Source organism: Daucus carota, chromosome 2 (assembly GCF_001625215.2).
Source record: "Daucus carota subsp. sativus chromosome 2, DH1 v3.0, whole genome shotgun sequence".
In the NCBI taxonomy this organism is placed as follows: Eukaryota; Viridiplantae; Streptophyta; class Magnoliopsida; order Apiales; family Apiaceae; genus Daucus; species Daucus carota.
In genome coordinates, this window is record NC_030382.2 from 19,103,193 (window position 1) to 19,164,140 (window position 60,948).

Here is a 60,948-nt window from a genome sequence, read left to right on the forward strand (position 1 = left end):
ATGGCATCGAAGTTGCTGCATTTGTTGCCAAATGCCCTGGTGATGCAGTCATAGAAAAAGCTCCATTCCTTGCAGAGGTTTGGACGCTTGAGCTCCCCCATTTTATCTGTACTGGCTTTGTATCCAAAGAAAACCATCATGTCCCTCAGAGTTTGAGTAGGGACTGCAGAATCAAATTTCTTCTGATCAGGAAGATGAAGAGCCTTCCTGATAGTTGCTGGAGTAACAACATACTCCTAACCCTTATAGTCACAGGTCAAGGATGGAGAGCCTTGATCACCCCCATCATCATAGTTGGCTGTTCTCCAGAAGGTGAGAACCTGTGAGGGAGAAATAGACTCTGGTTGAGTCAGAGCGTACATCAGTTCACTGTGAGCCAAGAAATCCTGAATAAGATGAAACTCCTTGGGGGCTTCATCATTGTCTAGGATGGCAGCATAGTTGTTAGTGACAAACTTCGCCCCATTGAACTCAAATGTTGTAGTCGACACAGTTTCTGAGAGAAAATGAGAGTTTAAGTGAGTGTATGTAAGGTGTTTGATGAAATATGTAGGAGAAAATGAAAGCAGAGTTTGAGAGAGAGAGAGAGACAGTAAAATATCGTGTGTAAAAAGTGAAAAAAAAAATCAAAGACGGTATATATGTGTGTATACACGATGTACTGACTCGTAGTGGTAGTGGGACACGTGGTGTAACATCCCAGATTTTTGGAAATTGTTTATTTATATAGAAATAAGTTTTTGAATATTATTATTGGCTTTAATTGATTTCTTTCTGATAAGATGAATGGTTTGTGTAGTATGAGTATAATTGTGATGTGGAAATATAAGGTTTAAACAGAATATGCATTCTTCTTCTGTGATTTCGTATATTTTAGTGACCCGGATTTTTCAAAATTCTTCTATTGTTATAAAAGTAATTTTCTTAGGAAGAAAGGAATAAAGTTTAATATTTTTTTCAAAATAGTGTATTTGAATTCCGGGTTATTGTATTATTGATACGGGGACTGTCTTTTCAAATTTTATTTCATATAATTGATTTTTAAAGATTTAAAAGATTGCTATTGTTACATGGCTAAGTGCTGCATGTGAATTGCGAGTTTAATTAGTTATAATAAATAAATGTGAATATTGCATGAATTTTGGTGTGAATTGATTTTCTGTAATTGTTATTTATACGTGCCAGAACTGTGAGTTTAATTATTGATATTATCAGAATGAGTCATATTTAATTTAGATATTTTCAAATGATTTATATATGGATATCTGAATGTCCTTTCAAAAAATTATTTCAAATATTATTTCTGAAAATACAGAGATGGGTTATGCAAAAGTTAGATGGTTGATATGTGAATATATGTATTACATGATTAAGTGTTACGTGTGTTATGGTCGTGTAACCAGTTATGGTTATTTACGAATATTATTTGAATATTTGGTAAATTATTTGATAACTAGCTTTCTATTTTAGTTACTTATATATGTTGCAATCGCGAGTTTTCAATTTTCATATTCTCATAATAAAATATGGAACATTTGGGTATTTTCCTGATAATTTATGAATAGTATGTGATATTTATATGAATATTTGTGAGGTTTGTGTTATCGGATTTATTAAATTGACTGCTCATATGTGTTCGGATTTGAGATATTTCAATTTTGATATGATCAGGATAAAATATAGTTTATTTAGATATGTTTATATCGATTTGTGGATTGCTATGTGATTTTATAATGGATTTATGGATTTAATTTCGTTTAATTATTAATGATATTAAAATAGTTATTTAACATTTTAAACCCCGTGGGCGTTCGGGAAAATTTCGCCATTAGGCTATGTGGGACATTCTGAGCAATATTCGTGTTTTAACTTTTTCAATCCGGAGTACGGTTTGCCCCGTAAATGATCCGGTACGGTTTTATTAATATTTTTTAAAGTTAATAATTATCTGGTTGTCTCGTAATGCGTGAAGCATATTCCAGGAATATTCTAAAGCATATTCAAGGAATATTCCAAAGCATATTCAAGGAATATTCTCTTATCTTCTTCTATAAATATCCTTTACCAGTTTATTTCGCACGTACAATCATTTCGTCAGTTTCTCTGCACGAATACCGAGAGAAGACGAACGGGTGTTCTTCGTGTTCTTCATATTCAAACGAGGATTTGAAGGCGTTATTGGAATCCGATGGAGGCGTATGAATAGTCAAAACGAAGCTCTCGACGCGTAGAATCTATTGTAGTCATCAATATCAGTGCTGAATCGACAAGTTTTTGCTAAATAAGCTTTTTAATTTCGAATTATATTATTTTAAAGGATGAATTTTCGTAAACGATCTTGTTTCTATGATTTGATGATTCCATGTTGTAGAGCATCTCCTGCCATTCGTTTTCATATATTATATGTCGATTTTTGACTTCCATATCATATAGAAAAGTTGGTTTGATTCTTGAATTGGTGTTCTTGAGTGTTCTTCGTAGTTTATGAATGTTTTTAATTGCGAATTGGGCGTTTTTAATCTAGGAAACTAGAGGATGTGTGGTTGGTACCATTAGAAAGAGCGTGAGGAGAGGAGTATGTTCATGCCACCCAATTGATCGGACGACCCCCGTAGAGGTCGCCGGAATCTGGAAATCGTGGCGGCGGCGAGCTTCTTTTCGAAGCTTTTCCGGTCAGTTGGTACTTGGTTTGAAGAAAGTGATCATGGGTGTGAGTTCCTGGCATCTAGGTCTAGTGAACTGCAGCTTTTGGAGCCCATCTGGGCGGCTGGGGCACCGCCGGTAGGCGGCAGCGCCGTTCCGGCGAAACTGGGGGAGAAGACGGCATAATTGCTGTTTGATCCCCCAAGTTTTGTCAAACTTGCATATTTGTCCTACAGTTTGAAAACTTACCGTTTGAACACCAAACTTCTCAGTTTTTGCAACTTTAACCCTGGTTGTAAAGTTTCAAAACTTGACAGTTTAAACCCTATCATTTTAATTTTTAAAAATTGTTTTATTTAATTATTTTAAATTCCAAAAATAGTTTTTAATTATTTATTTATTCAAAAATAAATCTAAATTAGTTTGTTAATTAATTTTAATTAGTAATTAATTATTTTAATTGGTCAATTAATTTAATATTAATTGATTAATTAATTTAGTTAATTATTAATTGATTTTAATTGATTAATTAATTGGATTTAATTGTTCCTTTTGATTTAGAAATTCTGGAAAATAGTTTCGAGCCTTGAATCATTTCTCTAAAATATGTTTGAGGCTCGTTAATTGATTTCAAATTATTTCGGACCCGATCTTGAGCAATCGGACTTGATTATTTATTCAAAAATGGATTCTTTTACCTGTGTTAATTCTGAAAAATGTCTAGAAATTCCAGAAAAATCTCGAAAAATCATTTTTAACCTGAGACTTGATTATATATCGATTGGGATGGGAAAACTTATGTGCAATGTGTTGTCTGCTGTCTGTGTGATATGTTATATGTCGATAGGGAGTTAGAAAACTGTTTTGTTAATAACTTTTGATCCGTAATTCAGAATCGAGTGAAACGAAAAAGAGATTAAAGCTTATAAAGTCTATTTTAATGTGACATAATAATATGGTGGAGTATAGAATGTGAATAATTGTTGTTAAATGTATAGAATATGATTATATGTGATCTAATTGCTATTAATTGATGATTGCATGGACTATCTGGTTGTTCTAGTATTACATACATGTGATAAATGATTAAATGACATAGTGTCGTGTCTTGATAGATGTCGGATAAAAGCATATGGATTATAGTGATTGGATTTGGTTGGTTGATTGTTGATTGAGATAGGATAACAGGTGGATAGTCTAATAAATAGACGAGACGATGTCGGATTTTCGATAAGATTTATATGATATTTAATTGATAATATGTTATGTGAAATATGATTAGACTATATGGTAGAGTCAAAGCATGATTATGTGTTAAGTGATATTTGATGAGTTTAAAGAGTTATATAAGTGGGTATCGATATACGTGATATGTATATGCGATAGGTTATGCTACCGAGTTGATAAGTAGAGATAAGAATCAATAGATTATTTAGTAATAATGGTAGTATCTTATTCTCGTAACGGGTTTGGACGAGACTGATACGATCGAAGACGTTCAGAAGGTCAAACGATGTTACAAAGCGAATTAGGAACGAATCGAGTAAACGAAGCAGTGTGGCGAATAGAGTATAGCCAAAGATGGTCTAGAGACTATGATATGCATAGAGTGTGAAAGTGGAAAGATGAGATTGAGATATGAGACTGGAATCGGATTTAAGGCAAGTATTCCAAAATCCTTCCTCATATATATATTGCATGTTCTGATTATTCTGTCAAGATTATGATATTGTTTATGCTGAGACCCTTCTCAAACAAACTCTTACTTCTGAGAATGAATCCCATGATTGTTTTCTTCTTCCAAGTTTTGAAAAGCCAAACACCTATTTACTCTCAACTTTCTATTTTGATCCATTCTTTCCAATCCTCAAGATATTAAAAATACCAGCTTTACAAATTAATTCAAAGTTCAGACCGTCATTGAAGCATGTGTTGCTCAGTGATAGTTAGAACCTAGAATGAACTGGGATCTTCTTGATTATTCAACCCGCCATTGTCATGCTGGTTTAGCAGGCTAAATTCAGTTGCTTAGCCGATAATGGAGGATACTGAATAATTAGGAATTTCCTGAACTATGATTTATCAAAAGACAGACTGTGGTTTATGAAATGTTGATTCCCAAAAGTTGATTTGAAATATTTCTGTTGTTGATAATGATTATGATTCTGTTCTGCTGATTGAATTGTTTATTGATTTCAATTGTTAGAATTGGATTAGTTTTTATAAAATATGTGGACCAGATTCGTGGTCAGACCAGATTCGTGGTCAATTATAGGCCAATGTGTGCCTTGGATCCAGTATAGAGAACAGGGCTGTGTGCCATGTTCGGGGTTAGTGCGTGACTGATCAGCAGCCTAACCTTTGGTTTTTAAGTCAAAATGTGATGAATCCAATTCGACAATTCTTCTGTAAGTTTGAATTCTGATTTCAATTGCTGACAAGAATTGTGAAGTTTTCAATTACATATCCTGAACTTGTGAACCCTGATAAGATATTTCAGGACTATTGTTGCTTATATACACTTGCTGAGCATTGTTGCTCACCCTTGCTATTCCTTTTTAACCATTTCAGAAAAGCTTAGAGATGAATTGCTTGATTGAGATTACGAGCATGGCTAAGGCTAGGCGAGGAATCAGAGTATAGAGTATACAAAGGACAAGTGGAAATGTTCAGGGAGATTGTCAAGGTTGGTTCTAGATAGAATTGTTGAGATTCAGTTGTAATCATAATTTAAATAGATTGGCAGTGATTCTTCTCATCGAAGATGATCTGAGGTTGTAAGACATTGTTTATTTATAGTGGTTGATTCTAATTTCAATACTGTAACCTGGATGCGATCCTGTTTTTAGGGGGTTAAAGTGTGTTCTCTAAAATCTTTTACTAAAGTTTTCAGGTTTTAAATCCTTTGATTTTATTACCTTTTTCAAAAATACAGGTTTTCAAAAGTGTTTTAGAATGATTTTGTGTGGTGACGTCAGAATCCAGACCCCCGGATTCTCGGGTTGTCACACGTGGCAAGTGTCTAACGGTAAAAAAAATGGTAGCGGAGAGGTAATGATGACAGGCGTGTGAATCTGAATTACTGTGCAACAATTACCGAGAAAACACAATTATTCACCGTGTTTTTCTCCACTCAGGAATTCAAATGGATTTGGTACCGTTTGACAATTAAATCTAATATTCCTGTGACCAAAAAAATCATTTATTTTAAACTCTGACTTGAATCGAATGTTTGACCATTGACCACAGTTTAAATAAATGGCAGATTATGAGACAAAACAGAGATTGTTCATAAAATTTTGTACTGATGAGAGATAGACATTGAAAGTTTGAATAACAATTTTTCCTCAGAGTCTGCAAATGATTATTTGAATTTTATCAAGAAAATCACTCGATGTCATAAAATTTGTTAATCACAAATGCGGAGTGAAAGGTGTGTGTTGACATGATTCCTTTATTGTCACAGAGATTGACAAATTTCTTAAAAAAAACATTAGAAAGAGTCAGATGTACAGAAGATGTTTTAACCATCTCATAAGCCGATGAGTTTCTCACAATTTGGATCAGAGTATAAGTTTTCTTCTCTTTTGTAAGACATGTATCTTTTGAAAGGAAACTTCTCAGGGTAAGTGAGTCATAACCTTCATCAGATTTTTATTTCTCAGTGTATTTCTCCAGTAATCAGAGAATGCGAAAGGTCTCCAAGAAAAATACAATTTTTCTGATGCATTTTGCTTAATACCAGCAGTGCACTTGGATCTTTCCTTTCACAGAATTTCTAAGATCTCAAAGGAGTACCCGAGATAACTTTTTTTTTTTTTCGTTTGTGAGAAGAAACAAATTTGTTGATCCATATCTGAGACTTATTCACTCTTAGCTTATAAGGGGAATAAAGCAAGTTCTTCACTGAGTGCATGTCTAATATTTAAGAAGTAAGGCAGTCTAGGCAACAAATTTAAATCATGTTTTGTGTAACATAGATTTCCACATATGTAATATCACAAAAATCAGACTTTAAAGATGTTCATGACTTAATTCAAGTATTTGCAACATATTCTTCACAGGAATTTCTCTTATCAGTAAAAATTCATGTCATCAGAGTTTGTCAGGTCAGAGCATAAATATCAGAGTTTGTCAAATCAGAGCATAATCATCAGAGTTTAGATCAGAGAATAACATATGCAGATGTTGATCAAGTATATAAAGAAATTAATAACAGATATCTTATTATGAAATGTAGCAGAGTTTAGAGAGGACCATAGATCATCCCTAATTTGTTTACAAGTCTTGTGAATGTTGCTTCAGCCAAGGGTTTGGTGAAGATATCTGCTAACTGCTGATCTGTTGGGACAAAGTGAAGTTCTACCGTCCCTTCCATCACATGTTCTCTGATAAAATGATATCTTATGCTGATGTGCTTGGTCATGGAATGCCGAACTGGATTTCCTGTCATAGCAATAGCACTTTGGTTATCACAACAGATAGGAATTTGAGTAAGAGATAAACCATAGTCCAACAATTGATTTTTCATCCATAAAATCTGAGCACAGCAGCTTCCTGCAGCAATATACTCTGCTTCTGCAGTAGATGTGGAAATTGATTTTTGTTTCTTGCTGAACCAGGACACTAGTCTTCCTCCAAGAAATTGACAACTCCCACTTGTGCTCTTTCTGTCGATTTTGCACCCTGCAAAATCTGCATCAGAGTAACCAATCAGTGTAAAGTCTGATTCTCTGGGATACCAGAGTCCCATCTCAACTGTTCCCTTGAGATATTTGAAAATCCTTTTGACTGCTACCAGATGTGGTTCTCTTGGATCTGCTTGAAATCTTGCACAGAGACAGGTAGCAAACATGATATCTGGTCTACTAGCAGTTAGATATAGAAGTGAGCCTATCATACCTCTATAGTTAGTAATTTCTACTAGTGATCCAGTATTTTTATCTAACTTGGTGGCTGTTGCCATGGGAGTTGTAGCAGCTGAACTATCCCGCATACCAAATTTCTTTAGTAGGTTCCTGGTGTACTTAGACTGATTAATGAATATACCCTCGTCAGTCTGTTTCACTTGTAGTCCCAGAAAATAGCTCATCTCTCCCATCATGCTCATCTGATATCTAGACTGCATAAGCTTTGAGAATCTTTCACAGAGTTTAGGATTAGTAGATCCAAAAATGATATCATCTACATAAACTTGAACTAAAAGCAGGTCATTACCATGGTTGAGATAAAACAGTGTTTTGTCTATTGTACCTCTGTTGAAACCACTGTCCAGGAGGAATTGAGCCAGAGTTTCATACCATGCTCTTGGTGCTTGCTTTAGTCCATACAGTGCCTTGTCCAGTCTGTAGACATGGTCTGGAAATTTTGTATCCACAAAACCTGGAGGTTGTCCAACATATACTTCTTCCTCCAGCTCTCCATTCAGAAAAGCACTCTTTACATCCATCTGAAAAACTTTGAATTTCTTGTGTGCTGCATAAGCCAAGAAAATTCTGATTGCTTATAATCTGGCAACTGGGGCAAAGGTCTCATCATAGTCAATTCCTTCTTGTTGAGAATATCCCTTGGCTACCAGTCTGGCTTTGTTTCTGGTGATTACTCCATCACTGTCTGTCTTGTTTCTGAACACCCATTTGGTACCAACTATTGATCTGTTCTTTGGTCTTGGTACTAATGTTCAGACTTTGTTTCTCTCAAATTCATTTAACTCCTCCTGCATTGTTGTTACCTAATCAGCATCATTAAGAGCTTCTTCCACTTTCTTTGGTTCTGTCTGAGATAAAAATGAGTGAAATAAGCATTCATTTGCTGTTGCAGTTCTGGTTTGTACTCCTGCATCTGGATCACCAATTATTAAATCTAGTGTGTGAGACTTTGTCCATTTTCTCTCATGTGGCAGTTGACTTCTAGAATTTGATCCTCCCCCATAATCCATGCTATTTCCAGTGTCATTCTTATTTTCTGATGCCTCTCCCCCATTATTCATGCTATCTCCAAGAGTATTCTGAGTTTCTGATGCTCCCCCTGATGATGTGTTCTCATGATTCTCTGATGTAGAATGATCAGAGTTAGAGGATTCAGTATCAGAGTTTGTGTTTTCTGCTAAGTCTTCAACATTTTCACCCAGATTTTCATTGTGAAAGTGCTCCCCCTCAACATTTGCTTGAGGTAGGTGGGTTGGAGTGACATACTCTGATATGATCTCAGAGTCAGAATTTATGGAGTCAGAGAATGCATCTTCATCTTCAAATCTCAGTTGCTCATGGTCAGCAAAATCTTCCATTCCAGTAATTTTCTTGTCATCAAAGGATACATGAATAGATTCCATGACTACCGTTGTTCTCAGATTGTAAACTCTGAAGGCTTTTGTTGACAGAGGATAGCCAACAAAGATTCCTTCATCAGCTTTTAAATCAAATTTGGTCAACTGTTCAGGATGATTTTTCAGAACAAAACACTTACACCCAAATATGTGAAAGTACTTGAGATTCGGTTTCCTGCCTTTGACCATCTCAAATGGTGTTTTCCCATGTTTGTTTATCAGAGTTGCATTCTGTGTGAAACAGGCAGTTTGCACAGCTTCAGCCCAGAAGTAAGTTGGTAACTTTGCTTCCTCCAACATGGTTCTAGCAGCTTCAATTAGAGTTTTGTTCTTTCGTTCCACAACACCATTTTGCTGAGGTGTTCCAGGTGCTAAAAATTCTTGCTTGATTCCATTTTCCTTACAGAACTCTTCCATCTTAGAATTCTTGAACTCAGTGCCATTATCACTTCTGATGATCTTGACTGCATCTTTGGAAATTTTGTCCAGTTGTCTGACATTCTCAATTAAAAGAGATGATGTCTCATCCTTGCTGTGTAGAAAATATACCCAAGTATATCTGGTAAATTCATCAACAATGACCAGAGTATATCTCTTCTTTGCAATGGACATTATATTTACTGGTCCAAAAAGATCAACATGAAGCAGATGATATGGCTCAAGAATTGAGGACTCAGTTTTACTTTTGAATGAGGATTTCCTCTGTTTTGCCTTCTGACAAGAGTCACAGAGTCCATCTGGAGTAAAAACTGATTTGAGAAGTCCTCTCACAAGATCTTTCTTCACTAACTCATTAATATTGTTGAAGTTCAGGTGAGATAGTTTCTTGTGCCAATTCCATACTGGCTCTGCCAAGTAGACAGATTGCAGAGCTTTCAGAGTTTAAAGAGAGCTTGGCTTCATAGATGTTTCCATGTCTATATCCTTTCAGAACAACTTTCCTAGTGCTTTTACTAATGACCTCACAGTGTTTTTCTAGGAAATCAACATGATATCCTCTGTCACAGATTTGACTTATGCTCATCAGATTGTGCTTAAGTCCTAAGACCAGAGCTACAGATTGAATGATGACATTTCCAAGATTGATATTGCCATATCCCAAAGTTTTCCCTATGTTGTTATCTCCATAAGAAACATTTGGGCCAGCCTTCTCCACAAAGTCTGATAGCAGGGCTTTATTTCCTGTCATATGTCCTGAGCATCCACTGTCCAGAACTAGGATGTTTTTCCTGTTGCCCTTAGTTTCAACAGCCTCAGTGCTGTTGTCCATGTTTGCCATCAGGGCATAGTTGACTTCTTCCTCTGATTCTGATGACTCTGCCCAGCTTCCCTTCTTTGTGATAAAGGCTTGTTCCTTTTCTTTCTTGGCTTTCTTACACTCAGTTGCAAAATGACCTTTCTCACCACAATTGAAGCAGGTGTATTTAGACTTATCAGCTTTTCTAGATTTTTTTTCTTTGCCTTCATTCATTTTGAAGACCTTCTTATCAGAGTTTTTGTCTTTCCTTGAGAACTTATTCCCTTTGTTGAAGTTCTTGTAAGCCATTTTCTTGAAACTTTTCACCATCAGTGCTGCCAGCTGCATCATCTCAGTATCACTGTCATCAGAGTCTGAAGGTATATCAGTGTCTGAGTCATCATCAGAGTTTGATGACTCAGTATCAGACTTTTTGACATGTGCTTTTCCCTTGCTTTTCACAGCTGTTTCTTCTTGAACTTTTGGAGCAACTGGTTTGGGTTTCCCATCATGTCGTTTGCTCCTTTGCTCCATTTCAAGTTCATAAGTTTTCAATCTTCCAAAGATATCATCCAGAGATAAATCATTCAGCAGCTTGACAAACCTGTCATAAAGATCAGTCAATGATTCACCAGTTTTTGAATCAAAGTGTTCATACTCTTGAGTAAGTATGGTCCTTCTGCTCTTTTTGATGGCTTTGGTTCCTTGACATCTGACTTCCAAGGCATCCCATATTTCTTTTGCAGTTTTGCATCCAATCACCCTATTTGACATAGCATTGTCAAGAGCACTGTGCAATAAGTGTTTTACTTTTGCATCCTTACTGATTGATGAGATGTCCTCAGGAGTATAGTCTTTCTTTTCTTTGGGGATCATCTTCTGGGGTTCATCTCTAACTGCAACAGAGAGCTTTGTTGGCATGTGTGGACCATCATAAATCCTGTCCAGGTACTCTGGATCTGTAGATTCCAGAAACATAGCCATTCTAACCTTCCAGATAGGATATTCAGATGCCCTGAGGACCGGAACCCTAAGTGACTCATATCTACTGTTTGAAGTTTGTGATTTTTCAGACATGATTGTGTGATTAAGATCTCACTGTAGGTATATCAACAGACCTGGCTCTGATACCACTTGTTAGGCCGAATTAATTCACTATATAAATCAATATAGTGAACACAATCAATAACAGAATACTCAAATAAGAGAATTAACAAAGTAAACTCTTATTCACAAAACTCAGCAGGTTACAAAAACTCTCTTAGTGATTTATATCTTATCACTAAGAGCTGCTGGGTTACAAGAATACTCTTCTCGATCTTCTAACTCTTATAGAGTAAACCCTAATCTGTGTTTATATACACAGTTACATGATATCTACTGATTGATTTATAATTATCTACTTCCTAAAATAATCTAATCAGTAGCTATCCTTCCGCTGTCCTGATCTGCACAATCTCCCTTGATCTTTATCTTCCTTATTTAGCCAGATCTGCTCCTGAAAATTAGCCGCCTGCAAACTCTGATATTTGCTTCTGCACACTAAACAAGTTAGATACCTGTGACATCATCAAATATGTAACACAGTGTCATATAATCACACAAAGGTTTAGATTTATATATAAATGCATATATATATATGTGTGTGTGTGTGTGTGTGTGTGTGTGTGTAAATATATGAATATATATTATAAAATTTTTGTTTTAAAATTATATTATACATAATAGAATATTTAAATTATAAAAAATTATATTAAATTAATATATATATATATATATATATATATATAATTGAATTGAATTGAATTATAAGATTATATGTTTAATAATAAATATTTCGAATTTTTAGATATATCTTATATGATATAATCTCAAATATAATAATAAAACTATATTATATATTTAATCATGTGTTAAATTATAGTTATAAAATTATATTATATAATATAATTTTAAGTAAATATAACATCTAAAGCGTCGGCATTCTCGTGATCGACGCTACAAGTGAACCTATAGCGTCAGCATTCTCCCGACCGACGCTACAGGTGAACCTATAGCGTCGGCATTCTCCTGACCGACACATAAAAGTATCTACAGTGTCGAATTTGTCTATAACTGACGGTAAAGGGGCGACGTGGAAATTCATTTTTCTACTAGTGTATGTTTACAGGTCACTTTGCAGAACAACCTTCTCAACTAATGCCAATGTTTTCTTCCACCTTCGTTGTATGCATATGTTGTACATAATGTTCTGTGTATAACTTATTTAATCAGTTCTGATTTTGTAGAACCAGCCTTGAATGATAGTAGGTGTTAATTGAAGATCAATTGAATGTTCACTTGTTGTTTTGGGGATAATCTTTTTTGGAGATGCATGAGATCTGTTTGAGACGAATGTATCTTATTTAGGTAACTTCGAACAAGTTTCTTGTTTTTTATGAAGATATGTAATTTAGTGGCATCGACATTAGGAATTTTTGTGTAAACAAAAGAGGGGACATGTCATGCGCTAAATAAAAAACCAATTCTCTATTCTGGTGATTTTTATTGCTTGGAACCTGACAAGTGTCTTGGAAAAAACTAACCGTCTTGTTGGCAATCTATGGCGTTGTAACTTGTGCAACCAACTACTTGGATGTTGTGCTTCAAAAAAAATAAATAAATAAACAAGTTAAAAGTTATTGTGCTTCCTGTGGTTTGTAGAACAGTTGTACAAACGATGTTCCATTTGGTTTTATTAGGTTGTCTAGTTGATGCTAATTATTCGAGGGTGTGGTTTATAATTATGCAAATTGGTAATCCTGAAATTTTTTGTGCAGGGCTGAAATTGTGGAAAACCCATGGCTTTATAACTGGAAAAAAAAACGACCTGGCTATGTAACTTTAGAGGAAGGACAGGAGATTGAGGCTGTGCAGGACAAGGACAGGACAAGTGTCCGGATAGAAGATAAAACAGATTATTATTTTTGACATTGTTCACTGTCCTGCAGTACATAAACAGATTATTATTTTGACATTGTTCACTGTCCTGCAGTATTTATATGTCAGCACTATGTCAAACGAGATGAAAATTCATATTTCACCTTGTTATCCAGTGTACATTAGTTGGCCAGATCGTTTGTTTCGCGAGCGACAAAAATTTGAGACTTTCAATGAATGTTTTGGAGAGGGGAGAATTATGCCTCTGAAAGAAAGTTCTGAGGTAAGGGTCCATAAAATGGTTCTGCAAATTTATATATAAGATTTGTTTTGCTTCAATTTAATATCTTTTTTGTTCCTAAAATGGTTTGAAAACATGTGCAGGGAGGGCATAGAGTAGGGAAAGAATGATGACTGAAAATAAAGGTGGCAACGATGTGGTAATTGATGCACAACGGAGATGCGAGCATGATGAAAATATATTGGCTGAGGTAAAAATATTACCTATTAAAGCACAATTAATTTTAATAGTTTAATGTGGAAATTCTTAAGTTATGCTATCTGATGAAGGGGAATGAATTGAACATGGATTTGAGTGAGAACAACCTCATTGTTGAGGATTCATTACACATGGATGAGGAGAATTTCGAAGGAGGATCCGGTGAAAACGAAGTATGATGTAGATAGTTCTGCAATTTAATATATAAGAATTGCACAATATTCTGCAGTTTTAGATATAAGACTTGTTCTGCTTCAATTTAATAGCCTTGTTGGTCCTAAATTGTTTTCAAAACATGTGTAGGGAATAGACGACGGAAATAGTTATGAAAATAAAAACAAAGGAGGTAACGATGTGATAATTGATGCAAACGGGGATTGTAAGCATGATAAAAACATATGGGCTAATGTAAATATTTTTCATACTAGAGCACATTTTATTTTAATTGTTTAACACGGATATTCTTAATTTATGGTATCTGATGAAGGGAAATGACTTGAACATGGATATAAATGAGAACAATCTCATTGTTGAGCTTCAGTACACATGACTTCAGGAATATGCTCTATAAGTGTTTATAATCTAGTGTTTTTTTTGGTCTGTAAGTAATCTTTAAAGAAGAATGGAATTTACTGATTTAGAATAGTCATGGTTTTGAATTTTAAATGTTACCAATATAGAGTTGACGGATATTTAACGATAATAGGATGCAAACTGGTCGCTTAAATGAAATGTTCGGGGATCTACCATTCCGCTTGGTAAATTTCTTATTATTTCAATTAAATATCTTTGGTTCCTTTAACAATGTTTTACACTATGGTGGGATGTTATGTGTAGCACGACTGCTTCTGTGACTGGATTTCCATTTACAATCTTCCAAAGGGTGATGAGATACCCAAATTGGAGCCAAGATTTGTAAGATTGGGTTGACAAACACAGGATAACTAGATAGATTGTGGAGTTTTTAATGCGCCACATAGAGACGTACATGAGAAGCTTGCTAGTATGGAGGGCTGGATTGCATGCCAATGAGGTAAACACACTTGATACTAATATGGTATACAGCTTTTGTGATTGACATTTTATTTAACATTTTGATCATGATATGATTGCAGGGTAGAGTGAAGGAGTTGTTGAAGAAGTTAAGAATGGTTTACTGCCACAAAACTTTAACATGGAATGAAAATAAGACTCACGAGCTGATCATTATGAAGAATTGTTAGGAATCAATAATTTTTGATGATAACATAAACATTTTGTAACATGTCTTACTTAGAATCTTTATCAAATTTCAGTTGTAATTGTTACATTTCTTGTCTTTGGGAATTATCAACGGATGGGTAGAATAGGATGGCTAATTGTAAATATCCAATGCCATGTAATTTTATCTAAGTGAAGGATATTCAACTGATGAGATGTAACTATTCAACTGATGAAGACTGGATGATGTTTCAACTGATGAAAATCAAGCATTCAACTGAAGACAAAGTGTTCAACGGATGATGCTGAGGAATTCAACTGATGAGACTGGAACAGCATTCAACTGATGGAGTTTGTAATTCATTCAACTGATAAGCCGGGCATTCAACTGATAAAGTCAAGAGCAGTTGAAAACAACCAGAACTTTCAACTGATGAAGCAAAGAGCAGTTGAAAGTGACTAGAGCTTAAGTCTGACAAATCACATGGATCGAATTACACTAAAATAGACATGGAAGCCTAATTAGGAAAATAAAGAAGAAGTAGAAACATACTTATCTCATGCAGTGCAATCTGGATCAAATCAAGATGATGGTCAAAGATGAAGACATCTCAGAAAGCATGCATAAGACAAAGTTGTGCAGCATTGTTTCTAGATTAGAGTGCATTTTGTAATCTAGTTAAAAGCTTTGTAAAATTTGGAGTATATAACCAAGTTAGAAGCATCAGTTGAACTTGTTCAAATTACTTGAGAGAAAAATCTGAGAGTTAGAACTTGTTTGAGTGATGAACCAGCAGCTGTGCGAATTGTAAACAATCCACAGATTCTTCGATATAAAATCTCACGTGTGGATCATTCAATCCACCCGTATTTTTAATACTTGGTGTTTTTCTGTTTACTGTGTTCTTAGTATATTATTCTTGAATCTTTTAAATTTGTAAAAGATTGTATTCAACCCCCCCCCCTTCTACAATCTTTCTCTTAGTTGGTGTAAAATAACAATTGGTATCAGAGCGAGGTTGCCAACAAACAGGGAAAAAGATCAACACTGCTAGAGAAAGATGGGAAAGAAGGATGCTGGAGTGAAGATTCCTGTTCTTGACAAAGACAACTATTTTCACTGGAAAGTGAGAATGCATCTGCATCTGTTGTCCATTGATGAAAGCTATGTGAACTGCATTGAAAAAGGACCTCATGTCCCCATGAAGGTCTGCACAAGTATGGGAGCTGATGGTGAAGACATGGTAGGTAAGATGATTCCAAAACCTATCCATGAATATTCTCAAGAAGATACTGAAGAAGTGCACAAGGACAAGAAAACCATGAACCTTCTGTTCAATGGTTTGGATCAAGAAATGATTGATAGTGTTATTAGCTGCACAAGTGCCAAAGAAGTTTGGGACACCATCAGGACCATCTGTGAAGGGAATGAGCAAGTGAGAGAGAACAAAATGCAGCTTCTGATTCAACAATATGAGTCATTTCATTTCAAGGCTGGTGAAAGTTTGAGTGATACATTTAACAGATTTCAAAAACTGTTAAATGGTCTAAAGCTCTTTGGAAGAGTATATCAAGTTAAGGATTCAAACTTGAAATTCTTAAGAGCTCTTCCCAAAGAATGGAAACCCATGACAGTCTCTCTCAGAAATACACAAGAATTTAAAGACTACACTCTAGAGAGACTGTATGGAACCTTAAAAACTTATGAGCTTGAAATGGAACAAGATGAAGAGATTGAGAAAAGCCAAAAGAAAGGGCATTCATCTGTGGCTCTAGTTGCATCTCTCGAGGATACTGTCAAGGACAAGGGAAAGTCTCAAGTTGAAGAAACTGAGAAGTTGGTCAAAGAGGAGAGCTCAGAGTCAAGCAAAGGAAGAAGAAAAGAGAAAGAAGTAGCTGATTCTGGTGAAGAAAGTGATGGAATTGATGAGCATCTAGCCTTCCTGTCAAGAAGATTCTCCAAACTGAAATTCAAAAAGAATTTTAATTCTGCAAAATCTTTTAAAGGCAATCCCAAGTCTGATAGAAGCATGGTAGACAGATCAAAATTCAAGTGCTTCAACTGTGGGAATGCAGGTCACTTTGCAAATGAGTGCAGAAAGCCTAAAGTTGAGAAGAAGTCAAGTGAAAACATTGATTACAAAAAGAAATATTATGAACTTCTCAAACAAAAGGAAAGAGCATTCATCACAAAGGATGATTGGGCAGCTGGAGATGATTCTGATGAAGAGGAGGAGTTTGTCAATCTAGCTCTAATGGCCAACTCCACAGATCAAGAAGAAAACACTGGAAGCAGTAGTCAGGTATTCACTACAAATCTAGTTGAGTTGACTAAAGATGAATGTAATGCTACCATTAATGAAATGTCTACAGAATTGTATCATTTGCATGTTTCTTTAAAATCTCTTTCTAAGGAAAATAGTAGAATTAAGGAAGCTAACACCTTTTTTAGTGATAGAAACAGTGTCTTAGAAGCTCAATTTATTGAGTTTGAGAAGCTGAAAATTGAGTGTCAGACAGCCAAGGATGAACTCTTGGTTGTTCTGAAAAGAGAAGAGATCATAAGAAAGCAGCTTGATAAGGAACAAGAGATTATTGCCAAATGGAAATCTGGTAGGGATGTTTCCACCAATATCATTAACATGCAAGATAGAGAGACCTTTGTAGAGAATGAATGGAAGAGGAATAAGAAAGTGCTTGAGATATCTGAGAACAGTTCAGGTGATGAGAATACTGATGATGATCATCAGTTGAAAAACAAAGTCTCAAATGATGAGAGTCATCAGTTGAACAAAAACTCATCAGTTGACAAGAGTGTTCTCAAGAAGCTTAACAAGAAATATGGTCCTGTTAAAAAGAATTTTGTTAAAGGTGAGAATAGTTCTTCTGAGACCAGTGATAGTGTTCATAACACTCTTAATTCCAGTAACAAGAACAAGAAGAAGTTGGATACCAGTGAGCATAAATCTGAGGAGACTAAAAAGAAGAAAGGAAATAGAAATGGCAAAATAGGAGTTAACAAGCACACCAATTACACTCCCAATGCTAGTGCTCTTAGGAAAACCTGCAGTAAGTGTGGTAGTGTAAATCATTTATCTGCTAACTGTAAAACTGTGATTGCTCCTAATTTATCTTTGCCTATTCCTATGACATCTGTTCCTCACATGAATTTATCTGCTATGAATATGATGCCTGGTTTATTGCCTCACAATCCTTATTCTCAGCCTAACATGCCATATATGTTCAATCCCTATTTTAATGCCTTTAACATGCCTCAATTTCATTCAAATTTGCATGGAATGAACAATGTATGCATGCCTCAAAGGCCTGTGTTTGAAAACAGAGTTGATATTCCAATTTCTCAACCAAAACCAAAGATTGAATCAATTCAATCCAAGGTAAAGGTTGAGAAAGTGGAAAAGATTACTAAGACTAACAAATCTGGACCCAAAGCAATTTGGGTACCAAAATCAACTGGATCTGTTTGTAAAATGTGTGCAGGGAAACCACAAGAAGAATTTGTGGTACTTGGATAGTGGATGCTCCAGGCACATGACTGGATTCCTCCCTGCTCACAAAGTTTGTGGAGAAAGCTGGCCCTAGCATTACCTTTGGAGATGACAGCAAAGGATATACTATGGGATATGGCTTGATTGCAAAAGAGAATGTCATCATTGATGAAGTTGCATTGGTGTTTGGTCTTAAGCACAACTTGCTTAGCATCAGTCAGCTCTGTGACAAAGGTTACAAAGTTAATTTCACTCCTGCAGCCTGTGTTGTCACCAAAGGAGATGACAACAATGTGGTTCTGATTGGACAAAGGAAAGGAAATGTATATGTAGCTGACTTTAATTCTGTAAAGTCTGAATCTATCACTTGCCTTCTCAGCAAAGCAAGCTCAGATGACAGTTGGCTATGGCATAAGAGATTGTCTCATCTAAATTTCAAAACCTTGAATGAGTTAGTAAAGAAGGACTTGGTAAGAGGTTTACCCAAGCTGGAATTCTCCAAAGATGGATTATGTGGAGCCTGTCAGCTAGGAAAGCAAAAGAGAAGCTCCTTCAAAAGCAAATCTCTTTCATCAATTGTGAAGCCCCTTCAGCTTTTGCATATGGATTTATTTGGACCAGTCAACATAATGTCCATTTCAAAGAAGAAATATTGCTTAGTGATTGTTGATGATTTTTCAAAATTTACTTGGACTTTCTTCCTGCATTCTAAGGATGAAGCTGGGAAAATCATCATCAATCATATCAAGGCATTAAACAACAATCCAGATGTCAAAGTTGGAAGGATAAGAAGTGACAATGGAACAGAATTCAAGAACTCTGTGATGAAAGAATTTTGTGAAGAAGAGGGAATTATTCATGAGTTCTCTGCACCAAGAACTCCACAACAAAATGGTGTTGTTGAAAGGAAGAATAGAACTCTTATTGAAGCTGCAAGAACCATGATTAATGAAGCTCAACTTCCAACCTATTTTTGGGCTGAAGCTGTGAACACTGCTTGCTTCACTCAAAACATTTCACTAATTACCAAACCTCATAATCTAACTCCCTTCCAACTCTTCAAAGGAAAGAAGCCAACAATTAGCTTTCTTCATGTATTTGGATGCAAGTGTTATGTTCTAAGAAATCAAGGTGAAAATCTTGGAAAATTTGAGGCCAAGGCAGATGAAGCTATTTTTGTTGGATACTCTGATGGAAAATCATTTAGAGTATATAATCTGAGAACCAACATTGTTATGAAATCAATCCATGTAGTTTTTGATGATAAGAAGATTCAAGGATTCTCAGATGAAGGATTTCATGATAATCTCAGATTTGAAAATGAAGGTGAAGGTGATCTGTATGATAGTGATGATGATGATGATGTTATTCAAAATGTTGGACTTAATCCTGGAATTAATATTCCAACTGATGACTCTCTGGTGCAAGAAACAACTGCAATTGGAAATTCAACTGAAGCATCAGTTGAAACTACATTGGAGGGATCAGTTGAAACACCTCAAGGACCATCAGTTGAAAGAATGTCTCAAAGTTTCAATCAGTCTAGAAATAATGAGATGTCAAATTTAGGGGGAGCTTTCCAACATGGAAACCTAAACTTCAATAATGAAGCCACATCATCAAGACAATCACTTCCACCACAAAGAAAGTGGACAAGGGATCACCCTTTTGAGCTAATTATTGGAGATGCAAATGCATCTGTACAAACAAGAAGAGCAACTCAAGATGAGTGCTTATACAGTGCATTCCTTTCACAGGATGAACCTAAAGTCATAGAAGATGCTCTCAAAGATGCTGATTGGGTTCTTGCTATGCAAGAAGAATTAAATCAATTTGAGAGAAACAATGTATGGAAGCTGGTACCCAAACCTAAAAACAGAACAATTGTAGGAACAAGGTGGGTATTCAGAAACAAGGTGGATGAGAATGGAGTTGTCACCAGAAACAAGGCAAGGCTTGTTGCTAAAGGATACTCTCAATCTGAAGGAATTGATTTTGATGAGACCTTTGCACCAGTTGCAAGACTAGAAGCAATAAGAATCTTCCTGGCCTATGCTGCTCATGCAAACTTTAAAGTTTATCAAATGGATGTCAAGAGTGCTTTTCTAAATGGTGAACTGGAAGAGGAGGTATATGTCAGTCAGCCTCCTGGTTTTGAAGATCCAGAATTTCCAGAGTATGTTTACTTCTTATTAAAAGCACTCTATGGACTAAAGCAAGCACCAAGGGCATGGTATGACACTCTGTCTCAATTCTTGTTAGATAATCATTTTTCCAGAGGAACTGTGGATAAAACACTATTTTACAGAAATGTAAATGGTACCTTTATTCTGGTTCAAATTTATGTAGATGATATAATTTTTGGTTCTACAGATGAGAAACTTTGCAAGAAGTTTTCTAATCTTATGAAAAGTCAGTATGAAATGAGCATGATGGGAGAGCTCACCTACTTTCTTGGTTTACAAGTTAAACAAGTAAAGGAAGGTATATTCATAAATCAAACTAAGTACATTTATGATCTACTTAAAAAGTTTGATTTATTGGATTGCAAAGAAGCTAAGACTCCCATGCCAACAGCCACCAAATTAGAGTTAAGTCCTAATGAGAAATCTGTGGACATCTCTAATTATAGAGGCATGGTGGGTTCTCTTTTATATTTGACAGCTAGTAGACCAGATATTATGTTTTCTACATGCCTCTGTGCTAGATTTCAATCTGATCCTAAAGAATCACATCTTATTGCTATAAAAAGAATATTCAGATATCTTAAGGGAACACCAAATCTTGGTATTTGGTACCCTAAAGACTCTGGATTTGATCTAATTGGATATTCAGATGCTGATTTTGCAGGATGCAAAATTGATAGAAAAAGTACAACAGGCACCTGTCAATTTCTTGGTGACAGATTGATTTCTTGGTTTAGCAAAAAGCAAAATTCTGTATCAACCTCTACAGCTGAGGCTGAGTACATTGCAACTGGAAGCTGTTGTGCACAATTATTGTGGATGAGAAATCAATTACTTGATTATGGATTAAATCTCTCAAAAATCCCAATATTTTGTGACAACACCAGTGCTATTGCTATAACTGAAAATCCAGTACAACACTCAAGAACCAAGCACATTGACATCAAATACCACTTCATAAGAGAACATGTGATGGCTGGTACTGTTGAAATGCATTTTGTTCCAAGTGAAGAACAGATTGCAGATATTTTCACAAAGCCTCTTGATGAATCCACATTCACAAGGTTGGTAAGTAAATTAGGTATGTTAAATTTCTCCTAATTTAGAGTGAATTTTTTTTTTCCTGTAATTTGGCAGCCAGAATTTGATTAATTTTGATTTATCAAAATTGAATTAGTTATAATTCTGGATAAAGTCTATAATATTTCAACTGATGAACTAGTGAAATTGTTTCAACTGATGTTTGAAACAATATCCTCTTGCTTTGTTTTTCATTCAACTGATGACACCAGTTGAAGACGCTTTCAACTGATCTTCATCAGTTGAATAGGAAGTTTAAAGAGGCGCTTATTTCATCCGTTGAAAGTATTATCAGATCTGAGCCGTTGAAATTTCTTTTGTCTCTCTCCTACTTTATACACACGATCGTGTGTGTAATTTTTGTAGAGTTCAATAAGAGTAATTTCTTCTCAACGGTAATTTCTCAGCCAATCACAGCAATTTCCTGAGAAAGTATTTAAGTGTTTTAATTTATTTTCATTTCCTTTCATCTCACTCTTTCGAATTCTTAAAGCTCTCTTCTCTCTCTGTGCAAAAGCAAACTCTAATTTTTCCTCAAGCTTTCTCTGTAACTACAATGGCACCAATGAAGAAGTATACTGCACCAAGTGGGTTCATTTATGAGAAGAACAACTTCGCATCATTTGTGGATACCAAGGCAGTAGAGGAGAAGGAGTATCACAGGATGATGGAGTTCATCAAGTCAAGCCAGCTCTCTTATGCTATGCTTGAAGCTCCTACCATCTACCATGAGATAGTGGAGGAGATGTGGACCTCTGCAGAGTTTAATAGTGAGCATGAAACTCTAACCTTCTCTGTCAATAATGAAATTCATTCTGTCAATGCTGATGTTATGAAAGCATGCTTTAAGATTCCTGAAGATACTGTTTTATCTTTGCCTAGTGATAATCAGTTGGTTAATTTACTTTATGCCATGAATTATGTTTTGCCAACTGATGCCCTAGGTAAAATAGAAAGAAGGGGTCTTAGAAGAGAATGGAGTTATTTATGTGATGCTTTTATTAAGGCATTTTCTGGTAAAATTAGTAATTTCAATGCACTTACTTCCCAGATTTTACAAATGCTTTACATGTACCTGACTAATGAATATTTCAACTTTGGTGGTTTGATGATCCAAGAAATTGGGGAAAAACTAGGTGATAAAACTGGTAGACCTAGGAATATTTATTATGTCAGATTTCTCATGATGCTAGCTAATCATCTCAACAAAAAGCTAGTTATTACTAACAAGGAAGCCAAGCTTCCCAGTTTTGTGCAGGAAAAGAGAGTCTTTAAAGACCTCTTTAGGATGAATTTATACCCCTCCTTGGAGGTGGTGTACCTGCCAATAATGGAGGCTGGAAAAGAAAAGGAGGTACATGGCTTTCCTACTACTCTCTCTCAACCCTCAACTTCTTTGCTTTCTGCCATCAGGGCTGTTGAAGAGGCCCATCAACAGTCCACACAAGTGGCAAAACCTTCTAAAACCAAGTCTTCTAAACCAACCTCAGATGCCTCCCAAAAGGCATCTGTTGTAAAATCCAAGAAACACAAACCTGAGGGGAGTGTGATTGGAGGATGTGAGGGGGAGGGAAAGGGTGAACATAAAAGAAGCCCTAAGAATAAGGATGGAGAGATGTGTGTTGACCAGCCTGGCCACTCTGCAGTCTCCCAAAAGACTGTAGATGTTAATATGGAATTAAACTCATCCCTAGCAGCATCCTCCCAAAAGGATGTTGCTATTGAAAATAGTCCTCAACCAGGGACACAGTTAAAAAGGGGGAGGGACACCACTTCTTCACCAATAAAAGCTTATGGGAGAAAGAAGATGAGAAGTGACAAAGTTAAGCACTCTGCACACACACAGGCATCCATTCTGGATTTTATGCCTTTAACTTCTCAAAGTCAGATTGATGTGACTCCAATAAATGTGGAGTCACAGCCCCCTTCTTCATCTCAACAAATCACCCATATTTATGATCTTACCATCTCTACTACTCAAACACAATCCCCAACCTCTTATGTGGATGTGGAATTAATTCACACCACACTTGTAAATTCTCCATCTTTGGATTTCATGGAGAAGCCCCCATCTGAGATTGATCATCATCATTTTGATGATTTGTTGGATCTTTCTCTTCCACTTCCTTCTTCTGTGACAGTGTGTTCTGTGGATTTTCCTTTAAAATCAATCACCACAGACTCAACTATCACAGCTTCTAAACCTATTTCTTCATTTTCTTCAACTGATCTCCCTCATCAGTTGAACAGTGTTTGTCCTTCAACTGATCTGCTTAACAGCTCTCATCAGTTGAATGCATCCTCTACTCATGTTTCAACTGATGTACCTCATCAGTTGACAACTGCTGCTACTTCAATTAATTTACCTTTTTCTACAGCAGTTGATCACATGGTAGCACAAACACTTCTAGGATTGAGTGGAGTGAGCTATGGAGTGGAGAGGCAGCCTAGTGAGCTGGCAAAAGGAGAGGGTGTGGAGAGTCTGGCATTTTCTTCTAGCCAGGAAAAAGGAGAGGATAAGAGTGACCCTTTAGTAAGGGTAAGTGAGGGAGAGGTAAGTGGTGTGGTGAGCCAAGGGGAGCCCTTGATGCAAGAAAAGAGAGAAATGGAGAGAAATGCAGGTGTCAATGAAGGGTTTAGTGAACAAGAGTTTCAAGCTGAATAAAGATCCATATTGGATAGTGTTTCACTAGACCCTGAGACTTTTACTCATGGGATGTCCTCCATTCAAGAATTTGCCAGATTGGACAATCAAGCAGCTGAGAGGCACCTCAATCTGATTCACACTACATCTTCTATGCTTAGAGCAAAGGAGGCATTTACAGCTCTGCCTGCCAATGCTGGAGATGATTTTCATTATGATGATAGTGATGAAGACCTCAATGATGCTCTTGAGGAATCCCTTGTTGAACAACCTTCAAATTCTCTTCCTTCATGGCTCTCCATGCAGTCTGCCAATGCAACTGTTGTTAGCATGGAGCTGGAAAGGCAAGCCTCCACCATTCTTCAATCACAATCTGGAAGCTCATCCTCCTCTCCAGCCATCTCTGCCACCATTGCCAGTCAAGCTCTGGACAATCTCAAGCTTCACAAATATCAATCTCTCCATTTTCAGCATGAGATAGAGCATCTCAATTCTCTCATTGCCTCTGTTAAGACTGATCTGACCAAACAAATTGATGAAAAGCTTCCAGCTCAGGTCAAATCAGCTCTTTCTGAATCTGAGCAAAAACAACTCCAATTGGAAAAGCAAGTGGAAGCTCTGGAAGGAAATGTCTATATCTTAAACTCTAGAATGGATGAGATGTTGCAGCATCAAAGAATTCAGACTGGACTTCTTCAACATCTTCTTCTTGCCTCTGGTGTTTCCCTTCCCAGTCCATCCCCTACACTTGCTGCTAACAAAAAGGGGGAGAAAGAGTTACCAACTCCTGCAGAATTGATCAGTCAAATTCCTCCTCCTTTCCACACTGAAAGAGAAAAGCAAAAGATTGCAAGGATGAAAGAATTAGACTCTATTGCAAAGAGAGTGGCTCAGTTAGGCAAGAAACCTTCTACAGCCACTACAGCTCAAATCTCCTTTCCAACCACAACTACAATTCTCAGGGTGATTACACCTGAGATTGTTATTCCTTCCAAGACAGAGAAGGGTGAGCCATCATTTTTGAATGAGTTCAAGGCCATTCTATCTCCAGTCAATTGTGGTTACTCCAAGCCTGGAAAAGATTCAAGCTCAATCTACTTTCCACTAGCCAGGCCTGACAAAAATGAATACAAGCTCTTGGGCCAAGAGATCAAAAGTTACAAAGACTGTACAGATGTGGCTTTAAAAGCTCATTTTGCCATCATCTACAGAGAAGGCCAGAAGCTGTTTATTGGAACTGGCCATCCTCACTATTCATTTGCAAAAGCTGAAGAGGTGGCCAGAGAATGTGAAAAAGAGGAGTTTGAATCTCAACTCTCTTTGAATCAAATAGAGGTTGATGAAAGGTATGCTATTGAGCTGGAAGAGGAGTTGGCAGCTGAGCTTTTAAATGAGGAAAGATTGCCTCTTGAATCTTCTCCAAAGAAAAAGAGAGTCAAATCTAAAACTAAGATGCCTGAGGCAGCCGAGAGAAGAGAAGAAGTGCCAGAAAAGCCTATCTCAAAGCCTTCCTATCCAATCAAGGACACCACAGTAGTACATCCAGATGTCAACTTCCATGATGAGCCAATAATGCCAAAGGAGGAGCCAATTGACTTGGAAGATATCCCAATTCCAGCTTTTCTTGTTCAAGAGTCTTCCAAGCCAAAGAAGAAAGTCAAGTCTGTGGCTAAGAGGATGGCTAACCCTCCTAAACCTCCAAAAGAACCTGAAAACCCTGATGACTATCTCATTATTGCTAACATCACTACGCCATAAATGACCAATTGTAATGCCCAAGTCATGTTACAATAGGGCCAAAATCCGTTACAATAGAGCTACTGTAACACTAATGGGCGTTACGTTTGCGAACGTTACAATTGGCCCCTATTGTAACACAAACTGGAATCAACTGTAACAGCCAAAAAACGTTACAGCAGCGCCCTACTGTAACATAATAAGGGGATGCTGTAACGGTAAACCACTGATACAATAGCACATTCCACCGGTCAAGCTAGCATGTGGGTCCCACATATGCCACGTCAGCATGTGGGTCCCATGGAGGCCAGGTGAGCATGCGGGACCCACAGAAGCCACGTCAGCATGTGGGTCCCACAAAGCCACGTCAGCATGTGGGACCCTCACCTGCCACGTCAGCATGTGGGACCCACAGAAGCCACGTCAGCATGTGGGTCCCACTCAGCCACGTCAGCACGTGGGACCCACATGCTGACGTGGCAGGTGAGGGTCCCAAATAGCCACGTCAGCATGCTGGTGGGTCCATCACTCTCCACGTCAGCGTGTGGGTCCTACACGTGGACTGCCACGTCACCATTTGTGTGCCTATTGTAACAGTAAAGGTGCTTTCGGAACACTAAGTGGACTAACTGTAACACAAACATTAATCAGCTGTAACGTTAAAATGAGCTATTGTAACACATATTTGAAAATTTTCTGCAATGCCTGCATTGTTTTTGGAGCATTCCCATTAAAAATATAAATAATGCAACAAACAATCCAACAAACATCCATCCAAACTTCCCACCATACATCCACCTAAACTACAAATACCAAACTCCAAAAGAACAAATATCCAACCATCCTCCAACATAAAACAATCCCATCCAAACCATTTCAGAAACGCAACATCAAAACAATCTGAAAACAGGATGACAAATTCATATTAACTAAGTTTTACGTAGAAACAGTTATATTAAAGAGTCGGTGGTGCCACGGGTGGTGCCAGGAGCGGTTCCAGAAGCGGTGCCAGGAGTGATTGGAGTGCCAAATTCATCTCCATCACTAGAAACAGTTGCACAAAAGTCATGAGTAATGTCAACTTTCAGACCCGGATTTGCCTCTCCGAGTTTCTTCAGCAACCAGGCCATGTTATGTTGAACTTTTGTATTGACCTTCGCTTCCATCTCACTCTCTAGCTGAGCAATCTTTGTGTGCAGCTCCTCGACTGTAGATTGTGTAACCGGATCAACTGGAGTTTCTGTCGAAGCTGCTGTTTTACCTTGCCTTCCCACCAACCAATCTGGCCGGTTCTTTTTCTTTTTGGGAACGAGCTCAGCTGCATCATTTCATTCTTTCGTTATCTTTTCAACAGACTCCTACAAGAGAAAGTTTTGTCAAGTGTACAGAGGTAGAGGTAAAATGAGTTCAAATATATATACTTTAGAAGATAATTTACTTACAATTTTTTTCTTAATTGCTTTTGGACTTAACTTGTACTCGTGCCCAGGCTTGCGCTTGCGACTTTCTACAAATATTTTAGCCTCTGATGGGGACCTCTGATTTGGGTCATCTTCTTTCTGTCAAGTAACAGAAACAACACTTCACTCGTAAGTAGACAATGAATTAGACAAGCTTGGTACGGGAACATTGAAGGTAGACAAAAAATCCAAGTAATCTGAAAATACACTTCACTCGTGAACTTTTCAAACTAATTAAACTAAATTTGAATTTAACAACTGTGAATTTGGGCATTACATAATTTGAGTGCATTTTTAAAAATAGGATTAAAAAACTGCCAAACTCAAAGCTAAACTCAAATTAGCGTACCAAGTCCAAACTGCTATTTAATCCAATAAAAATTTAAGTGCAGAAGATTTAGAGTGCCTAATCTACCTTCAAATATTATTGAAGTCTGTGCCTATTATAAACTCATATGGCAATTATCCAAAAGTAACATCAAACTGGCGATTATCAACACTCTATAAATTAATATAAGAAAAAGGTACAAGGTACTCAATTTTATTTCTTACAAATTACGGACATCATCAATTAACAAATATTTATGACAAATTATTAAAAGCTATAGGGTACTCAAGTTGTTTATGTTCATACCAGTGTTGTTCTAAGCTCAGCAAGACTCTTGCAACCGAGAGTGTGTGTCTCAACATACATATTGCGACGAGCCTTATTATCCTCAGCCAAAATCTGTTACCAAAACAATGTTATCATATTTTACTTTCCATATCAAATGGCGTGCAGCAAATTAATTTCTAAACTATATACTTGCCACCTTATAAATATACCTGAACTCCATCGTCCGCCCAGTAGTCCAACAGCATCTTAAAATCCTCGAGCGGAATATGATCCGGCCTGTTTTGAATCCTCTCCTCATCATTGTCAAATTGGGAGTAATGCATCAGCTTGACACGAGACTTGTGTGTTCTCCAGGATGAATTAAGTGTCTTGTACACCCACTTTTCCCCTTCTGGTGCTATATCAAACCTCTCCTATAATGTGTCAACATATAACTTGAATGAGTTGGTGCACAGATATGAGAAAAGTAAGTAAAGTTGAGGTTATAGAGGTCACCAAAGTATATTCCAACATTTTCTTCTTCAAATCATCTGGAACAACATGCCAATTAACATAAGTAAGTGACACGTGATCCTTAACTAGAGTCCCCAGGAAATTGCTCAACTCGGATCTAGTTTTCCGCTCTCCAATTGGTTGACCTCGTTTACTCAGTTTAACAAAGATCTTTTCAGCAGCAGTCCTAGCATGAACTTTTAACATTTTTGAACGTCCTCGACGTCTTTTAGGTTCTGTTCAGATAGCCATCAATAAAATAAAATGCAATTACCATATTATTGCTAATAATCCTACTAATTATTAAAAAATGAGACGTACAGAAGAAATAAAGTACAAATGACCATATTACCTTCTTCTACTTCTTCACCTTCACTTCCATTTTGTAAATCTGTATCACCAACATCCTCTCTCCTCATTTCAGCTTCAAGATTCTGCTTCTGACGTTCTCGCAGGGCCATATACGCAGCAATTGTACCACTTGGTGCAGAATTATCCCCTTGTTTTAGCAGTTTGCTGCATGTTGGCTTTATAAGTTTTGCACTTTTGGTACTAGCAGCAGCAACCTTTTTGCCTTTGTCGATAGGATCCACCGGATCCTTATCACCCAAATCCTTATCATTTGCTCGCGAACGAGTTCTGGGACCAGGTATTGCTTTCCGTTTCTGGACAGATTTGATTCCCTATGCAGTAAATATTAAACACAAATGAAGAAAAAATGTACATAATAACTAAAACAGATATATATTGTGATATTGTTAATTTAATAAAAAAAATCATTTAGAAATTTTAAGACATAATTATTGCATGCAAATTGTGTCTAGCCTAATACAAATGAATCAGCGTTAACAAAACAAACTTAAAATTAACAACACAACTTTTAAAATTTCTCAAAAAAGAAAGCATTAACAACTCTTTTTTATCTATATTCTTGATTACTAATTAAGTTAAGAGGCCTCTACCAACAAATGAAGAAAAAATGTACATAATAAGTGCAAAATCAAATGCAACCCCTTACACAAAATTACCCAATAGGTTCATATAATTTCACAAACAGCTAATTAATAATAAAATAAACACAAATAAAGAAAAAGTGTACATAATAAGTATAAAATATTACCTCTGAAGTGTCATCACTTTCATCTCCCGTCTCATTTTCCACAACATATTCAGGATCTTCCCGATCCTTCTTTTCCTTTGTACTCTGCTGGACTATCGGCTTAATTGGATTAGCAGCATATTTTCCTAATCCGAGTTCCTTGAACTTTTTTTTGTTTTCTTCCACATTCTGAATTTTACGCAGCTCATACTCATTCACTCGGCCCGACTGCAAGTGTTAAATCAGGAAAATATCAGTTGGTATGTTAGAAAATAGGTGTGAGCTAAGGGAAAATATTACTACCTCAATTGTATCCAATTTTGATAAGTGTAACCTCCTTTTCGCCACCAATGCAGATACAGCGTTGGGGCTTACATCTTTCTTCCACTGAGGGTTGCTTGAAAGATTCTTCTGTAGGTCCTCCAAACGCGGTGACTTTGACAGATTCTTGTTTTCAACCTCTTGCAAATGAGTTGAGCTTCGAAGATTCTTTGGAGGTGTCTTTGGCAAATTGTTGTTTTGAACCTCTTGCACATGAGTTGAGCTTCGAAGATTCTTTGGAGGTGTCTTTGGCAGATTGTTGTTTTGAACCTCTTGCAAATGAGTTGAGCTTCGAAGATTCTTCTTCGCTAGCTCCTGCAAACGTGGTGATTTTGGAAGCTTGTTCTGTTCAACCTCCTGCATCTGAGGTGACCTTGGAATCCTCTTGCTTTGCCTTTGTTGCTGTAGTTGGTGTGAAGAAACAAAAGTACGCCTATTCTGTTTGATTTGTAGATGTTCTGCAAAAATTTGCAAAAAGACACAAATCAGTAAACATGTGTCTCATGAGATTAAACACATAAGCAAGCCTTATTATAAGTAAATATGACTTAGTAATTTGTTATTATATTTAAATTTAAAATTTGAAATAAGAAATGACCTTTAAGTATGTTCTTTCTTGGTCGTACGACTAGAAATGGCACCCCTGGCTCCAGTGGCTTGCATTCTTTGTCAACAACACAATCCACATATATATTTATGTCCCCACCACTTTCGCAGGCATCTACCAGTTGAAGCAAATCTGAATCACACTTCAGAAGCTTCCATTGTAGGGGTTTTCCATTCAGCACATATAATCCTCCAATTTCAGTACAGTTGAGGCAATCCTTGACATTTTCTAGCGCCACTGTATATGAAAATTCATCCACGTCTTGGCAGTTGATAATAATACTCTTCCCCCCTGAATAACTTGTCTTGTTGAATGTGCCATCATAGTTATACCTCACATTCACCAACTTCTCTGCCATCCTACAGAAATGAACATATATGGATTAAAAGGAGACCAATTATGCGGATAATTTAAAAACTGAACTAGACAACTAAATATAAAGACAGAAGTGATTGTTATTAAGTTAAGGAATGATCATCAAGAAAGAGAGAATTATGCTACAATTCCACAATTATATATGGAAAACAGTTAACTAACATTGGACCTTAGCAACACAAGTTTAATTAACTATGAGAAACAGTTAGTTAATTCAGAGATCATCACCAATATTAAAACATCGCCAATAAATTTCAGTCTCCTAAATTACATATCAGCAACTAAAACATCTCCTAAATTACATATTACCAAAGAGTTTTTTTTTTACTTAAGTTGGTGATACAGGGACTTGTCTTTTAGGGATATCTTCCCTGAACCAACTAAATTCACCAACTTGATTTTGTAGTTGGAAATCAAGATTAGAATCATGTTTATCAGGAGGGTTGTTTTCTTCTTCCAACAAATCTTGGTCTTCAGCGTCACACCAAACCCTTGGTAGTCTTTTCATAACATATTGAACAGATTTTGCAATTGGATCTTCCACATAGAATACTTGCTGCACTTGTGAAGCAAGAACATAAGGATCAGATTTGTGACGGGACTTGTTAAAATTGACCCTAGTCAGACCAAAGGGATCTTTTTCTTCTTGGTACCAGCAACACTTAAACATAACCACCCTGAATACTCCCCAGTAATCAACTTCAAAAATATCTTCAATAGACCCATAGTAGTTCACTTCCCCGATAATTGGATTTTTGTCCTTAGAATTTGCAAAACTAGTGGTTTCAGCAGTTAAAAAAACTCCACTGTTTTGTGTGGTGCATCGAGAATCTCTCTTCTTTGTGTGGAATCGATAACCATTTATGAAATACCCGCTAAACCTCCTCGCTGTTCGATTGGGACCTAATGCTAACACTTGTAACTCGGTTGAATTGGTGTCCAGATTTTCAACTTGGACCTTTAACCATCTCCAAAACTCTTTGGAGTGTGTTTGCTCCTTTTTGTATCGTTCTGAAGTTTGATCTGCTTCAACTGAAGCTCGATGAATCCTATCAAGTAAATAATTGAAACTGTTTATAAAAGAGGCATTTTAATTAGTTTTTATTATTTAATAAATGTAAGGACTAGAGAACTTACTCAAGCAAAGCCTCAATTTCCTTATTACCGCTATTGAACAGAGTGTAGGTATGACATGCTTTCCATTCTGAATCTTCTAATTGGAAAACTTTGCCATCTTTATTCCTTCTTGTTCCAATATGGTACGTCACATTTGTTGGACATCTTCCAAAATTAGTATTTTCTTTTGCTTCTTCACAAACCAAAAATCTTGAACAAAATGTGATACACTCCTCTGCTAGGTAGCCTTCTGCAATTGAGCCTTCTGGTTTGCTCCTATTACGTACATATGATTTCAGCTTTGCAAGATACCGCTCAATAGGATACATACACCGAAGGTGCACCGGTCCGCCGCATTTAACTTCATTACACAAATGGACAGGTAGGTGAACCATGATGTCAAAGAAGGCAGGTGGGAATATTATCTCAAATTCACAGAGAATTTCAACAATTTCTTCTTGCAACCTCTCAATATCATCCAAGACAATCACCTTGCTCCATAAGCCTCTAAGAAATTCACTTAATTTGATCAACGGCTTTGCCACCTCAGGTTTTAGTGATTTCTTTGCAGCAAATTGTAACAAGTAGTGGAGGATAAAATGCGCGTCATGGCTTTTATACCCCACTACTTTTCTCTCGTCTGTGTGCACGTAACGACTTATATTAGCAGCACAGCCATAAGGCAGTTTCACATTCTTCAACAGCTTGCAAAAGACATCTTTCTCCTTATCTGTCATGTCAAAGATGGATGCCATAATCTCGTAAGTCTCTCCATCTGCACCTTTAACAGGGTGAAGTGACTTCCTTATTCCCATTTCTTGCAAATCAAAGCGAGCACCCAAGTGGTCTTTTGACATGCCACCAATATTTAGTAAAGTACCTAATATATTGTCGCATAAGTTTTTTTCTATGTGCATAGCGTCAAGATTGTGTCGAAGTTGAACATGTTTCCAATACGACAAATTAAAAAATATTGACCTCTTTTTGAAAGGAGAGTCGATTTTACGCTTTCTATTTCCCATTCCCTTGCGTTTCTTCCCAAATTGATTTTCAAACCCAAACAACAATTCTTCGATATCCTTTCCCGTTAATGGATCCGGAATCTGCCTCGTTTCAATCTGCCCATTGAATCTTTTCTTGTCAAACCTCCATTTGTGTGAAGGATCGAGATATTTTCTATGATTCATGTAGCACATTTTTCTACTATGTTTCAGATATTCAGAACAAGTTTCGTAGTGACATATTGGACACGCTAGTCTACCCTTTGTGCTCCAACCCGACAACATAGCATATCCTGGAAAGTCACTAATGGTCCAAAGCACCCTTGCCCGTAAATTAAAGTTATGATCAGTCAAGGCATCATATGTTTGGATGCCGACATCCCATAATTCTTTCAATTCGGCAATCAAAGGCTGCATATAGACATCGATACTATTTCCTGGAGATTCTGGTCCCGATATTAACGTTGAAAGAATCAAATTTTCCTGTTTCATGCAGAGCCAAGGTGGGAGGTTGTAGTTTACAAGTAGAATTGGCCATGTACTATGACTTAAATTCATAGAACGAAATGGATTAAATCCATCAGCAGCTACACCTAGTGAAATATTTCGAATTTCCGAAGAAAAATCAGGATACATAGCATCCATTGTCTTCCAAGTTTCGGCGTCCGCCGGATGCCTTAGTTTCCCATCTTTCGTCCTTCCCGCTGCATGCCATGTGTTCAATTTGGAAGATTCCTTGGACAGGAACAATCTTTGTAGCCTAGGCTTTAGTGGAAAATATCTCATAACGTTTGCTGGCACTTTAGTAACTAACTTCTCTGGATCGTTATTATGGGCAGACCCTTTCTTCTCTTGTATAACCCACCTAGATACCCCACAAATATCACAGACTTGTTTATTTTTATTTGCTTCCCAATACAACATGCAACTATTGGGACAAGCATGTATTTTCTCGTAATGAAGGCCCAAGTCCCTAATCATGTCCTTCGCAGCATTGAAGGACAAAGGCATATTTGCTTCGGGGAAAGCATCCTTTATCAACCCCAATAATTCCCCGAAAGCAGAATTGCTAATTCCATGACTACATTTTAAATGGTAAAGCCTGATCATAAAACTTAAACGAGAAAATTTCTTGCAGCCGGGATAGAGTGGTTGTTTTCCCTCTTTCAGATGCCGATAAATCTTTTTAGCCTCCGTATCTGGTCCATCGTCTAAATTCTCAAACATCTTCCCCATTGCTTCTAAATTATCACCAAAATCATACCCCGTTTCGCAATCCATAAAGTCAGAACCTATATTTGCGGTACTATTTTCGACTTTCTTTTGCGAGACATCATATATCCATTGGACATGTAAAGCGGAAGGCCCTCTGCAAATGAGATGATCATAAATCACATCCTGACGATGCCAATATTGACCATTACATTTCTTGCAGGGGCACTTCATTTCTTCACCTACGGAAAAAAGGGGAAACGCATTTTCCACAAATGCTTGAATCCCACTGACATATGCTTCACTGTACCTAGGTAGTCCTATCCAATCAGCCTCCATTCCTAAAAGCTAGTCACCTTAAAAAAAAAAAACATAGTAACTAACATAGTATCATGTTCAGCCTAACTAACTAACATAGTATCATGATTCAGCCAATCATTAACAATAATACTCAAAATACAAATGACAATCACTTAAAAATATCAGTTGGTATGTAAACACAGTCTACATAATTACAAGCATGCATAGAGACAGCGAGAGGGGGAGGGGAGAGAGAGCGAGAGAGAGAGAGAGAGAGAGTGAGAGAGAGAGAGAGAGAGAGAGTGAGAGAGAGAGATAGAGTGAGAGAGAGTGAGAGAGAGAGAGAGAGAGAGAGAGAGAGCTGGAGAGAAAGAGGAGGGAGCGTAAAATATACCTAATCCCCTTGGTGAGAGCTTAAATCGAGCTTGGCTGCCTTCGAAACCCTAGGTGAAAACTTCTCTGCTTCGAACCCCCAAACTTCGAAACCCTAATTTTGAAACCCTAATTTTGAAACCCTAATTTTGAGAGCGCCGGAGTTGAGTGAGGTTGAGGTGAGGTGAGGTGAGGTGAGGAGAGAGAGAGCGAGGGAGGTGAGAGAGAGCGAGGGAGGTGAGGTTGAGCGAGGTGAGGAGGAGCGCGTTAACTGTAATTAGCGATGAGATAGTGGAGAATAACTGTAGTTAGCTTCGATTTGGGGGGGAAAACATGCCGCCCATTTATTTTTAATATATTTATTTTATTATTTTGACATTCTTTTAATATTTAATATTATGTTTTATAAATTTAATAAGTACAAATAAAGCAATATTTAATATATTCTTATATTTTCAGAAATTTAAGTGCAAAATTACATTATTATACAATATCGTTTAAAAGATATTTAAAAACATGAAAGTGAAAGTATAACTAGCATTATTATATTACATTGTCTATTGAGATACGACACAACCCGTGCGCTATATTTTTCGATTATTTTTTCCCAACACCCGGAAGGGTATTTAATATCATCGGTACGGTTGGATCGTCTTAAAAGATATTCAAAAAAAACAAACAGTCAATCCATAACTATCCCCAATACAAGTATTCTGTGCTACACAACTTACACTACAGAGATACGACACAACCCGTGCACTATATTTTTCGATTATTTTTTCCCAACACTCGGAAGGGTATTTAATATCATCGGTACGGTTGGATCGTCTTAAAAGATATTCAAAAAAAACAAACAGTCAATCCATAACTATCCCCAATACAAGTATTCTGTGCTACACAACTTACACTACAGAGATACGACACAACCCGTGCACTATATTTTTCGATTATTTTTTCCCAACACCCGGAAGGGTATTTAATATCATCGGTACGGTTGGATCGTCTTAAAAGATATTCAAAAAAAACAAACAGTCAATCCATAACTATCCCCAATACAAGTATTCTGTGCTACACAACTTACACTACAGAGATACGACACAACCCGTGCACTATATTTTTCGATTATTTTTTCCCAACACCCGGAAGGGTATTTAATATCATCGGTACGGTTGGATCGTCTTAAAAGATATTCAAAAAAAACAAACAGTCAATCCATAACTATCCCCAATACAAGTATTCTGTGCTACACAACTTACACTACAGAGATACGACACAACCCGTGCACTATATTTTTCGATTATTTTTTCCCAACACCCGGAAGGGTATTCAAAAAGATATTCAAAAATTTAATCGTTTTAAAATTTGTTCATAAATATTCAAAGGGCACTTTGACCGTTTTGACTGTTATAGAATTGCCCCAAAACATTTTTAAAATTTGTTCATAAATATTCAAAGGGCACTTTGACCGTTTTGACTGTTATAGAATTGCCCCAAATCATTTCTAAAATTTGTTCAAAAATAAAACTTGTGGGACCCACAAGTGCCACATCAGCAGAAGTGGGACCCACATGTGGGGACCACATGCCACTCCGCGCGGCTCATCTCCGAAACACACATCCCGAGCCTCTTTTTTCATTCTATCATTTTTCCTCTTCTATCATTTTTCCTCCTCTCTCTCTTCTATCATTTTTCCTCCTCTCTCTCTTCTTTCATTTTTCATTTTTCATTTTCATCCCCTCTCTTCCCCTCTTCGCCTCTCTTCCCCTCTTCGCAAATCCAAAATGAAATCGAGGTTTCTAAATCAATAATCTAATCCATGGATTGTTGAAAGCCTTCGAATTCGACAATAATTGATTGAATAAATATTCAATTTCTAATTTAAATCGTTAATAATTGATTGAATTTAAATCCATGGATTGTTTCTAATTTCCTTCGAGATTTATTGCAGGGGAACTCAGTGGATTAAGCATGGTGAGTCTCGAAGCTTCGTTCGAGATAACGAAGCATGGAAGCGAGTCAACTCAGTTGTTGACTGAGTTCACCAGGTGAGTCTCGAAGCATGGAAGCGAGTCAACTCAGTTGTTGACTGAGTTCACCAGGTGAGTCTCATGAGGTCCAAACCATGAGCCCAGGTGCAAATCTAAATCCATTTTTCATTCAAATTCGAATTCATTTTCTGTGGTTTACAATTGATTGAATTTAAATCCATGTACATATATATTGAGCTTGTTTGGTACTAATTTAAATCCATGTACTAATTTAAATCCATGTACTATATTGAGCTTCTTTGGTGCTATTTGTGTTTATTGTGAATTATGGAAAAAACTATGGTGAATTATGGGAAAAACAAGTGAATTATTCAAAAACTCTTTGGGAAAGATTTACAAAATACAAAAAAACGAGTTTTTTGTATTCAGAAGGGGCATAGTTTGAATAAAACGAGTTTTAAGGATTTACAAAAAACGAGTTTTTAAGCATTTTAAGCATTTTAAGCTACGAAGACTTTACAAAAAACGAGTTTATGGTATTCAGAAGGGGCATAGTTTGAATAAAACGAGTTTTAAGTTTTTAAGGACTTTTAAGTCTGTTGGCATTTTAGTGGGCAAGTGGGCATATCACCTCATCAGCCATAAATACAAAAACTATAATCACCTCAGCAGCTTTTTAGTCTAATTGAGTAAACTATACACGCTACTGGCTTTTCAAAACTGAGAAAGAAACAAAACTTCAAAATCAGATGAATACAAACTGAGAAACGAAAAGACAAAAGAAACAAAAGAAACAACATACTTAAACCAACATACTTAAACTGAGAAACAAAAGAAACAAACCATAAACATCAACAATACTTAAAATCTACCATACCATAAACATACCACTACTGGCTTTTCAAAAGTCCACCAGTCCACTTTTTAGTCAAAATGAGTAACATTAGAAAACCCATTTTAACACTACACACTACTGGCTTTTCAAAAGAAACATCAAGAAACCAGACTTAAAACCAATATGAAATCAGATGCTTAAAACCAACATGAAAAATAAACCAGACTCAAATCACCAACATACATAAAAATCATACTTAAACCATACATAAAAACGATCAGATCATAAAGGCGTAAAAACATAAGGCACCTCAGACCAAAACATGAAAAAGACCACCATACTTAAAAACCAGGCTTAAAACCAGATGCTTCAAATCAGATGCTTCATAAATCAGTTATACTTAAAAACCAACAAATCATACTCAAATCATGCTTAAACCAACAAATCACCAACAAATCATACTCAAATCAGATGCATACAATAGAAACTAAACCATACAAAAGAAACCATCAACATCAAACCATTCTTAAAATCCATCATAAACATACTTAATTAAAGTTACCAATCCTTACATCAACAAAATATACTTAAACAAAAGTTCTTAATTAAAGTTCTTAATTAACAAAAGTTCTTAAAAAACATACTTAAACAACCATCCCCAGCCCTCACCAAGCGACCCGCCTCAACGTCCATGACGCAGTCGCTGGACCAGTTGCGATTGCTCCACCATCACTGCTTTGAGATCATCCCCGAGCATCTCCACCATCTTGTTCAGGGTAGCAGTCAACTGGGTGAGTTCCACCATCTGCTCACGGAGGGTTGCTAGGTGACCATTCAGGTTGCACAGAGATTTCTCCACATTCTCTGTATATATGGGCTGTGTTACCGAGTTCGAGGCAGAGTTGTTGCTATGAAAAAGAAAAAAATGATTACATGCATAGATTAGTGATTACAAAAATGAAAGAAAACGAAAATGAAAGAAAACGAAAACGAAAAGAAAACGAAAGTGATTAGTTACCTTGAAGACGCCATCAAGATTCCAACGAGAGATGAAGAGACGTTGAGAGGGTTTTTGTATAAGCTTGAGAGGGTTTCAGAGAGATTAAAATGAAGATGTTGGTGGAGAGGGTTTAAATAAAGGCTGTAAAAACTCTTAAGCTACCCCCACGGCTGGTGCATTCACCAATAAAAATTTGTTTGATTGCACACGGCTGTAAAAACTCTTCATTTTTATTTTATTTTTTGATAATATTTAAATACATAAATTAAACCCAATTGGTACTTTTTTTTACAATTTTACAATCTCGATGAAAAAAAGTTTAAAATCTCGATTTTATTGTTAAGAAAAATCTCAATTTTATTGTTTAAAAAAATCTCAATTTTATTGTTTAAAAAAATCTCAATTTTATTGTTTAAAAATATCTCAATTTTATTGTTTAAAAAAATCTCGATTTTTTAAACATAAATAAAAAGAATTCGATTTTATTGTTTAAAAAAAATTCGATAAAATTCGATTTTATTGTTTAAAAAAAATTCGATTTTATTGTTTAAAAAAAATTCGATTTTATTGTTTAAAAAAATAAAAAAAATCTCGGTTTTATTGTTTACAAAATCTAGATTTTAAAACAAAAATAAAAAACAAAAGTTATGCATTGTTAAACACAAAAGCAATAAATTCTTTTTGGAGCCCAGCAAAGAAAAGATTAGGTCTTCTTTTAGTTATGCATTGTTAAACACAAAAGCAATGTTGGTGGAGTGGTTTCTGACTTGTTTTGTTATGTGAGAGGTCATGGGTTCAATTCCCTTGGCCTTCAAAAATTTCAAAACATTTTTGAAGTACTGCCCAACGCTGCCACGTCAGCGTCGTGGGGCCCACAGCTGCCACGTCAGCGTCGTGGGACCCTCACAGCCACGTCACAAGAGGTGGGACCCACACAGCCACGTCATCAGTGGCGGGCCCACACTGCCATGTCACAGTAGTGGGGCCCACTTTGGGACCCACCTGCCACGTCAGCAGAAGCGGGCCCACGTGTGGGACCCACATGCCACATCAACAGTAGTGGAGCCCACACGTGGGACCCACCATGGCCACGTCAGCAGTAGTGGAGCCCACACGTGGGACCCGCACTGCCACGTCAGCAGTAGTGGGGCACACATGTAGGACCCACATGCCATGTCAGCAGTAGTGGGCCAACAAGTGTGGGACCCAAATGTGGGAGCCACTAATTAAATAAATTTTTAATTACATAAATAAATAAATAAATAATTAATTAAATTAAATTAAATTAATTATTGTAACAGTTGGATGTGGCGTTACAAGGTTGCAACACTGTCACGTCTATTTTGACAGTGAATTTCGGCTATTGTAATACGTCATGAGGAGTGTTTCATTATGTCAAAATCTGTCTAGCTATTGTAACACAAGCGTTACAAGGGCGTTGCAATAGGCCATCTATGGCGTAGTGCATTGAAGAAATTTCTGAGTTGGAGCTGGAGCTGGATGATCTTCAAGAAGTAAGAGGAATAGAAGCAACTTCAAAATTACCTGAAAGATTGGTATTCTCTTACAAAAACAAGGGTGATGTCATCTGGCCTCTTCACAGAGTTCTGAATTCTGAGGGATTCAGTTCTCTAACAAAAATATATGGATCTATGAAGAGGACTGGAGGATTTACACCACCTGCAAAGCAAATGGTACTAAAGAGAATCCTTGAGATCAGGAAGGAATGGAACTCAGATGCTAGTCTACAAAGAAGGCTGAAAATTCCCTACACTGGAAAGAAAATTCATCATGAACCTACTCCAGTCATGGAATTTAGGGACAATCAAAGTGTTAGGAGATTTTTCAGACCTAAAGATCAACTCAAGGTTGCTAGCTTGAATACTCTGAAGACTCTCCAATCCAAGCTCAACAGACAAGACAGTTATGAAGAATGGTTCTACAGGATCTTTCAGAAACAGATCAATATTCTTGAAGAAAAACTTAAGTCCAGAAGAAGAAGATCTTCTAGGAACAAGTAACTGCTCAGTCTAGAGGAGCATAATTATCTGTAAACTTTTCTAACTCTTGTATTTAAATTCTGCATTTTATTTTATTAATGTTTTGTTATCATCAAGTGTAGAATTTATGTCTGCATCTTCTCCAGTCATAAATTGGGGGAGATTGTTAGGAATCAATAATTTTTGATGATAACATAAACATTTTGTAACATGTCTTACTTAGAATCTTTATCAAATTTCAGTTGTAATTGTTACATTTCTTGTCTTTGGGAATTATCAACGGATGGGTAGAATAGGATGGCTAATTGTAAATATCCAATGCCATGTAATTTTATCTAAGTGAAGGATATTCAACTGATGAGATGTAACTATTCAACTGATGAAGACTGGATGATGTTTCAACTGATGAAAATCAAGCATTCACCTGAAGACAAAGTGTTCAACGGATGATGCTGAGGAATTCAACTGATGAGACTGGAACAACATTCAACTGATGGAGTTTGTAATTCATTCAACTGATAAGCCGGGCATTCAACTGATAAAGTCAAGAGCAGTTGAAAACAACCAGAACTTTCAACTGATGAAGCAAAGAGCAGTTGAAAGTGACTAGAGCTTAAGTCTGACAAATCACATGGATCGAATTACACTAAAATAGACATGGAAGCCTAATTAGGAAAATAAAGAAGAAGCAGAAACATACTTATCTCATGCAGTGCAATCTGGATCAAATCAAGATGATGGTCAAAGATGAAGACATCTCAGAAAGCATGCATAAGACAAAGTTGTGCAGCATTGTTTCTAGATTAGAGTGCATTTTGTAATCTAGTTAAAAGCTTTGTAAAATTTGGAGTATATAACCAAGTTAGAAGCATCAGTTGAACTTGTTCAAATTACTTGAGAGAAAAATCTGAGAGTTAGAACTTGTTTGAGTGATGAACCAGCAGCTGTGCGAATTGTAAACAATCCACAGATTCTTCGATATAAAATCTCACGGGTGGATCATTCAATCCACCCGTATTTTTAATACTTGGTGTTTTTCTGTTTACTGTGTTCTTAGTATATTATTCTTGAATCTTTTAAATTTGTAAAAGATTGTATTCAACCCCCCCCCCCCCTTCTACAATCTTTCTCTTAGTTGGTGTAAAATAACAAGAATGTTGCAGAATACATCAAAGGGAAGAAGTTGGTGACATAAAGCGAAAACTTGTGGAATTCTATCACTATGAAATTACATGTTTAATTTTTGTCGGAAGGACCACGAGAACTTTGTGTCACTATTTAGTTTTAATTATGGATCTTCTTAGCATTAATAGGGTTTATTTCTACTGTAGAACATGTTACTAACTTTAGTCTTAAAGTTAGGCAATTGTAATACATTTGATGCCCTATATTAATTACTATTTATGAACATGTTCCGCAAGTACTTTCTTTTCGAAATAAATTAACTGGACAACACAGAAAGGAAGTGGACTATCTCAAAACAAAAATTTAATAGCTAGACCTGGGTTGACCATTGTGGTAAAACTGTAAAAAGAAATTATGATTAAAGTTTGACATGAGGATAAATTTGCAAAACTGGTAATCTGTGTTAATGGATCAGGGCAAAACAAAATCACCAAAAAATTAGCATTGCAAAAGTAATAAACTGTAATAATGGATCAACTCAAAGCAGAATCATACAAATTTAGAGCCGCAAACTAGGTTGTGAATCATATTATACTTGTGGCATTGACTGGCTAACAAAACCACAACAAAGTCTTGTAGAATAGGGGGAGGGTGTTTGTTGGATTCGAAAACTGCAAACCAGGAATTTGATTAAGTTTTAAAGACTACATAAATAACAACCAACACAAAGCATTACAATGGTTTTGCAACATTTTTAGGCGGTTCTGGACATGTACGAGCATTATGACGTATTAATTGGTTACAATTGCCACATTTCCTCTTCTTCTTATCCCGAGCACCTAGTTCACGGCTAATCTTCAAACGAATTTCATAACATTTATTACGGCTAATGTTTGGATTCTGCACAAAAATCTCTCCTTCCGGGACTTCGCTGAAAAAGTTAACAACCCTATGAGCATTGCTATCAGTTTTGGAGGACCCTGAAATTTCTTTCAACGAAGCACTACTGGAGTCCATTGCTTGAAAGACCATGTCAAGATTACCTTCATCTTCACTTGCAAAACCAAGGCAGTTGTGAAAGTTAAACCATGCCCTCGTCCGCTTAAGTTTTTAACCGATCACTTTTGTTTCTTTCGTCATCAACATCAGAAAAGCCCAAAAAGGAGTACTTTTTAATAGCATCTTTGGTCCAACGTGACTTGACAAATGTGCAAGTACAATTTATCAGTATATAATAAATCGTATAAGAACAGTCTACAACCCAAATATTCCATCAACATATGTTGAAAACCTAATCCTGAACAACTTGGAGATTCATCGACGTGGACCATGTTCAGTTATTTTTAAGAACTAAAGTAAACCAGAAAAGTTGAGATGCAGTACAACGGCAAAGATCTTCGAAAAAGGGTGATGAACAACGTGCACCAACAAAGAATATGAAAGCTGAACAAACGCGTAGCACGAAGAGAGATAGAAAAAAAACCATAACTGCTGCCTTGATTGTAGCTTTTGGTTGTTACTGAAAAAAAAAAGAAGTAACTATTGTATATAATACAGTATCTCTAGTATTTAACTAATAATTATAATTAAAAAAATAATAAAAGGAGTTTAACAAGGACCATTAGATCATAAACAATGAATGGCTAAGAGTTGGTCTACAATACTACAAATAAAAAGTGCTTTACAAGGAACTTTTCTCTGTTTTCAAATAATATTTTTTTCATTCATTTTCATTTCTCTTTGAAAAAATCACTTTTAATTCATGTGCTTCTTTCTTAATTGTGATAAATCCTTCTTTTATATATATGAGACATATTTCCTTCTTTTATATATATGAGACAGATTTGCTTCTAGACTTTTGTTCTTGACCCCGTTTTGGCTCTGTTTTGGCTGACATTATGGCTTATGGCTTATGACTTATCAAGACTTATGACTTATCTCATAAGCTAGGAAGTTTAAAATATCTGTACCGGTAATTTGGACTTATTAATAAATTATGAGTTATTAAAAATATAATAATAAAAATAAAAGTGATTTATGAGTAATTTATGACTTGGGAACAATTTTTATACCAAATGTTACATATTTGATGATGTCACAGGTATCTAACTTGTTTAGTGTGCCGAAGCAAATATCAGAGTTTAGCTGGAAATTAGAGTTTAGTGATGATCAGAGTTTGCAGGCGGCTGATTTTCAGGAGCAGATCTGGCTAAATAAGGAAGATAAAGATCAAGGTAGATTGTGCAAATCAGGACAGCAGAAGGATAGCTACTGATTAGATTATTTTAGGAAGCAGATAATTATAAATCAATCAGTAGATATCATGTAACTGTGTATATAAACACAGATTAGGGTTTACTCTACAAGAGTTAGAACATCGAGAACATTATTCTTGTAACCCAACAGCTCTTAGTGATAAGATATAAATCACTAAGAGAGTTTTTGTAATCTACTGAGTTTTGTGAATAAGAGTTTACTTTGTTGATTCTCTTGTTTGAGTATTCTGTTATTGATTGTATTCACTATATTGATTCATATAGTGAGTTAATTCGGCCTAACAAGTGGTATCAGAGCCAGCTCTGTTGATATACCTACAGTGAGATCTTAATCACCCAATCATGTCTGAAAAATCACAAGCTTCAAACAGTAGATATGAATCACTTAGGGTTCCGGTCCTCAGGGCATCTGAATATCCTATCTGGAAGGTTAGGATGGTTATGTTTCTGGAATCCACAGATCCAGAGTACCTGGATAGGATTTATGATGGTCCACACATGCCAACAAAGCTCTCTGTTGCAGTTGGAGATGAACCCCAAAAGATGATCCCCAAAGAAAAGAAAGACTATACTCCTGAGGACATCTCATCAATCAGTAAGGATGCAAAAGTAAAACACTTGTTGCACAGTGCTCTAGACAATGCTATGTCAAATAGGGTGATTGGATGCAAAACTGCAAAAGAAATATGGGATGCTTTGGAAATCAGATGTCAAGGAACCAAAGCCATTAAAAAGAACAGAAGGACCATACTTACTCAAGAGTATGAACACTTTGATTCAAAAATTGGTGAATCATTGACTGATCTTTATGACAGGTTTGTCAAGCTGCTAAATGACTTATCTCTAGTGGATAAAGAATATGACTTAGAAGATTCAAATCTCAAATTTCTGCTTGCTCTTCCTGAAAAGTGGAATTTGAAGGTAACCACTATAAGAGATAATCATGATCTTGAAGAGATGTCTCTGGATGATATCTTTGGAAGATTGAAAACTTATGAACTTGAGATGGAGCAAAGGAACAAACGACATGGTGGGAAACCCAAACCAGTTGCTCTAAAAGTTCAAGGAGAAACAGCTGTGAAAAGCAAGGAAAAAGCACATGTCACAAAGTCTGATGCTGAGTCATCAAACTCTGATGATGACTCAGACACTGATATACCTTCAGACTCTGATGACAGTGATACTGAGATGATGCAGCTGGCAGCATTGATGGTTAGAAGTTTCAAGAAGATGGCTTACAAGAACTTCAATAAAGGGAAGAAGTTCTCAAGGAAAGATAGAAACTCTGATAAGAAGGTCTTCAAAAGGAATGAAGGCAAAGAAGAAAAATCTGGAAAAGCTGATAAGTCTAAGTACACCTGCTTCAATTGTGGTGAGAAAGGTCATTTTGCAACTGAGTGCAAGAAAGCAAAGAAAGAAAAAGAACAAGCCTTTATCAATAAGAAAGGAAGCTGGGCAGACTCATCAGAATCAGAGGAAGAAGTCAACTATGCCTTGATGGCAAACATGGACAACATCACTGAGGCTGTTGAATCTAAGGTACCTCATTCCACTCATGCTTTTGACACTGAAGATATAACTGAGTTAAGATTGTTTCTCAAAAATATGCATGTTAGTTATAGAGATCAAACTTTAGAAAATGAGAGATTAAAATCTGAGATCTTAGAAGTTAAGAAAAGGAATGATTATCTTGAGAAAGAACTAGTTCAGATGCTAGAAGTTCAGAAGGAAATAGATGACTCAGTTTTTGTTAAAAATGAACTCTTAAAGAAAACTGCTCAGGAAAGACTACTCAGAATATCTTAGAAAGTGGAAACTGGAAGAAAGGTTTAGGATACTCTGATAAAAATGAAGCTGAATCACAAAAACAAGAAACCATTAAAATTGAGAGACCTAAGGTTAGCTCCAGTAAGATTTGTTGCAGAATCAAAGGCTCAGGACAAATCAAAGACTGAAAAACCTAAACAGGTCAATATTGGTTTAATGACTCAGAAACAGCTTAAGCATAAGCTCAAGGAGGTTAAGAAAGAAAACAGGATTAAAGTACCTAGGAAAAATAGAAATGGGAAGGTAGGAATAAACAAAAGCAATAATTATATGCCTATTCCAAATGCTCCTAGGAAAACTTGTCATAATTGTGGTAATCCTAATCATCTTGCTTCTTTTTGCAGGAAGAATAAGGACATAAATGCTATGTCTCCCAAATCAGAAGTTAAAACTAGGAATACTAGATTTAGACCAGAAAATCCTTGTTTTCATTGTGGTAGTTTATGGCATTCCATCTACACTTGTAAGGAATACCATAGTTTATACTATGATTATTATGAATTGAAACCTTCTTTGAAGAAAAAGATTGATTCTCCTGGTTTAAACTCTGTTAAAAAGTCTGTTAACACAAACTCTGATTTAAACTCTGATAAACCTTCCGCTGCTAGTGTTAACAAACTAAACAAGAACAAAGGATCCAAGCAAGTCTGGGTCCTTAAAACTAATCATTAGTTGTGTATGTGATTGCAGGGCAACTGGAAAAACATCCTAGTTCTGGACAGTGGATGCTCAGGACACATGACAGGAAATAAAGCCCTGCTATCAGACTTTGTGGAGAAGGTTGGCCCAAATGTTTCTTATGAAGATGGCAACATATGGAAAACTTTGGGATATGGCAATATCAATCTTGGAAATGTCATCATTCAATCTGTAGCTCTGGTCTCAGGACTTAAGCACAATCTGCTCAGCATAAGTCAAATCTGTGACAGAGGATATCATGTTGATTTCTTTGAAGAACACTGTGAAGTGGTTAGCAAAAGCACTGGGAAAGTTGTTCTGAAAGGATATAGACATGGAAACATCTATGAAGCCAAGCTCTCTTTAAACTCTGAAAGCTCTGCAATCTGTCTACTTGGCAGAGCTAGTATTGAAGAAAGCTGGAACTGACACAAGAAACTATCTCACCTGAACTTCAACAGTATAAATGAGTTAGTGAAGAAAGATCTTGTGAGAGGACTTCCCAAATCAGTTTTCACTCCAGATGGACTTTGTGACTCCTGTCAGAAGGCAAAACAGAGGAAATCCTCATTCAAAAGTAAAACTGAGTCCTCAATTCTTAAGTCATATCATCAGCTTCATGTTGATCTTTTTGGACCAGTAAATATAATGTCCATTGCAAAGAAAAGATATACTCTGGTCATTGTTGATGAATTTACCAGATATACTTGGGTATATTTTCTACACAGCAAGGATGAGACATCATCTCTTTTAATTGAGCATGTCAAGCAACTGGACAAAATTTCTAAAGATGCAGTAAAGATCATCAGAAGTGATAATGGGACTGAGTTCAAGAATTCTAAGATGGAAGAGTTCTGTAAAGCAAATGGAATTAAACAAGAATTTTCAGCACCTGGAACACCTCAGCAAAATGGTGTTGTAGAAAGAAAGAACAGAACTCTGATTGAAGCTGCTAGAACCATGTTGGAGGAAGCAAAATTGCCAACTTACTTCTGGGCTGAAGCTGTGCAAACTGCTTGCTTCACACAGAATGCAACTCTGATAAATAAGCATGGGAAAACTCCATTTGAGATGGTCAAAGGCAGAAAACCAAATCTCAAATACTTCCACATATTTGGGTGTAAATGCTTTGTTCTGAAAAGTCATCCTGAACAGTTGACCAAATTTGATTTAAAAGCTGATGAAGGAATCTTTGTTGGCTATCCTCTGTCAACAAAAGCCTTCAGAGTTTACAATCTGAGAACAAGGGTAGTCATGGAATCCATTCATGTATCCTTTGATGATAAGAAAATTACTGGAATGGAAGATTTTGCTGACCATGAGCAACTGAGATTTGAAGATGAAGATGCATTCTCTGACTGCATAAACTCTGACTCTGAAATCATATCAGAGTATGTCACTCCAACTCACCTACCTCAAGCACATGTTGAGGGGGAGCACTTTCACAATGAAAATCTGGGTGAAAATGTTGAAGACTCAGCGAAAACACAAACTCTGATACTGACTCCTCAAACTCTGATCATTCTACATCAGAGAATCATGAGAACACATCTTTAGGGGGAGCATCAGAAACTCAGGATACTCATGGAGATAGCATGAATAATGGGGGAGAGGCATCAGAGAATCAGAATCAGAATGACACTGGAAACAACATGGATTATGGGGGAGGATCTAGTTCCAGAAGTCAACTGCCACATGAAAGGAAATGGACAAAGTCTCACACACGAGATCTGATAATTGGAGATCCAGATGCCGGAGTACAAACCAGAACTGCAACAGCAAATGAATGCTTATTTCACTCATTTTTATCTCAGACAGAACCAAAGAAAGTGGAAGAAGCTCTTAAGGATGCTGATTGGGTAACAGCAATGCAGGAGGAGTTAAATGAATTTGAGAGAAATAAAGTCTGGACACTAGTACCAAGACCAAAGAACAGATCAATAGTTGGTACCAAATGGGTGTTCAGAAACAAGACAGATAGTGATGGAATAATCACTAGAAATAAAGCCAGACTGGTAGCCAAAGGATACTCTCAACAAGAAGGAATTGACTATGATGAGACCTTTGCCCCAGTTGCCAGATTAGAAGCAATCAGAATTTTCTTGGCCTATGCAGCACACAAGAAATTCAAGGTTTTTCAAATGGATGTGAAAAGTGCCTTTCTAAATGGAGAGCTGGAGGAAGAAGTATATGTTGAACAACCTCCAGGTTTTGTAGACATAAAATTTCCAGATCATGTCTACAGATTGGATAAGGCACTGTATGGACTAAAGCAAGCACCAAGAGCATGGTATGAAACTCTGGCTCAATTCCTCTTGGACAGTGGTTTCAACAGAGGTACAACAGACAAAACTCTGTTTTATCTCAACCATGGTAATGACCTGCTTTTAGTTCAAGTTTATGTAGATAAATATCATTTTTGGATCTACTAATCCTAAACTCTGTGAAAGATTCTCAAAGCTTATGCAGTCTAGATATCAGATGAGCATGATGGGAGAGATGAGCTATTTTCTGGGGCTGCAAGTTAAGCAGACTGATGAGGGAATTTTCATTAATCAGTCTAAGTACACCAGAAACCTGCTAATGAAATTTGGTATGCAGTATAGTTCAGCTGCCACTACTCCCATGGCAACAGCCACTAAGTTAGATAAAGATACTGGATCACCAGTAGAAATTACTAACTACAGAGGTATGATAGGCTCACTTCTATATCTAACTGCTAGTAGACCTGATATCATGTTTGTTACATGTCTCTATGCAAGATTTCAAGCAGATCCAAGAGAACCACATCTGATAGCACTCAAAAGGATTTTCAAATACCTCAAGGGTACAGTTGAGATGGGACTCTGGTATCCCAGAGAATCAGACTTTACACTGATTGGTTACTCTGATGCAGATTTTGCAGGGTGCAAAATAGACAGAAAAAGCACAAGTGGGAGTTGTCAATTTCTTGGAGGAAGACTGGTGTCTTGGTTCAGTAAGAAACAAAAATCAATTTCCACATCTACTGCGGAGGCAGAGTATATTGCTGCAGGAAGTTGCTGTGCTCAGATTCTATGGATGAAAAATCAACTGTTGGACTATGGGTTATCCCTTACTCAAATTCCTATTTACTGTGATAACCAAAGTGCTATTGCCATGACAGGAAATCCAGTACAGCATTCCATGACCAAGCATATCAGCATAAGATATCATTTCATCAGAGAACATGTGATGGAAGGGACAGTAGAACTTCACTTTGTCCCAACAGATCAGCAGTTAGCAGATATCTTCACCAAACCTTTGGCTGAAGCAACATTCACAAGACTTGTAAACGAATTAGGGATGATCTCTGGTCCTCTCTAAACTCTGTTACATTTCATAATAAGTTATCTGTTATTAATCACTTTTACAGACTTGATCTACATCTGCATCTGTTATTCTCTGATCTGAACTCTGATGATTATCATCTGATTTGACAAACTCTGATATTTATACTCTGACCTAACAAACTCTGATGACATGAATTTTCACTGACAAGAGAAATTCCTGTGAAGAATATATTGCAAATACTTGAATTCAGTCATGAACATCTCTAAAGTCTGATTTTTGTGATATTACAGATGTGGAAATCTATGATACACAAAACATGATTTAAAGCTGTTACCTAGACTGCCTTACTTCTTAAATATTAGACATGTACTCAGTGAAGAATTTGCTTTACTCCCCTTATGAGCTAAGAGTGAATAATTCTCAGATATAGATCAACAAAAATGTGTTTCTTCTCAGAAAAGAAAAGAAAAGAAAAGAAAACAAAACAAAAGAAAGAAGAGGTTATCTCAGGTACTCCTTTGAGATCTTAGAAATTCTGTGAAAGGAAAGATCCAAGTGCACTGCTGGTATTAAGCAAAATGCATCAGAAAAATCGTATTTTTCTTGGAGACCTTTCGCATTCTCTGATTACTGGAGAAATGCACTGAGAAATAAAAATCTGATGAAGGATATGACTCACTTACCATGAGAAGTTTCCTTTCAAAAGATAAATGTCTTACAAAAGAGAAGAAAACTTATACTCTGATCCATATTGTGAGAAACTCAGCTTATGAGGTGGTTAAAACATTTTCTATTAATCTGATTCTTTCTAATGCTTCTTAAGAAATTTGTCAATCTCTGTGACAATAGAGGAATCATGTCAACACACACCTTTCACTCCGCATTTGTGATTAACAAATTTTATGACATCGAGTGATTTTTAATTAAATTCAAATAATCATTTGCAAACTCTGAGGAAAAATTGTTATTCAGACTTTCAATGTCTATCTCTCATCAGTACGAAATTTTATGAACAATCTCTGATTTGTCTCATAGTCTGCCATTTATTTAAACTCTGGTCAATGGTCAAACATCTGATCAAAGTCAGAGTTTAAAATAAATGATTTTTGGTCAGGTGAATATTAGATTTAATTGTCAAACGATACAAAATCCATTTGAATTCCTGAGTGGAGAAAAACACAGTGAATAATTGTGTTTCCTCGGAAATTGTTACACAAACATGCAGATTCACACGCCAGTAATAATTACCGTCCCACTATCTTTCTTGTTACCGTTAGACACATGACACGTGTCCCACTACTGTCTCCTCTCAGTGAATCGTGCACACACAGATATATATCAGTTTTTAAAAAGTTTTTTTACTTTTTAACACACGATTTTTTACTCTCTCTCTCTCTCTCACACACTTTACTCTCATTTTCTCCTACGCATTTCATCAAACACCTTACATACACTCTCTCAAACTCTCATTTTCTTTCAGAAATTATGTCGACAACAGCATTTGAGTTCAATGGGGCGAAGTTTGTCACCAACAATTATGCTGCCATCCTTGATAATGATGAAGCTCCCAAGGAATTTCATCTAATTCAAGATTTTCTAGCACACAGTGAACTGATGTACGCTCTGACTCAACCAGAGTCTATTTCTCCCTCTCAGGTCCTCACCTTCTGGAGGACAGCTAATTACGATGATGGGGGTGACCATGGCTCTCCATCTCTGACCTGTGAGTATGAGGGTCAGGAGTATTTTGCCTCACCAGCAACTATCAGGAAGGCTCTTCATCTTCCTGATCACAACAAGTTTGATTCTCCAGTCCCTACTCAAACTCTGAGGGATATGATGAACTTCTTTGGCTATTCAGCAAGCACTGATAAGATGAGGGAACTCAAGCGTCCACATCTATGCAAGGAATGGAGCTTCTACTATGACTGCATCACACGGGCCTTCGGCAATAAATGTAGCAATTTTGATCCTATACCTCTTTTCAGTCAGCAAATCGGGTATTCTCTGATTCATAATCTTAAGTTTGATTATGCTACATCTATACTGCGATTTAGAGGAGATAGGAGATAGGAGAAAAGAGAATATGAATATTGTGTATTATGCTAGATTTTGTCAGCTTATATTCTCTTACTATTTTCCTGCTGTACCTATACCTGAATCTGGGAATGAACTGCCATTTAAAATTACAAAACGTGCATTTACTGATCTAATCAAGAAGGACATCAAGAAACCCAATGCACCAGTGTTTGCTATTCCTGTAACAGACAGGATAAGTTAAGGGTAGCTATGCCAGATAAGTATGGACCACTATTCTCTGATGAGAATATACCACATCCTCCCTCTTCATCTGCTCAACCAGATGCTCATCCAACCTCTGGTCCTTCACAGCAAGGGCCAGTTGTAAAATCTGATCAAACCTTAACCTCTGGTCCTTCCCAAAAAGGGCCAGTTGAAACAACTTCTCCAAAAAGGGTTCTCAGATCTTCAAAGTCTCCAAGTAAACCATCTCCTCCTCCAAGAAATAGAAGATTCTTGCAGAAAATATCAGACTCTGACTCTGATGAAGACCTCCACCTCCTCCACCAGCTAAGAAACAGAGAAAGAAGATCAAGCCAACTGATATAACTGACCTGACTGTTGAGACACCTCAGTCAGAGGATCCCATACAGGCCTTGATCCAATTCTCTGATCAACCTTCAGGTGCAGAGCCCGTCATGATTGAACCTATTTCTGCAGTTCGACTTGAACCGTTGGCAGCTGACATTCAAATGTCAGAATCAATATCTGCATGTAATGATCAACCAGTAGTGGCCAAATCAGATGAAGTGTTGAAGGTGAATCAGGAATCTCTGATTCAACATGAAGACATCACTGCAGCTGACACTCATGTGTCAGATAAAACTCCTGATATTCCAAGCCAATCAGAAGATGCACATATAGAGGTTGTACTGCAAATGATTCAAGACTCTCTGATTCAAACTCAGGCTAATGTTGCAGCTCCTGTTCAGGAGGTTCCTATAGCTGCAACATCTGATGCAGCTACAGAAGCTCTGGCATCTCATACTCTGAGTATATTTGTAAATGATGATGATGATGATGATGCAACAGAGGTCACCTCTGTTCCAATTCAAGCTTCTGCTTCTCCAATCTCTGATCCAGTCAGGGAATCAACTCCAGTCAGAATTGATTCTCCAGTACATACACTGTCACCAGTCAGAGAATCTACTCCTACTCTAGTTCATGCTTCTCCAATTCAACATCCCATTTTTGCACAGAGAAAAGTCTGTCCAATGTCATATTTCAAGAGGATGTGCAGAGCTCCACCTCCATCTGTGGACGACAGACTGGCCTCTATTGAGGCCACCCAAACATCAATGCAGCATACTCTGGCTGATTTGAGCTCCTCTGTAGCTCAGCTGGTTCAAGTTCTTACCTCTGCTGATGTCAAAAAGGGGGAGAAAATATCTAAAGACAAATGCAAATCTGACCAGCAAATGACAAAGAAAAAGCCAAGTGAAGATGAAGAAGGTAATAGGGAGATTGCTGACAAGCAGCTAAAGCTGCTACAAATCAAAGAGAAGGAAAGGAGTAATAAGGAAGCAAACTCTGATAGACCCAGAGATTCTCAACAAAAACACAAGTCTATGGAGTTGACTGTTATGTCTCAAGTTCAGAGCATAAGTGAAGCAGTCAGAATTTCTGATGATATATCTAAAGAACTTGCAGTTGTGAACTCTGAGGTTGAGAAGAAGAAGAAAGAAGATCTGATTCCTGAATCAGATAAGCTGATTGAAGCTGGAGATCCTGTATCACAGAAGTTCTGCCAAACTCTGAAGTTCAGAGGCAGAGAAACTACCCTATTCTACAAATCTCCTTCTTTGCAAGCTATTGATGAAGCTGTAGCAAGGAAAATATTTGAAAAAGAAAATTCAGGAGTGGACATAGAAGCCATCAGACTTGAGGAAGAAAGACTAGCTGCTGAGAAGAGGAAGATCAGCAGGACAAAGTCTGATGAGCAAAAACAAATTACTGATCCCTCACAGAACCAGAAGAATCCAAAGCAAAAAGACTGATTCAAACTCAACCTGAGACTGATTCAAAAGACAAAGGGAAGAAACCTGTTGACGGAGTTCCTCCTGTGATCAAGAAGTCAATTGTCAAGATTAGGGGTGAGCAAAAAACCGAAACAAAACCGAAACCGAACTGAAACCGGTAAAAACCGATCAAAACCGATCCGAAAAAACCCGAGCCGAAACCGAAACCGAAAAACTAAAAACCGAACCGATGTTATGGGTTCGGTTCCGGTTATTGGTTAAAACCGAACCGAAAAAAACCGAACCGAACAATTATTTAAATAATTAAATAAATAGATAATATATATATATATATAATTTATATGAATTTTAAAATAAATTGAAATGAATATTCAAGAATCACAAGTAACTGAGAGGGCTGGAGCATATATGATTCTAAGATGATGGATCTCGAGTTGCAATTTGTTTGAATTACAAGCCTTAACAATGAAACAATTCAAGTTTCTGCCTCATGCAACGAATAACAGTTGATATAGCATCCGAAGTAAAATTTATTTTTGCTCCTGGTGTTTCTAATCTAAATGAGAGTTCCCACAAAGTTATGTGATCATCTGCAATTTTCTTCTTCATGTCTTTTAGTAAGTAGACCAGTGCACAGTGATTATTACGTCTATATTGCGCACGTCAATTGGTCTTCTTCGTATATTATTTTTAATTTATAAATTTATCGGTTTTATAACCGAAACCGAACCGATTATAACCGAACCGGGGGTTTTTAAACCGAAACCGAATCCGAATCCGAACCGGCGGTTGCGGTTTTCGATTTTAAAAACCGAAGATATATGGTTCCGGTTTTATCCCGGAACCGAGCCGAACCGAACCACGCTCACCCGTAGTCAAGATAGCATCAGAGAATCCTTCTCAGAGGATGATAAAGCTAAGCAAGAATGCAAATATAATCACTGATGTATCTGATCAAATTGAAGAGGAAGAAGCTGGATTGACCAGAAGAAGAAAGGATGAAGTGAAACAGATCTCTGATATAACTTTAACCTCTGACAATGCTCAAGTTAAAGCTCCAGTAATAGAAGAAAAGACTGAAGATGCTAAAGTCTCTTGGCTGAAGATAAACTCTGAGAAAACTCAAGATCAGAAAAAGAAGAGTCTCTTTGGAAGCCTTGGTACAAGTCTGTACAAGGAAAGCCCAATGCTCACCAGGATCAAAACTCATGGAACCAGAGGAAAGGAAGCTTATGATACTACTGGTCTAGGTCACAGAAAGGAGAAGATACAAACAAGTTCAGCAACCACCTTCAGAGATCCCTATCCTCTGACTGAGAAAGTGGGGGAAGCTGTCACTCAGAAGGACTTAGACAAAGTAGAATCAGTGCAGATTCTCATGGATACACATGATGGCACAGGAGATAAAGAGAAGATTGCCATATTTCTGGAGTCTGGCAGAGTTTACAGAGTCTCAGAAGCTGATCTATTGCTGAAATCTCTGAGAGAGCTTGAACACTTTCACTATATGCTGGAAATCAAGAATGAAGCTACTCAGAGATGGTCTGATCTGATGAAAAGGACTATTATTGAGAAAAGAAGATTTTATGGGGTAAAGTCTGATGAAGAATACATTCCAAAGATAGCTCAAGATGATGGTTTTGAAATATGTATGGAGAAGAATAGCTCTGTGATGGAGACTATTGCAGACACCAGAATCTTGGGTTACAACAATGATGCAGACAGACCAAGGGTGATTCAACTGGGAGAGGCAATGGAAAGAAGCAAGGCGAATGCCTTGAGAGCAGCTATCTATCAGACTGGGGATGAAACTGAAGAACTCAGAAATGTTAAAACCCAGATGATACAGACCTTAAAGTTGAAGGAAGAAAATCTGATCAACCAGTTTGTCAGAGAAAGCTATGGATATAGGTTGATTTGATAGATAGTTCTGCTGGTTCTGTAAGTTGTAATTAATTCTGTAAATTGATTATCTTATGCATTTGTCCTTGATAGTTTTTGACATCATCAGTACATATATATATAACTTGTTCATTCTGTCTAATATACAAGTTGGGGGAGATTGTTACATATTTGATGATGTCACAGGTATCTAACTTGTTTAGTGTGCAGAAGCAAATATCAGAGTTTAGCTGGAAATCAGAGTTTAGCGATGATCAGAGTTTGCAGGCGGCTGATTTTCAGGAGCAGATCTGGCTAAATAAGGAAGATAAAGATCAAGGGAGATTGTGCAAATCAGGACAGCAGAAGGATAGCTACTGATTAGATTATTTTAGGAAGCAGATAATTATAAATCAATCAGTAGATATCATGTAACTGTGTATATAAATACAGATTAGGGTTTACTCTACAAGAGTTAGAACATCGAGAACATTATTCTTGTAACCCAGCAGCTCTTAGTGATAAGATATAAATCACTAAGAGAGTTTTTGTAACCTACTGAGTTTTGTGAATAAGAGTTTACTTTGTTGATTCTCTTGTTTGAGTATTCTGTTATTGATTGTGTTCATTATATTGATTCATATAGTGAGTTAATTCGGCCTAACACCAAAAAAAAATATCAAAAAAATTTAGTCATTGAAAAAAGTATCTCCAACTAACTTCTGGTTTTAAGTTAGTTTGTGGCTTATTTCTGGCTTTAAGCCGAATTCTGACTTATCACATAAACTGATTTTTTCAGTTTAAAGCCAGAGATGACTTAAAGCCCGGGTTTTTTTTTTGCCAAAATTTAAAGCGGATTTCATTAATACGAAAAAGACTCAATCAGGACAAACCCCCACTTGATCATGCAACCAGGTTGAAAAACAAATAAACGAGCTAAATAATTAGCCGCTTTGTTTCCGGATTGCTTAACTATCTGAATACAAACATTCTGAAAATTAAAAATGAAGATGATGGTTTCTAAAGCAATCCAACCTGCATCTCCCCCGGAAACAGTAGCTTCACAACTGACCCTCACAGTAATTTCATGGATAGTGCAATGTTCAGAGGACTCATTTGTAAAAACTGAGTTTAGAGGCCTCATATTATGAACAAATATATTTTGTGGGAGGTTAGCACATGCGATTTTCACTACCGCTCAAAATGCATCGCAGCTATCTACTTGTCGGACACCATCTATATACCTGCCGAAAGTGTTGTTGATGCGAGTTTTCCGGATCTCTCAATTCACCGTAAAATTCATTTTCAACACAAACACATCGCATAAAGCGAGACACATCGCACAAAGCGAGACACTTAAACACACAAACAATAACTCAGGCAGAAGACAACGAAAAAACCCAAATGAGTTTCTCGAATTTTGTGGAACAAAACTCGATTTTATTGAAGAAAAACAAACAAAGAGGATTATTTATAGAAAATTGAAAAGAAGAGAACAGGTCTTGTGTGGATGGAGAAGGGACGACTAGAGAATTGAGATGGGATGAAAGGAGAAAGGGATAGATATGGGTAGAAGAGGTGGAGAAGTAGAGGAGATGGAGGCGGCTAGGGTTTCATGAAGATAGAGCGGCTGACTCTCATGAGACATTTTAAAGCCCGGGTTTTAAGCCAAACAGGCTACTTGTCAAATGCCAAGTACAAGGCATATGATTGTTTCGTACATAGAAATTATGATATCGATAATTCATTAACATTATTTCTAAAAATTCTAATCATCAAGAGATCGAAAGGTTTATCTTGAAAATTCGCTTTTAATTCAAGTATCATAATGTCGAACAGCTCATGAGTACGAGATCGAACTTTAAAAATCTTTACCATCCTAATTCACTCTTAGACAAGCTACTATAGCAAAACTACAGTTTCAAATGCTTCATGTCTGCTAGATTTGATCTGTCACTACACACTTCCAGAGAATTGGCAATGCTTCTGACCTCGGCAATCATCGCAATGACATCATTCAGCTTGTTAATTGCAGAACCAACGCCCTGCAGCATACACAAAACACAAAAAAATAATGTTACACTGGGAAAAATAACTGAAAATGTCACGAAATCTAAACAATTACTTATAACATTTTGATGGTAGTACACGAGTGTATCAGATACTTACCACTCCAGCAGCCCCTGCTGTGATCGCCATTGGTGCTGTAACTGCACTTAGGCCCGATGAACACATGACAGGGATCTTGACAGCTCGTGAAATGGAATATGCAGCTGCTAGTGTCGGTGTTGCCTAAATAAACCAGAAAAACAATTCACTTCCAAGTTTATGAAATTTCATAGTAGCATTGTTCAATTTTCATCTAACTATACTGTGAGACCAAATCTAATTCGATGAAATTTCAACTAAATGGGAATGGATGGTTTCAATTATGTAAATTCTTATTTAAATCAATTTATCACTTGACTTTGTGAATGCGTATCAATGTACACTATACTGTAATTCAAGACTCCAAGTGTGCATAAACTCAAACCTACATGCAGTTTATAAAAACCAGGAAATCTGTATTCATATACCTTCTCAATCAATCCAAGAATACCAGACTTCGTTGGACTCGAGTATTTTCCTCCTTCAGTCTGGATAACGTCCACGCCTTCCTGTTCCAGCTGTTCAGCTAGCTTGATCTAATTTCATCGAAATAGAGTTCAGTTCCAATTGATAGACCTACTTTGGTAAATATGTTATGCTCTTTAGTAAAAAGACTTTTTCTTTAGAAACCTGATCAGGTAGGCTTAGTGTGTGAGGCACAGTCACAGAAAGTGCAACAGAAGGAAGGATTTTCTTGGTCTCCCGTGTTAGGTTTAGTATCTGAAACCAAGATAGAAGATCACATTATAATTTTGCCAACTTGCTAAAATGAAGTTGATCTGCAATAGGATAATAAATCTTCTTCGAGATTTATACCTCCTCTGGAGAAAAGGTCACACCCTTCTCATAGAAAGAATCATAATTTCCTATCTCCACCTACACAAAGTTACCAGCTTGTTTGTAAAATCAAACCTTGACAAATGAAAGAGTAAGGCATAAAAAATAGCCTTTTACATATGATTCAATCATATCATAACTAGAATAGAAAAGATTAGGATTTTAATTTTGTAACATGATAAATTATATCTGAAGTGAAACAATTACAACAAGTTAGTTATCTAACCATCACAGCTCCAGCTTCAATGGCAGCTGGAAATGCCGCAGGATCAACAGATGAAACACAGATCTGCCAAACAGGAAATTTTTGTGTATTTGAGTTCTACAAAAACTGATTTCATTATTTTTTTTTTCTGGTATGTTACAGAGTTTCAATGCATCAGGTTCTTATGTATACGGGGAGAGGAATGGGGGAGAGTGAGAATTCAAACCTCTATTGACAATTAAGAAGTTGATAAAACACTTCCTGAAAAATACCTACTTACTGGAAGGGAAGTTAAACTTGTTGCAAGCTTAACCAAATCAGGATCGCAAGCAATGTCGACATGAGTTGCTCCTCCCTGTTTTAATATCACTCATTAACATTAGCGGGATGTTTAACGAACTAATTAAAGCAGGCCTCTGAAATAATGTACATGGTCTGAAATGTGTATAGATTGGTTAACTTCGTCCTCGTCTATGTATTAATTAGTTACTTGATATATCATCTCTAAATGATTTCTAATATTTTAATTTATGTGTCAAATCGAATAGTTACAAAGCAAGCAGGAAGAAGGCAACAGGCTGCGCCACTAGCCAAGATGACAAAACCAATGTACTTAAAGACCATACCCACAGATCCAGGTGACATAACAATACTATAAATCACTTTCTGAAATTCCACATATATTTATATTGATTCACAAAAATTATATATAAAAAAAAACCTTATCTGCAGCAGTGACAACAGAAGCAACATTATCTTTATCAAAATTCTGCAAGCCTGAGATAATCTGTAAACAAACAAGAGGACAAAAATGGAGACTTTAAGTTAACAAAAAATCTTGAAGGACACACACACACAACAGATGATATCGAAATATTTACTTTGATAGCCTTTTTTGCATGAAAATCCTTCAACACTGCTTCTTTGGTAGTTGAAAGCAAAGCCCTTGTAGTTAAAGAAGCACTTCTTCTGTTTCTTCCGGTAGAAAAACTAGTTATGGGTTTAGCAGGTAGTCGAAAAACTGAAGAAGGGTTGCCATAAGTTTTATGTTTCAGAAGGGAGGGAGAAACTGGAGCACAGATTGAGCTACTCATCACTGATTTACAGCGTTTTTGTGAGTGAGTGAGGGTGGAGGGAATAGATAAGAAGATAACTTGCAGCTATAAAATGTTTGTTTTCAAAGATATTACTTGCTCCAATGGGTTCAAACTCCAAAGAAAAGAGCCCCATGATTAATTTTGTACCATATTATTACTGCTTCACTGATAGTTGTTATCACTTCATGTGCATTGTAATATACATCACAAAAAGACTTGCTGATTTTTCTTTAAAATATGTAATAATAATTTCTTACAGGTTGATTCAGATATAATTTGAACCAATTTGTGTGGCAAATAATAACTTAGACACGTAGTTAAGAAAGATATTATATAAAATATGTTGATGGGTCAGCACCCTACCCAAAAATTAAAAAATAATAATAATATTGATTATATCTGGAGCAGAATCACGACATTACTGAGAAGTCAACAAGAAATAAGATTTTAAATATTGTATGGTATCAACTATTATACAGTTTACATAAAAAAAGCTTGAAATAAATAAAAATAACAAGAACTCAGGTGACCTGAATTATAATAAGATTCCTTGGCATTTTTTTTGACCTTTTGGTATATCATCATCATAATATGAGGGACTCTGCACCAAAGAAAAGATGAACTGTCCCCAAGCAACCCATTTCAAAGTAATACTAGAAACAAAAATGTCTCTAAAATTTAACAAAGAAAAGTCTCTCTAAGCCTTGAAGAATACTCTCTGCGGATCATGC

The 60,948-nt window shown here is 36.6% G+C and overlaps 3 protein-coding genes across 3 annotated transcripts; all 3 read right to left on the bottom strand.

Moving 5' to 3' along the window:
• Positions 1–27,307: 27,307 nt before the first annotated feature.
• LOC135150425 (uncharacterized) lies at positions 27,308–30,084 on the bottom strand. Its single transcript, XM_064086717.1, has 8 exons — positions 29,950–30,084; positions 29,668–29,874; positions 28,900–29,230; positions 28,551–28,783; positions 28,265–28,468; positions 28,074–28,166; positions 27,422–27,538; positions 27,308–27,337 (listed from the first exon to the last, which is right to left on the bottom strand). Exons 3-8 carry the CDS (start codon positions 29,006–29,008, stop codon positions 27,308–27,310), a joined length of 786 nt encoding a protein of 261 aa, XP_063942787.1. The 5' UTR covers positions 29,009–29,230; positions 29,668–29,874; positions 29,950–30,084.
• A 1,193-nt stretch (positions 30,085–31,277) lies between these two features.
• LOC135150426 (uncharacterized) lies at positions 31,278–34,617 on the bottom strand. Its single transcript, XM_064086719.1, has 2 exons — positions 32,087–34,617; positions 31,278–31,998 (listed from the first exon to the last, which is right to left on the bottom strand). Exons 1-2 carry the CDS (start codon positions 34,615–34,617, stop codon positions 31,278–31,280), a joined length of 3,252 nt encoding a protein of 1,083 aa, XP_063942789.1.
• Positions 34,618–57,721: 23,104 nt separating this feature from the next.
• Positions 57,722–60,340, bottom strand: LOC108206310 (uncharacterized protein ycf23). The gene is made up of 9 exons (XM_017376565.2): positions 60,002–60,340; positions 59,842–59,907; positions 59,401–59,475; positions 59,142–59,204; positions 58,895–58,954; positions 58,709–58,798; positions 58,507–58,614; positions 58,100–58,222; positions 57,722–57,975 (listed from the first exon to the last, which is right to left on the bottom strand). Exons 1-9 carry the CDS (start codon positions 60,212–60,214, stop codon positions 57,844–57,846), a joined length of 930 nt encoding a protein of 309 aa, XP_017232054.1. The 5' UTR covers positions 60,215–60,340; the 3' UTR covers positions 57,722–57,843.
• Positions 60,341–60,948: the final 608 nt, after the last annotated feature.

What these genes read in the sequence shown, in the direction of transcription:
- LOC135150425 (XM_064086717.1), bottom strand. Translation starts at nt 29,008, where the DNA reads ATGGCCCTGCGAGAACGTCAGAAGCAGAATCTTGAAGCTGAAATGAGG. An exon ending in CTGAGCTTAGAACAACACTG is followed by an intron (nt 27,539 to 28,073) that starts GTATGAACATAA and finishes GTTACTTGACAG; the next exon opens with AAAGAAGATGACCCAAATCA. An exon ending in AAGCAATTAAGAAAAAAATT is followed by an intron (nt 27,338 to 27,421) that starts GTAAGTAAATTA and finishes TTTCTCTTGTAG; the next exon opens with GAGTCTGTTGAAAAGATAAC.
- LOC135150426 (XM_064086719.1), bottom strand. Translation starts at nt 34,617, where the DNA reads ATGGAGGCTGATTGGATAGGACTACCTAGGTACAGTGAAGCATATGTC. An exon ending in GAAATTGAGGCTTTGCTTGA is followed by an intron (nt 31,999 to 32,086) that starts GTAAGTTCTCTA and finishes TTTACTTGATAG; the next exon opens with GATTCATCGAGCTTCAGTTG.
- LOC108206310 (XM_017376565.2), bottom strand. Translation starts at nt 60,214, where the DNA reads ATGAGTAGCTCAATCTGTGCTCCAGTTTCTCCCTCCCTTCTGAAACAT. An exon ending in TTGTCACTGCTGCAGATAAG is followed by an intron (nt 59,476 to 59,841) that starts GTTTTTTTTTAT and finishes ATATTAAAACAG; the next exon opens with GGAGGAGCAACTCATGTCGA. An exon ending in TTCTTGGATTGATTGAGAAG is followed by an intron (nt 58,223 to 58,506) that starts GTATATGAATAC and finishes TGGTTTATTTAG; the next exon opens with GCAACACCGACACTAGCAGC.